This window comes from Microcebus murinus, chromosome 4 (genome assembly GCF_040939455.1).
Source record: "Microcebus murinus isolate Inina chromosome 4, M.murinus_Inina_mat1.0, whole genome shotgun sequence".
Classification (NCBI taxonomy): Eukaryota; Metazoa; Chordata; class Mammalia; order Primates; family Cheirogaleidae; genus Microcebus; species Microcebus murinus.
The window spans coordinates 77373056-77445144 of NC_134107.1; the positions used below are offsets into that span (position 1 = coordinate 77373056).

At 41.4% G+C, this 72089-nt stretch overlaps 1 long non-coding RNA gene across 1 annotated transcript; it reads left to right on the forward strand.

Moving 5' to 3' along the window:
- The first annotated feature begins 13875 nt into the window (after positions 1 to 13875).
- Positions 13876 to 31856, forward strand: LOC105859772 (uncharacterized). The gene is made up of 4 exons (XR_001148678.2): positions 13876 to 13984; positions 17768 to 17860; positions 29056 to 29219; positions 31599 to 31856. It is a non-coding gene; the product is annotated as an uncharacterized LOC105859772 (long non-coding RNA).
- Positions 31857 to 72089: the final 40233 nt, after the last annotated feature.

Consider the following 72089-nt stretch of genomic DNA (forward strand, 5'->3'; position numbering starts at 1 on the left):
CCAACCCCCAAGCCACAGATGACTACCAGTCTGCAGCGGCCTCATAGGGACTGGACCGCAGAGCTCACCACCCTGCCTCATCCGTGGAAAAGTTGTCTTCCATGAAACTTAGCAGGGGGAGGGGGACCCCTGCACAGCAGGAAGTGAGCAGTGGTCCGGTGAGTAAAGCTTCATCTGTATTTACAGCCGCTCCCCATGGCTCGCATCACCGCCTGAGCTCCACCTCCCACCACCACCACCAACCCCAGTTCATGGAAAAATTCTCTTCCATGAAAATGGCCCCTGGTGCCAAAAAGGTTGGGGACTGCTGGAAACAACAGAAATGTATTGTCTCACAGTTTTGGAGACCAGAAGTCCAAGATCAAGGTGTCAGCAGGGCTGGCTCATTCTCTGAGGACTGTAAGGAAGGATCTGTTCCCTGCCTCTTCCATGGCTTCTGGTAGTTTGCTGTCAATCTTTGGCATTCCATGGCTTGTAGAAGCATCTGTAGAAGGTAGAAGTCTCTGCCTTCATAGTCACATAGTATTCACCCTGTGTGTGTGTGTGTGTGTGTCCATCTCCAGTTTTCCTCCTCTGACACCAGTCAGATTAGTGCTCACCCTAATGACCTCATTTTACTTTGATTACCTCTGTAAAGACCCCATCTCCAAATAAGGTCGGATCCTTAGTACTGTGGGTTAGGAATTAAACATATGAATTTGGGGTGGGGGGAGGCACAATTCAAGCCATAGCAGTGACCCTGTGAATTGCTAGCTGAGCTGGGTTCACAGCCCAGAGTACTGAAGCCAGCCTGGCAGGAGTGACAGGTGATTGTCCATGAAATCTGGGCCTCTGCCTTGAGTCTGCCCCCTGACACCAGAATGGCCTTGTGCTACTGGGAAATCTCAGAGGAAGAGAGGCTAAGAATGTTCCAGAAGACACAGGCAAATATTCATATAATCTGCGCCGTTCCAGGCCTTTGTAGGGCAAATAAGCCTGGAATGGGGGCAAGAGAAACACAGAGGGAGAAATAATGAGAGAGAGAAAGAGAGGTGAAAGGACACAAAATAAACCTATTTCTAAGTAGAGGCAGATTTTCCACAAAGGTAATGAGGCTTATGCCTTCAGGGCTTCTCCCCCACCCCCGCCTCCAGGCCCTGTACTTATTAATAATTTTGTATTGTTTTTTAAAACAGATACCCTCCCCCAAATAATATAAAATCTAGACTTCTCTAAACCTGGATCCCCCCTGCTTCTAAGGAATATTCTTGGACTGTCCTTGTGGCTCAAATGGGAGACAAGAGTTTCCCCTCTCTTTGACATACTTTGGAAGAAAAGACTCACCTGGGCTGGCCATCCCGCAGTGGTGGCTGAGTGGAGCGTGGGCTACCAAGCTCTGCATACAAGTCAGCAGTTCCTCCTCTTGCCCCACTTGCATGGAAGGAACCTCACTCCCTTCCCCCATGCACGGCAGCTTCAGAGTCTTAGCAGAGCTCACTGGTCCCTGGGCAGTTATTCCTGAAACAAGCATGGAACCAGAGCCCAGGACAGATGCCCACTCGAGTGAGGACTGGCCAAGGAAAGTTCTGGAGGAGTTTCCACTTTGCCCTCCACTTGTCTCAGGGATGAACTGACATGAGCTGGGGCTGGAAGGGGCAGGGTGACAAGCTCCTTGCACAGCTGGGCCCCTCCCCTGCCAGCAGCCTCCCTTCAGGCTGCAGGGCTGATAAGAGAGGAAATCATCCTTTAGGGAAATGCAACTCAGCACACTTAGCAATTTTCTTTGCACTTTGCCAGACTCTGCTCTAGTTTGTGGGTTTCCCCTTTCCTAATGTGACTGCGGTGCTGGCTGCCTGTGGAACTGCTCTTGGCCAGGGCTGACTTGTCATTTTCAGGTGATTAACTTGGCAGAGAGAGTGGTGTTTAATAGCTAAGGTTGATTGATCAAAATGTCAGCTATCTCATTGCTCAACAATATTTTGTGTGTGTTGTATATTTTCCCCTAAGCACACAGTGTCGATTTGAATTTCTCTCTTTCTTAGAGGAGATTTATTTTTACCATTTGGGCAGCATCATTGATGTCTTCCATAATCTAGCTCCCAACTCACATCCCAGGATTTCAAAGACCTGAGATAATAGGCCATTTGGGTCATATACTAGTCTGCCACTTAGGGAAGGGTCTGAACTTTTACATGGCACAGCTAACATTTTCCTATTCTTCAGAGAACTAAGTGACAGGGCTTTACAAGTTTAGCCATTTCTTCAAATTTCTAAACAATCAAATCAGGTAGACATTCTGCGATTGTTTGGTGGTTGGATGTTACAATGGCTAGAAAAACCCCACTTCAAATCAACTGTATATTTATGAAGTCCAGGCAACTTTGCAGACATGGCTAAGAAGTAATTATCCCTAATTTACTGATGAAAGCTTTGAAACACGAAGAGCAAGTGGCTTGCTCAACATTATATTGGTTCAAGCATATATTACTAAGTCACAGAACACAAATGAAAATTCTTGGTTGGGTATTTCCGATCTCAGGCTTAGAATGGGGGCATGTTATGAAGACTAGCAATAAAGGATGTTGGAATGTACAAAGAAGAATATGAGCATGACATGGCCAAGACTCACAGAGGCCAGAACTTCAAGGTCATGCAGAATCCACAGTAGCTCCCGGGACTTGTTTAAACTCTTGCTATTACAACAGCAGAAGTTCAGATCCCTTAGTTCTCTGCCATTAATATCATTCGCTACTTTCCAGCCTGCCTCCTTTTCTTTGGCCATCTGATTGAAACATTATTTCTTTTTTATACCACCACATTCCCCGTTTGAATAGCACTTTGTAACCAGGCCCTCCTATAAATCACAGACCAGCCTCTGGAATAGTTACACCTGCATCCCTGGTTCATTCAGGTGTGGCTTGGGTGAGGGATGTGGTCACATGGTACAAAAGATGGTCACATCATTTAAGTCACAGCTAGAGGCTGCTCTTCTCATGCAAAGGTGACGAGTCTCTTAGGAAGGGACAGTGGAGAGTGTTGACACGCTGAGTGATGTGTCTACTCTAAAGAGCACACTGAGCTAGCCAAAACTATTTCTCTAGGCAAGTGACCATTTATGCAAAGCATGCAGTAAAAGGGCTGATTTCATTTACTTCCTAACTTTTTATGAGAAGGGCAACTGAAGATAAGTGGTAGGAGGTGTTTTTTTTTTTTTTTTTTTAAGACAGAGTCTTGCTCTGTTGCCCTGGCTACAGTGCCATGGCGTCAGCCTAGCTCACAGCAACCTCAAACTCCTGGGCTCAAGTGATCCTACTGCCTCAGCCCCCCAAGTAGCTGGGACTACAGGCATGCACCACCATGCCTGGCTGATTTTTTCTATATATATTTTTAGTTGGCCAATTAATTTCTTTCTATTTTTAGTAGAGACAGGGTCTTGCTCTTGCTCAGGCTGGTTTCGAACCCCTGACCTTGAGCAATCCTCCCGCCTCGGCCTCCCAGAGTGCTAGGATTACAGGCGTGAGCCACTGTGCCCGGCCTGTGGGACGTTTTTATAAAGCTATAAGAGACCTCAGAGTCCAAAGGAAGAAAGAAGATAGTAAGGGGAAAAAATAGTTATCAATTAGAGGGCTGATATTTGTGGCATTTCAGCAGTACAAGTGTATAGTTAATAACTAGATGTAGGTCCCCAGGACATACAATTATTCTTCCCGAGGCCTCAAGCAAGACAGTTCATGGCTCGGAGCCTGGTTTGCTTCTATAAAATAGGAGATGATAATAGCATATGCCACCTACCTGCCTCTCCTGGGGTGTCTGAGGACAAGTTAACATTTGCACTGTGCTTTGAAACTCTGGGATGAAAGGTGTGAACAAACTACAAAGAGGTATTGTACTTGGTGATCTGCATTTGGTCATGAGCTGCTTTAGAATCTTGTCTGAGGCCAGGGCAGACAGAAGAGGTGGGGGCATGGAGGGCTGGGGCAGGCGGGGATGGGGTGCCCTAGGTCATGCCCGGGGAGCAAGGGTCCACGGGCTGTCACCCTGGGGAAAACCCAACACTGAAGAGAAGGTGCCTCAGCCAGGAGATTTCCTCTGATAGACAGGTAGGCATGGGAGCTGTGACTTCTCTTGTTTATAATTTGCCAAAAAACAAAAACAAAAAAAAAAAAGACTTTTCCAAGTAGCAAGATTGAACCTAGCACAGCTGCTCCATGAAGTCTCGATTGTCAAGGAGATAGCCCTAGCTCTGCCTAATTTTTTGCTCTTGTTCCTCTTAATTTCTCCTTATAATTTTTACTCCCACTTGCAGTGACTGTCTCTAGGCAGAGGCTGGGGAGATACCAGACAGATAAAAGTTCCATAAGACATTAGCCCTTAAACAATTACCAGTGTCCCCTGCCCCACCTTGTGGGTCAGCCCCCCTTCCTCTTAATTTTCCTCTTTTTGGTGCTCCTTGATGTTCATTTTAATTTACTCCACCCACCATGAAACGGTGGCATGTGTGGTTGGCTGTGAGTAGACAGTCGCCCAGTGTTTAGTTTGCTAGGATTGTCCCTAGGAGCTGGATATTCCCAAGTATATGGGCAAGACCATATATCTCATATCTCTTCGTTTCACCCTTTCCTACCTCTGAATTAGAATCACGTGACCTTTGTTTATTCACCTCCTCACACCCACCAACAAAACTCAATTACTTAAAAAAAAAAATGCCTGGTGAGCTAGATGACTATATGGAACATTTAGAGTTTAAGAGAGTTGGGTTTTAATCTGGACTCCCACCTCCCTTGTCCCTGGTGGGTTTGAGGAGTGCATTTGACCTCTGAGTCTGAGTTTTCTTACCTGTTAAAATGAGGTAATAATGCCTATTCTACCTAATCACAGGAACATTTTGAGAATCAGATGGTTTAGAGTATGTGAAAGCACTTTGTAAACTGTGAACCACTATGCAAATGTTAGTGATTATGTTGAAGATGGTCATTAGTTCCTGGACCTGTGCACAGTACATTGTACACAGGCAATAAACTGAACGGGATTTAAATTAGCTAATTAAATTGGAGTTTTAAAATGCTTTTAACTAAGCCATTTAGAAGCAGCAGGGCCCAGATGCAGACATCTGAACCTTCATGCACATGAAGAGGCATATGTGAAGGGCATCTTGGTTCTCGGGCTCTGTTGGCATTGACGACAGCAAATGCATGAGCCTGACTCCTTGGTTGATCCTGTTTGACTCTCTGGTGATGGGTTTCCAGCTCTTGAGATCTACCACGGGGGACCTGACATCCCAGGGCATGTGGTTGGAACTGTATTCTAAGAGTGAGGGGAAGCCATTGGAAAGTTTCAAAACAGAGGAGTTAGTTATCTTATCTAATCCTTTATGTCTAAGGCTAGTTTTCCTGCCTTCCCATCAATTCTGTGCACCTCCCGTGAGATTTCCAATAACCCTCTTTCTACTTAACTTCATTAGAGTTGGTGTCTATTACTTGCTTGCAATTAAGAGTGAAAAGACTGCTTAAGGGGCTTTCATAGTTTACATGCAAGAAATGATGGTGGCTTGGGTTGAGTATAGTAGTAAAGGTAGAAAAATAGTAAATGGAATGGACTTATAATAGAATGGTATTGGAGAAACTGTCACCACAATTTCCTTGGGGTTCATATGTGGTGTATTCATTGGCTAAGACTGCCATAACAAAGCACCACAGACTGGGTGGCTTACATAACAGACATTTATTTTCTCACAGTTCTGGAAATCAGAAGTCTAAGATCAAGGTCTTGCCAGGGTTGGCTTCTTCTAAGGCCTTTCTCCTTGGCTTGTAGATGGCCATCTTCCTCTGGTGTCTTTCTTTCAGTGCACACACATGTATGTCTGTGTTCAGATTTCCTCTTCTTGTAAAGACACACATCATATCAAATTAGGGCCCAGTCTAACAACTTCATTGTAACTTAATTACCCATTTAAAGACCTTATTTCCAAATATGATCACATTCTGAGATGATACTAAGTAGAATTTCCGCATACAAATTTCGAAGGGACACGATTCGGCCTATAACTTGCGGTTAAGAGGAAAAGAGGAATCAAAGACAACTTGATTTTTGGTATGTTTGTGTAAACCCAGACACTGTCTGGAATAAGAGGCATTAAACCTTAATCAGGGCTGATCCAGGGAGTTACCTGGAGTCACGGTGAGAGCAGGGGCTTTACTTCATATTTTATACTCCCAAATATAATTTTTGTTGCACTTCATTTTCATATACAAAAAAGTGATTGCATTGTGGATACTTATTTTTTATGTTTTTCTGATTTTGTAAATAAGATATAAAAAAATAGCTTAAAAAGGAACCTTTGTGGGAAATTTTGGAAGATATTAGATTAAAAGCAGAATTAGATTAATGATGATTGTTTGTGTCTATTGAAAAGTTAAGGAAAAAAATAAAGACTTTTGTTGGCTAAATAAAAGAAATGCCGACACTTTGAAGGGAAAAGAAGAGATGGCAAACATCAGAAGGTGATAGTGTGGAAATCATCAGTCATAGCACTTTGGAGCAAGAGTTTCACAACCAAGTAGCCGGGCACCATGTGTCCTTAAATACCACTTGTCACATCTTTTGGAAGTAAAGCTGCACTGAATCAACAGCTACCCGGTATCTAGATTTGAACCAGCGGCTAGTAAGAGTTTACCTGCACCAGAGAAGAGGCATTTCTGGGAAGGCATGTGAGGAGACTGCCTCATCTTGCTCCTTTGCCTCACAACTGGGCCTTGGCGGGTGTGGGTAGGGGAGAAGAGGGCTGGGCTGGGGAAGCGAGTAGGGGGTGCTACTCACCAAAAGTTATGGGGGGAAAAATCAAGCCATCAAAGCCAAAGGAGGTTAGTGAACACCCCAAACTGAGTTTAAATAACGAGTCATGCTGCAGGCCAGTGTGTGGATTTCAAATCTTGGTTGCTGAATCCTGGTGAGGTGAGCCCCAAACACAGTCAAATCCAAATGGGTAATGGGCCAAAAAGCCAAGGTAGGATGGAAAAGAGGCTGCTCGGAGGCCCCTGAACAGGCCTCGAGTTGGTGAGCTGTGACCTTCAGTGGGGGTGGAAGTGTGTCTCAGACGGGGAGGAATTCTCCAGATGAATGGACATACTTTCTAGGCCTAGGAGTCTCCTGAGACCTGGAGACCTGTATCTGAGCGAAATAAGGACATATATCTGGTAGACCTTATTCTGGATTCACCCAACCATCTGGACACTCATCCATTTAGCCGTAAAAGATTATAACCAAACTCTATCTTATACTGACATCATTCATTCACATTAGCTTTGGGGGAATATTTGCCGAGAAAAGCATTTTTATGGATTTCAAATGTGTAGGATAACGAAAAATGAAGCTAAAAGAGCATTACAAATTAGAAGTTCTTTGAGAATCAGCTTTTATGAAAAGATAAGAATAATTTGTAAGTAGCATAAAAATGTTTGCCTGTAAATAAACGTTGCTATGGTTCCTAAATATGTATTTCTTCAAGCAGGCTAAATAAAATGGGGCTGGGATTTTGTTCATTTTCCTCATTTCCTTAGCAAACTTTTCTTTACAGTTAGCATAAAGCTAACCTTTCTCTCAGATAATGTCTGAATCAGCATATATTTTGAAGTAATAGATTTCTTCTTCGTGAGAATAGTTTCTATTAATCCTAACCCAATAAGAAAGGTATCATTGCTAAAAGAAAAAAAATATACTGGTGTACATAAAAACTCACAGCCTAAGTTGTCTGATGGTTTCAATCGTTTCACCTTGTCTCTACCAGGGTGGATAAGTCAGAGTTAATGAGATCTAGAAGTCACTGGCATAAAACTGTAACGTTGAAAACATGACAATACGGTTGCAAAGCTTCACTCTGGAAGCTTCGTTTGAGTTATGGAGGGCAATGGTAGTGGGAATCATGTTCAGAAGAACATCCTCAATGTTTCAGACTTTGCTGAAATAAAGATACCAGGCAGAGCGCGAACACAGTTTCAGGTTCATCCTAGTGGCTCAAGTTCACCCCGTGATTAATTACAGCCCTGTTTGCCTGGTGTTAATAAGCCTTCCGAGGAGCCGGGCTCCTCCCCTCCCCCAGACTCTGAAGGTATTCATCTTCCAGCGCTGGGATTATCAACTGAGGCCTGCCCCAGCCGCTGCTCTCACTTGTTCGCTTTCCATCTTTTCTCTAACCTCGCTATCTCTCACGCTCTCACCATGTGCTGTTTCTCTTTAGGCTGCAAAACACACACACACACACACACACACACACACACACACACACACACACACACACACACACACACACACATTCACCTAACCCCCTGCTTAGACTCCCCGAGAACAAGAGCTTAGCAGAAAACAAGTCCGTGCTTGTGGGAGCTTAGGAGGGCCAGCCCAGGAAAGCGAGGCTCTGGTGGCTGCTTGCCACGGGCTTTCTGTTTTCTATCCTGCCAGATGGTTTCCAACCCCCTTTCAGTTCCAGAACAGCCTAAAGCCCAGGGCGGGCAGCTTGCCTACCCGGAGCGACATCCGTGTTTCTAGGAAGACAGTCTTCTCCTCCAGCACTCCATACTCTTCCTGCTTTGGCCTAAAAATCTGCACGGGGAACCTCGCCTTGAGGGGAAGTGATAATCCTCTGTAAAATGCAAATCCCCCCGGGAGAGGGGACAAGTTGCAGCTCAGACATCCTTTGCACTTGACAGGGCCCGAGTTTCTGAACCTGGGAGAGTACCAACTCCACTTGGATTCTGTGGGCCCCTGATACGGAAGGACTGAGCTCTTAGCCCCGAGTTAACGGGAAATGCAGGCATGGTTGCTGAAATGGATTGAGGTGCCCTGGTGAGGGCACTTGAGGGGAAGATCTGAGATAGGTTTCCTCTTAATCCTGCCTTGGTGGCTCTGGTCTGCCTAACAATCGTAGCATAGCAGCTGCTTTTGTTACACTGTCTTCTTGCAGCATGGTAGGCAAAGACTGTCATGACCACATTCTCAGTGCTGAGCGTGGTGTGTCTCAAACACAGCCGGCCCTCCAGGACTGTTTACAGAATGAATGAATGAATGAATGAATGAGTGGCATGTCAGGTGGCAGCAACTTCCAAACAAGTTCTCAGCATGCTTATCAAGCCTGGCCACTCTGCAACAGTGACATTAGCTGTCACCTACATCCAAACTTGCAGAAATTTCTGAATCTGCCTTTGCACAATAGGCACTGGGGCTCTTCATGTCCCTCTGGGGGCTGTGCCAGGGCAGCTGCTTTCCCACCCTGCTCCCTCCCCAGTTAAGTCTCTGCTTTTTTTCCAAAACCTTTCCACCTGGCTCTGAGCCAGGGAGGCCTCTAAGTCACACTCAGAATTTCCATGACAGTAAATAGACTAAATGAAGCCCTTTCCAGCCCCTGAAAGAGGTCTCTTCCAATTCCGCTGTGTCTGGCAGCATTTTTGTCCCCGCCTCGCACCCCCCCCCCCATTTTGATACAGGCCTGTGGAAGGTCAATGACTCCTTTAAAAATAAGGAAAACATGGACAAGTGCCCAGTTCCTAACCTGCTGACAGTGCAGTTCTCTGCAGCCAGCCCACAGCTCTCTGCTGAGGCCTTCACAGGGATTTTTCACAAAGGTCTGCAATCTATTATGCTACAGTTGACTGCCGCATTCAAATGTAAAAACAGATCCTTGGATCAACACCCTATAAAAAGCCAAGAAAAATGTGGTAGTGTTCTTTCCTGGCTGGAGCTGAGAACTTTCTGAGGGAGGACTCCTTTGCAAGCCTGCAGCAGCCCTGTGTACCTGTGTGGTTTTCCTTGTAACTCGATCAATTCAGAAGCCCAGCAAGTTTTCGGAGGTTTCAGGTATTAGCCCCCTCATCGTGTAGATGAGGAGTTAAACACATTGAAGGACTAATCACCAAATTCTTTTCACAGAATCAGAGCTCTGGGAAAGCCACTTCTAGGTTTTGCATTTTTACTGAGCTCCCTCCCTGCTTCCAGCTTGGACTAAACCATTCTGGAAGATGGCACTTTGAACCTCTGCTTAAAACGTGTCCCCCAGCTAAAATATAGCTACTTTCTTAAAATGAAACAACATGCCTGCAGCCCAGAGATCCTGGCTGAGCCCAGACAAAAACAAAGTTTCCTGTCTCCTCAGACACTGCTTGTCACGGGTGCGTAAAAGCCACACAGGAGAAATTGTTAGTTAAGAAAGATCAATTGGACTGTTTGAAGGTTGGGCAAAAAGATATCCTTTTTCTCCTTCCTGTCAGCTTGCCACTATTCTCCAATTGCGCCTCCCCCTGCCCCCACCAAGAATGCCATTAGGCAGTGAGCAGTGCAAAGTGTCGGGAATGGTTGGATGACCCGTTTTAATTTGTTTTGCCGGCCCGTACTGCCCTGCCCGTGTGCCACACTGGCACTAGCCCCCACGAACTCATCCCCTCCCCCCGGAGGACTGCCAAATTGCTGTTCATACTCCGTCTGCTTCATTTGTTCACCTATTGGCAATTACCTTGCTGAGATCATTGTTTTTCTCTTCTGTATTTTTAGCTCATTATGAAACTTGCAGCGGGATGAGTATCTCAGATCCAGGGCTTGCTTTTCAAAGTTTTTAGCGAGCCTTGTTTTGGCTGAGTGTGTGAAAGTAACTTTCACCGTGCAACAAGATCTCTTTATGCTGGCTTCAGCCAAATGTATCTTGGAAGCCAAATGTATGCCGAGACATTTCTTTTGTTTGTTTGTGAGCTCATATGTTGCCAGGTATACATTTATCTGGATAAACATACTTACATATAGCACACACATGGAAGTATACACACACACATGCTTCTCCCCAGTTTATTTATTTATTTATTTTGCAAACAGCTTTATTGAGATATAATTGATAAAGAACTGTATGTGTTTAATGTATACAATTTGATGAGTTTGGACATATGCAAACAGCCACGATACCCCCACTACAATCAAGGTAATAGACATATCCAACACCTCCCAAAGTTTATTTGTGCCTCCTTCCCCTCTTTTTGGGTGGTAAGATCACTTAACATGAATAAGATCTATCCTCCTACCAAATTTTTAAGGGTACAACATTGTATTGTTAATTATAGGCATTATTTTGTACAGTGGAAAAAATATTCTATTGTATGTATGTATATGCCACATTTTCTTTATCCATTCATCTCTCAATGGATGTTTGGGTTGTTTCCATATCTTGTCTATTATAAATCACCCCTACTTTAATTTCAATTAAATTAATAAAATTAATTAATTTCGATAAAATCAATTAATTTCAATAAAATCAACATTAAGTATTGAATCCTATTCTTGGGTCTAATATTTTGGTTCATTCACTAGCTCATCTGTGGTCTGTGGCCAGTGTCTACATCATATCACATCCCCTGTGTCTAGCACAGCACCTGGCACATGGTAGACACTCGCTGCTTGCTGAATGGGCGAAGTGACAAATGCATAAATTGTTTCCGGATCACTTTTCAGGCTGGGAGAAAACCTAAGAAGGGAAGAAGTGCCATGGAGAGGCTGCTCTCTGTTCCATCTTCCCACGTTGACTTTGGGGAATTGAGGGGAGCCGCTGCTATATGCAGGCATGTGCCTGTGTAGAGCTGTGTCCTTCCTGTCATTTAGGTTTCAATTTAACTATCACCTTCTGAGATGACCTTTACTGGCTACCTCCTCTCAGGAAGCCTTGCCATCACTCATTCCCATCCCTTTCTCCCACATCACCCTTCTTAATTGTCTTGATAGCGAGTTGGAAATGATTTTATCTGCTTGCTTATTTATTGTCTATACTCCTCCCACCCCACCCCACCCCACCCCACCCCAAAGGACCACGTCTGTCTTTTTATTGTGGTATTCCCAGTGCTCAGAACAGTTCCAGCACAGAGTCATTATTCAGCAAAGATTTATTAAATGGCTAAGTAAATGAATCTTCCTTTGCCTCGGCACAGAAGCCTGGAGGGACGGATCAATAGGAAATAGGTCAAAAACGAATAGCACGGCGTCTCCCGAATCCCTTCTTTCTCTCCACCTGTCTCCCCGGCTGGACCCTGGAGAGCCTCACGCCACCTGCCCTTGGATGCCTGGCTTTCCTGTCTAATTAAGCACTGGATGCCGAGCTCCAGGCCCGGACTTTCTGGCTTCCAGAGCTCATTCCTGACGACGACGTGGGCTGGGCATTGTTGCCTTGCCATGCTGACCCCGCAGCTCCTGTTGGCACAGCTGTGGAGTGGACGGTTCCCCGTCCTGCCCTGCTCACTGCCTTCACGCTGTCAGCCCTTTCCCACTCGGCAGGGCTGGCACACCCGGAAACAGAGCCCCGACACGCCCGCATGGGTCGCAGCCTCTGGGCCCAATACTTTGCCTCAGATGCTGCTCCCTGGCTCACTCCTCATCCTCCTACCATCTGTCACCTTGTCCTGTTTCCCCACTTAGGCTCCTACAAAGGCCTCCAGCTTTGATTTTTGGTGTCTTTCCTGGACCACTATTGGTCCCCTCCCTCTAGCCACAATAAGTCAACTGGCCTACATTAAATTGTTGGGCCTTCCAGCCCAGACAGTTAACTTACCCCTCTAGTGGTCTTCAACTGTGTTGAAGTGTTGCCCTAACCAGTGTTGGGGCAGTGTTGCCCCAACCTCTCCTCCCCCCCTGCTTCTTCCAGGCTGTCTTCAGTCCCTTGGTCACTACAGTGCTTGTCCCTCCCTTACCTCCACATTGGCTCTGTTGTGCCCAATGGTACCATCACATTTTGGGGCATAAGATTGCATGCTTTACTCTATTTCTTATGAAGTGATAATATATATAATAAGTGATACTATATATGATAATATACATAATTCACTGTGTATTTTCTATGTGTCCAACATGGTGAAAAACACTTTGTGTGATCTTGTTCAATTATCTTAAAAGCTCTTGGAGTTATGTGTCAGTAAACTGATCTTAGGGATGAGGAAACTAAAGCTCAGTGACATTGAACAGTTTTCCCCAAGGTTCTACAACTAGAAATTGGCAGAGTTAGGATTTGAACGCAGGCCTTTCTGATCCCAGAGGTAGTGTAATCACTATTCCATACCGTCTTTTCTACACTATGCCTTTATCCCTACACCTTCCTGGCAGCCCCTCTTCTTGCTCTGTAATCAGAAAGCTCTGAATGCAAATGTCTACTCTGCAACTCTGGCTACATAATCTTGGGTGAATCATTTCCTTCCTAGTCCAAGATGTGGCATGGGAAATTTAAGAATGAGCTTGGCCTTTCTTCCCATCTGAATCTTAGCTCCACCTAGACATTGTCTTTCATGATAACTACCACTACTATTATAAACTACTACTGTTGATTATTACTGCAACTCCTACCCTTTCTCCTCTAACTACTATAATATACTGAGCCTTTGCTGAGTGTCAGTCACTGTGCTTGGCAACTTTACATGCATTCTTCCATTTAGCTTCTATAACCTTGTAAGGTAGATTTTGATAACAGAGTCATGGAGAAGCTAAACCAATTGTTGAAGATCATGAGGGAAAGAGTGGCCTAGTTAGGATTTGAATGCACATCTGCCTAACTCCAAAGCCTGCTCTTCTCCCCCTGACGTGTTTTAATTTTTTGAGTGGGCTGATAGAATTGCTTCCACCCCACTCTTCTCTGTAATTGACTTCCCACGAGCACACTATCAGTACAGTAGCGAAGGCAACCTGCAATGTATTTAAGGCAAATTTAAATGATAATGTTTCTAAAAAACTTAAAGACCTATACTGGTCTAGCTTTGAGTGGTAAGGTTCCTGCATAGGCAAGACTTGCTTTATGATGTCACAATGTACAAGGGCAGACACTCTAAGGGGTCAGAGAAGGAGATTGTGTTTCCCCATTTCCATGGCATAGTTTTCTGTGTAATCACTCACCCTGAGCCCCTTATTCAATTGATAAAGGTGATGCAGCCATCCTCACTTCTGATTACTGTACAAGAGCTTTATACCGTGGGATGAGGATGTGAAATGCTTGCTATTCCAGGTGAACCACACCAGCTGCTGAAAATCTCTGTTGGGCTATCCAGTGTACAGGGAAATAATGACCACAGCATCTCTGAAATGTTGAGAACCACCTAAAATTATATTGCTGTGGGCAAGAGAGGTATCTGTGGCATTATGTGTGTGCCACTTTTGATTTTTTCACCATACCTTTCAGAAAGGACTAGAAGGTGCTGCTGTGCAGGGCAGAGGGTAAGCTTAGGTGCTCATATATCCTTCTGGAATCCTCTGCCTCCCCTGAAAGGGGATGAGTTTTCTTTAATGTTTTCCATGAAGAAAACAATAACAAGGAGGAGTATTGTTTGTTTGTTTGTTTTGCTCATGGCCCAATTCTCATTGGTTTTGCATTATTTTCCATTTATGAATAAAGAGCTTAATGCCTCTCGTTGAAAATGAGATTTGGGGAAATGTTGTGATTCTTTTTTTTTTTTTTTCAACTATTTGCTATCTCAGCTTGGCAATGCAATTCTTAATATTATAAGGAGGCTGTCTGGCTGACGAAGGGCATTCTTGTTCATTAGAATTGCCTAGGAGGCATCTTCCACTTACAATGCACCTTGCCCTTTCTTTTTTGGGGGCCATTTGTTCAGCAGAAAAAAGACATGTATGAATATTTGGGGATAGCCATTATATGTGTTCAGATGGAGAAAAAAAAATTGCAATATATTGTTCTAACTTTTGCATTCCTATGGGTAACACTGGCTAAGGGCTGAAAGACAGTTGTTATTAAATAAATATTTATTAAGTAACAGATATCTAACATGGAGCTCAAGAAATGTCCTTTTAGAAAGTCTATAGCATCTCATTGCATTCTTCAGTAAGTTCCAATGGACTGGGTCTTGGTACTGTGGTTTGCAGGTGGACATAAAAGCCAGCAGATGCTACTCAAAACAGACCTGATGAGCTTCTGAGCCAAGCAGACCTTCTATGGGGCTTGGGTGGCAAGTACAATCTAATGTTGGCGAGGAAGCTCAGTCTGGTGTCTGAAAGTCTCCCAACACAGTGCGTTGTCATGGCCTTTGATATTCTCAAGATGGATAGGGGTAGGGGTAAGCTTATTTGGGGAACTTTTGGATAGTAGCATGAACAAGAGGAAGCATAAGCAAGAGAGGAAGAGCACTTTGGACATTGAGACTGACAGGCTGGTTTGTAGATACAAAAAATCCTATTTGAGATTCTTGGAAATAAGGTGGGTAAATGGAGTGGAATGCTACTGTCATACAGGTGGAAGTGATCAAAGCAGAAGATACTCTGGTTACATAAACATATGTCATGCCAAGTGACACTCAGTGGCTAGTGGAGGGTGTTTCAATCACTACATGTTTGAGATATGCAGTGATGAGGGTTGGGATGTCTCAAACCATCCCACCCCTTACACCGTTAGGATCCAGGATTGCTGCTGACCTTACACCACACTCTGAAGTCTGAGAAATTGATCGTAGCACCCAAGCTTCTCCTGCCATGTTGCTGCTAGATGATTTCTTTTAGCAACTTTTATTGAAAGGCTCTCCTTGATCTCTGCTCTTAGATATTTTCAAGAATCATCCAACCTTCTCTAGCAATATCTTCTATGCTTGGATACTCCGCTCTTCCTTCCCTTTTCCATAGATTAGCCTTCCCAGCCTAGCCAGAATTTCACCCTAGTGTTAGGCCTATTTCAACCTGTTGAGACAAGGAAGGAGGGGAGGGAGAAACAGCTGACAGGAGGCTTTGTCACCAGCTCACATTCTGACAGAAGGGCAAGTTACAACGCTTCCAGGCTTTCTTCTGTTTTCTAACCTGTATCCTGAGGATCAGAATGCTGAGTTACTGCCCAGAGGAAGTGCCATTAAAAAGCCAGTAAAACCACTGTGGAGGGCTGTGCCCAGCCCTAGCAATCCTCGGAGTATTTCCGTCATGCAGATCATGAACATCTGTGGGCAGGGCTGAAGAGCCAGTGGGAAACAGGAGAGGGACTCCCCTGGGGACAGGAGCAGGCAGCAGCTTTGGAACTAAGGCAGCTCTGGGAAGGTTACTGGGATGTCGTGATAGGCAAGACAAAGGTTGAAAATCAAGCATTCATTCCAAAACATCTGCATCATGCACCAGGAGCAGGCTAGTGAAAGAAGAAGAGTATGGGCTTCAGATTCAGCAACAGCAGGATTTTAGTCATGGTTCCAACACTAGCGCGTGGCAAGTAACCCTCTCTGAGCTTCGGTTTCCTTGTTGGTAAAATGAGGCTACACCAAAATTCATCTCAAAAGGTTGCTGTGAGGATCAACAGTGATAAGTGACCGAGAAAAATTGACACATAGTTGTGAATCAATTACTTTTTTCTCTTTGCCTTGTTTGTTTTCCCCTTTGGGGTTTATTCTGAAATTCTTAAAAAAAATCAAAATAAAAAAATAAAATAAGGAAATCAAATCTTGGCAATATGCAAAACACTGCATTTGAGTGAGTGGAGAAGTGAGGAGAATAAACAGTTTCTGACCTTAAAAAATTTATATTCTTTTGCTCAGCGATATCAATAAAGAACCCAGGAGGATGCTGTGGTGCTCGAAACATCACCACCCACACAGTGAAGTCTGGTCTTCCTTTGAAGCAAAGGAAATTAGAGATTAGAAACATAGGATGATGAGTTGGAAGAGACCAGGTAGTTTTACAGATGGAAGAAAATTGAGCCCTAGGCAGCCGGAGAAACCTATGCAGAGTCCCCTAGATGGAAGTGTTTTGTTTCAGAGCCAGGACTTGAACCCAGGTAGCCTGACCCTCAATTTGCCCCAAGACTTATATTTGGCATGAAGGCTGCATGTCTTACTGCATGGGTACAGTAACAGGCATTTATTTGGCTCTTGATCTCTTGTAGTTTTAACACAAAATTTCAATTTGGAAAAGTAATAGCCAGGTTGGAGAATAAGGACATTTAAATTCCTAGAAGTTTCTATGAGTCCAATCCCGAAATGAAATGCGTCAATCTTTCCTCTGTGGTCTAGGTTAGTGGGGCTCGATCAGCTACCTGACCATGCCCAGTTTGAGGGTCTATACATGGAGGAAGGAGAAGGCCTGTGTGCCCTTCCAGACCCCATCTCCACCCTGCTCTGTTCTGCCTTGGGAGGCTGACCCGTGTAGACTTCATCACTGTGCTCTCTTTGTCCTCTGTTTTCCTGTTTGGTTTGGTCACTTGTATGTTTTGGCAAGTGATCAGAGTGGGGGAGAAAAGTAAGGATGGGGTATTATTCTTCTGGCTTCCTCCCCGTCGGGTCACTGAAGACTGGTCTCACCTTCTGAGGGCTCCTGTTGGGGGACTCTCACTGTCTAGCTTCTTTGGTTCTGGTAACAGCTCCCTCCCCTGGTGCCTTCTGGGTGTGGGGTAGTAAAGGTTCTCTACCAAGGCAAGCCCAGGGATGCTACACCATCCCTTGTTTCCTTACACTCTATTCACAGTTTTATGAGTAGTTTCTTTATTCAAGTATCCTCCCAATTTGAGTGTGTCAATTTTTTCCTCCCAGTCACCACTCTGACTGATATAGATAGAGCTTCTTCAATTTCATGGAAAAGAGCCACATTATTTTAAAATTGAGCTCAAGAGGGATAGTTAAAGGGATTGAAGAGTTTATCTTTGAAAAGAGAAAGCAAATACACTGAAAGGTAAATTTAAGAACTATCTTTAAGTTTTTAACAGAGGAAAAAAACATCTCCCCCGAGAGATTATTTCCCGATCAGTCCTTAAATATTTTTCTGAATTTCGTGGGCATTCAAAGGTCATGACATGAATTAATTTCTAAAGGAACCTCCAGATTGAGAGGGAAGAGGAAACAGGCACAGGAACAACGATGAAGTTGTAAGGACTGCAGTTCTTAGAGCTGGCCTTTAAGCATTGGTAAGATTCATTTTTTAAAACTCAATTTATTTAATTGACATATAATTATTGTATGTATTTATGAGGTACATGGTGATGTTTCTGTACATATAATGTATGATGATCAGATCACCATAATTAGCCTATCCATTATCTCAAACATTTTTCATTTATTTGTGTTAGAAACATTTAATATCCTCCTTCTAGCTATTTGAAACTATTAATATGTATTATTGTTAACTATGGTTATCCTATAGTTCTACAGAATGCTAGAACTTATTCCTTCTATCTAGTGTAATTTTCTACCCTTTAACAAATCTCTCCCTCTCCCTCACTTCCCCCTACTCTTCCTAGTCTCTACTATCTGTTCTACCTTTTATTTCTATGAGATCAAGGGTTTTTTTTTTTTTTAATTTAGCTTCCATAAATGATTGAGCACATGTGGTGTTTAACTTTTGGTGCCTGGCTTATTTCACTTAACAGTGTCCTCTCGTTCCATCTATGTTTCTGCAAATGACAGAATTTCATTCATTTCTATTGCTGAATAGTATTCCGCTATACGTATGTACCACATTTTCTTTATCCATTCATGTGTTGTTGGACACTTAAGCTGACTCCATATCTTGGCTATTGTGAATAGTGCTGCAATAATCACAGGGGTACAGATGTCTCTTTGGTATAATGGTTTCCTTTCCTTTGGATAAATGCCCAATGGTGAGATTGCAGGATCATATGGTAGTTCTATTTGTGGTTTTTTGAGGAACCTCTATATTGTTATCTATAGTGTCTGTACTAGTTTACATTCCCACCAACAGTGTATAAGAGTTCTTGAGGATTTGCAGGATTCTGATGAAAGTGACAGGGCAAGGGTGGGGCAAAGAATTGAGAAGATAAGGGGAGGAGCTTTTCAGGCAAAGGGGATTGCAGGTCATGTGAGTAATTTACCTTGTCCACAGCACAGACCACACTATGAAGAACACTTGTTAGGAAGTCAGTTCAGCTCACAATGACTCTTAACTGTGTCTGCTCTATAGCTCAGCAGAGTGGCTCACAGCAGAGTGACTCCTGGTAGCTCCTTGTAGGGCCAAGATAGGCCCCTCTATCTGGACACAGATGATTGAAGCCATGCTGGGCCATTCAGAGCTCCTTCTTTGGGAAGATGAAACTTGGTCTAAGAGGTATTTAGACTTGTAGGGTGATTAATCCTTGAAGGTATGAACCTAAAAGCTGTGGGAATTTCTGTTTTTTACCATGAAGACTGGAGGTTTGCAAAAATATAGAAGAATGAAGCATATGCACAGAAAAAAGAAGAGATGAGGAATGGATAGAGTCTAGTAAGTTCTCAGTCCTGGATCTAGAATCTTCCATAAGCTCAACTGATTCCTGTCCTTGGGTCCAAGGACACTTTCTGTGTGCTTAGAATAATGTCCCTTTCTCATTTAAATTAATTTGTGTTTCTTGTGTTACTTTTAAACAAAAAAAATGTTAATTAAAACATTGTGAAAGGGAGCAGTAAGACAAGTTTGGAAAGTATGTTTGGGTCAGATATGAAAAATGAATAAATGAATCACACCTGGAAATAAAAATACTGAGTTGAAATAGCACCGATTTATTTTTGGAAATGCCTGTTTATCACAAAGGCTTTTAGCCCTTGAACTGGGTCATTAACAAATGTCTGGAAAGTCTTTAACGTTGGATTCTAAGAACAGGACAGGCCTAACTCAGTGATGATATAAAAACAGTCAGGACTGGAGCAGAGTTGCAGGAGGGAAGAAGGAGAGGGGGTTGAAATCTAAGACTTCTTGAGGACACATTCTGGATTTATAATATGATGTTGGAAAAACAACAGAGATTCTGAAGTCAGACGGCATGGGTTTGGTTGTTTGTTTTAGTTTCCCCAAATTTAAAATGGGATCTAAATACAGTTCTTGTGTCTATTCAATAGCATAACACATCGAAAGCAATTATCACAAGATTGAACATGTTACTAGACATTCAAAAAATATTAGCACTTGTCCTTGTTTTTGTTTTATAATGTTTGAAAGTCACAATAAAGCAATTGATTCTTTAAAAATCTCACTCTTGTGAACCCCAAGTCCATGTGCTTCTCTTTTCTTCCTTCTTTTGGTTATTCGTTGACACCTAATGAGTATTTGTTTCCTTTAAAAGTTAAATGCATCACAGTCATGCAATATACAAAAGTAAACCTTTGGAAAATACAGTACCATCCTGTCCTTAGATTGTGAAACCCTATTTCACTTCATAATAACATTTTAGGTATAAATGAGACCTATCATTTGATCATGTGGCTTTTTACTGTCATGTCAAATGCTCTTAATGATTCAGCATTCTCCCAGGACTGGGCTTCCCTGTGTTTTGATACTTAGAGGAAAAGGTGGTTTCCCACATATATGAGATTCCTCAACATAAGGAATCTCTTCCTTTCTTCTTGTTCTTTTGAAACACAAGAAACAATTTCATCATACTGAACTTTAATCTGAAGAGTCCTAGAATGGGTGAGAATTCGCAGTGGAATTGTAACTGGAAACAGAATCTAGTGGTGTGGATGGTCATAGTCCCAGAAGGTTACAGAATGCTAAAAAAAAAAAAAAAAAAATAGGGGGAGCAATTCTGGCCAAAGGAGGAAAACACTTTAGAAATGAGTGACCAAGAAGAGTTTACAACAAGCCCTGTGTGAATTAGTAGTAGAACTGAGATGAATTGTAGCATTTCTAAATTTTATCTCAGGCTATTAGAATTTAGAGCTGAGAAAATGGGACACAGACAGGTAAAGTCATTTGCCCAAGGTTACCTAGCTATTTAATGTTGAACCCCATGCTGGAACCCCAGTCTTCTCTAGCCAAGGTCAGATAACCGTCTTCTCTACCTAAGTATGTTTGGAAGTTTGGAGATACTGTAAAGAAAAAGGCTGAGTCTAGGCAGAATGAGGCAGAGCCATCTTTCCTCCTCTTCCGATCAGTCTAGGCAGTTTTCCTGGCGTGAGTTTTAAGATTACAACTGTTTCAGTGTCTTATCTTGTGGCTATTCCTGGGCAATACTTTTGGTAGCATTTTTCAGGAAAGTCACTTCCGACAGTTCTGTTCCTGGTCAGGATGCCTGGAAACTATACTCCAAATTCCCAACGCAGCCAAGAAACCTGCATGTGGCCATCTTTAAAGAGTTTTATCCACTGAGCACAAACAGAGCCATATGCCTCAGCAACTCCTGCCTGTAAACATATGGGCACATCTGCAGGGCCAACGGTTTACCCTGAGGCTGTAACAAGTTCCCTACACCCTCACTTCCCCACTCTGACTTATCCAAGGCTATCTAATTAGCTCCTCTCTGTCCTACCCAAGTCTTTATTCTCCCCACAGTACCAGAGAGCAGAGAAAAAAGTGTTTGCATATGTTCTAGTAGGAAAGATATGCTGTGGTATGATATCTAATTTCACAGCACTGAGACTCCATCCTGGGCCAGCACATCACAGGCTATATATTAGAAGGTTAAAAATTTGGATAAGATATGACTTCTTCTCTCAAGAGCATTACAATAGCATAGGCAGAAGGAGAAATGACACATGAGAAGGTAAAATGCTATGGGGGTGGAGTGGGGTGACAAAGATGTAGAAATCACATCAGGTTGGGAGGACTTCGAATGACTGTATAGAATGTAGCACTGAGATGGCCTTTGAAAAATGGATAGGATTTTGTAGTCTCAATGGCCAGAGCAGTGGAGAAAGGGTGTTCCAGACAGGAGAAGAAAGAACAGGGATCAGCAGCAGTGAGCTTTGGGCCATGGTCAAGAACCACTGAATAGTTTAGCTGGATCAAAATATTTGGTAACCATGAGAATAGAATGGGAGATAAGAAAAGCTGCTTAGAATCATATTGAAGGAGTTGGTCCTTGAAGATTTTTTTTTTAAATGAAAAATAAGAAAATTTCAAAGTATTATGGAGTACAAATGTTTCTGGTTACATGGATTGTTTTTGTAATGCTTGAGTCAGAGTTAAAATTATGCCTGTCACACAGTGTTCATTGTGCCCCTTACATAGGTTTTTGCCCATCCCCTCCCCACTGCTGCTTTATTTCCATTGAATTTTATTTCACTCAGTACACATGGGTGCTCACCAGTTAGTTCCAATTTAATAGTGAATTCATGTGGTATTTGTTTTTCCATTCTTTAGATACTTCACTTAAGATAATGGTCTCCAGTTCCATCCAAATTGTTGCAAAATTACTTAATTCATCCTTCTTTGTGGCTGAGTAGTAGCCCCTAGTATACATATTCCACATTTTGTTCATCCACTGATGAATTGATGGGCATTTGGGTTGATCCCATATCTTTGCTGCCATCAACATTCGAGTACAGGTGTCTTTTTGATAAAATGACTTCTTTTTCTTTGGGTACATACCCAGTAGTGGGATTGCTGGATCAAATGGTAGGTCCACTTTTAGTTCTTTGAGGAATCTCTATACTGTTTTCCATAGAGATTATACTAATTGTAAGTCCCACCAACAGTGTATAAGCATCCCTTTCTCTCTGCATTGACACTAGAATATATTGTTTTTGGACTTTTTAATAAAAGCCATTCTGACTGGGGTAAGGTAATGTCTCATTGTGGTTTTAATTTGGATTTCCCTGATGATTAGTGACATTGCACATTTTTTCATAAGTTTATTGGTCATTTGTCTATCTTCCTTTGAGAAGCTCCTCTTCATGTCTTTTGTCCACTTTTTAATGGAGTTGTTTGATTTTTTTTCTTACTGATTTGCTTGAGTTCTTTGTAGAGTCTGGTTATGAGTACTTTATCAGATATATAGATTGTGAATATTTTCTCCCATTCTGTAGGTTGTCTATTTGCTGTTGATTATTTCCTTGGCTATACAGAGCTTTTTAATTCAATCAAGTCCCATTTATTAATATGTATATATATATATATATATATATATATATATATAATTTTTTTTTTTTGAGACAGGGTCTCACTTTGTTGCCCAGCCTAGAGTGAGTGCTGTAGCATCAACCTAGCTCACAGCAACCTCAAACTCCTGGGCTCAAGAGATGCTACTGCCTCAGCCTCCCGAGTAGCTGGGACTATAGGCATGTGCCATCATGTTTGGCTAATTTTTTCTATATATATTAGTTGGGCAATTAATTTCTTTCTATTTAGAGTAGAGACGGGGTCTTGCCCTTGTTCAGGCTGGTTTCGAACTCCTGACCTTGAGCAATCTGCCTGCCTTGGCCTCCCAGAGTGCTAGAATTACAGGCATGAGCCACCACACCCAGCCTATTAATATGTATTTTTGTTGTTGCTGTGATTGCCATTGGTGTCTCCTGTATAAATTCTTTTCCTAGGCCAATATCTAGAAGAGTTTTTCCAACATTTTCTTCTAGCATTCTTATGGTTTGATGCCTTACATTTAAGTCTTTTATCCATCTTGAATTAATTTTTGTGAGTGATGAGAGATATGCATCCTGTTTCAATCTTCTGCATGTGGCTGTCCAACTTTCCCAGCACCATTTATTAAATAGAGATTCTTTTCCCCAGTTTATATTGTTGTCAGCTTTATCAAAGATCAGCTGGCTGTATGTGGATGGTTTTGTATCTGGGTTCTGTGTTCTGTTCCATTGGTCTCTGCCTCTATTTTTGTGCCAATAACATGCTACTTTGGTTATTATAGCCTTGTAATACAGTTTGAAGTCTGGTAATGTGATGTCTCCTGATTTGTTTGTTTTGCTTAAGGTTGGATTCGCTATTCAGGCTCATTTTTGATTCCAAATGAAGTGTAGAATTACTTTTTCTATATCTGTGATATATGCCATTGGTATTTTGATGGATATTGCATTGACTCTGCAAATCACTTTGGGTAGTATGGACATCTTAACAATGTTGATTCTACCAATCCATGAATATGATATGTTTTTCCATTTGTTTGTATCATCTGCAGTTTCTTTCCTTGGTGTTTTGTAGTTCTCTTTGTAGAGATCTTCCTCTCCTTGGTTAAGTATATTGCTAGGTATTTTATTATTTTCTTTGTAGCAATTGCAAATAAATTGAGTGTTTGGTCTGATCCTCAGCTTGACTGTCATTGTTGTACAAGAAAGCTACTGATCTGTGCACATGGATTTTGTACTCTGAGACTTTCCTTAATTTGTTTATCAATTCTAGAAGTCTCTTGGTGGAATCTTTGGGGTTTTCTAGATATAAGATCATATCATCTACAAAAAGTGATAGTTTGACCTCCTCTTTCCTGATTTGGATACCCTGAATTGTTTCTCCTTCCTCATTTCTCTGGCTAGGACTTCTAGCACTATTGAACAGAAGTGGTGACAGGGACATCTTTGTCTTGTTCCAGTACTTAGAGGTAATGCTTTCAACTTTCCCCCATTCATTATGATGCTCGCTGTGAGTTTGTCATATATGGATTTTATAATTTTTTGAGACACAGTTTTACTCTGTTGCCTGGGCTAGAGTGCTGTGGCATCAGCCTATCTCATAGCAACTTCAAACTTCAAACTGGGCTCAAGCCATCCTCTGCCTCAGCCTCCCGAGTAGCTGGGACTACAGGCATGTGCCCCCATGCCTGGATAATTTTTTCTCTATATATTTTTATTTGGCCAATTAATTTCTTTCTATTTATAGTAGAGACAGGGGTTTCGCTCTTGCTCAGGCTAGTTTTGAACTCCTGACCTCGAGTGATCCCCACTCCTCAGCCTCCCAGAGTGCTAGGTTTACAGGCATGAGCCACTGTGCCTGGCCTGGATTTTATAATTTTGAGTTATGTTCCTTCAATGCCTAGTTTTTTGAGGGCTTTTATCACAAAAGTGCTTAATTTGGTCAAATGCGTTTTCTGCATCTATTGAGATGATTGGATAGTCTTTGTTTTTGCTTCTGTTTAGGTGTCAAATAACATTTTTTGATTTACGTGTGTGGAACCATCTTTGCATCCCTGGGATGAAGCCCACTTTGTCATGGTGGATCATGTTTTTTGATGTTCTGTGAATTTGGTTTGCTAGTATTTTATTGAGGATTTTTGCATCTATATTTATAAGTGATATTGGTCTATAGTTTTCTTTCTTTATTATGTCTTTTTCCTAGCTCTGGTATCAATGTGATACTGGCTTCATCTAATGAATTGGGGAGGATTTCCTCCTTCTTAATGTGATGTAATAATTTCTGCAGTATGGGTACCATCTCTTCTCTGTAGGTCTGATAAAATTCAGCTGTGAATCCATCTGGTCCACGTTTTTTTTTGTCTTGGAAGTTTTTTTTTATTACTGCTTCAATCTAACCACTCATTATTGGTCTGTTCAGGAGTTCTGTTTCTTCCTGATTGAGTCTTGGAAGGTTGTGTGTTTCTAGGAATTTGTCCATTTCCTCTATGTTTTTGAGTTATGTACATAGAGATTTTATTTCTGTGGTATCAGTTGTAATATCTCCTTTTCACTTTTGATTGAGCTTACTTGGGTCCTTTCTTTTCTATTCCTGGTTAATTTAGCAAGAGATCTATCAATTTTGTTTATCTTTTCACCTTGAAGTTTTTTGATTAGAACAGCTCTTGAGAAACATGAGTCAAACATCTTAAATGGCTTTAAGGACAATAAGGATGAGACTTAGTGTGTTCACTCAAGTTCCTGAGAGGTTGGCCATAAAAAATTGTGGGGGTAAGGGGACACTTGCCCTTCCCCTCAAAAGTTCTCTGAGGGCCGGGCGCTGTGGCTCACGCCTGTAATCCTAGCTCTTGGGAGGCCGAGGCGGGCGGATTGCTCAAGGTCAGGAGTTCAAAACCAGCCTGAGCAAGAGCGAGACCCCGTCTCTACTATAAATAGAAAGAAATTAATTGGCCAACTGATATATATATATAAAAAAAATTAGCCGGGCATGGTGGCACATGCCTGTAGTCCCAGCTACTCGGGAGGCTGAGGCAGAAGGATCACTCAAGCCCAGGAGTTTGAGGTTGCTGTGAGCTAGGCTGACGCCACGGCACTCACTCTAGCCTGGACAACAAAGCGAGACTCTGTCTCAAAAAAAAAAAAAAAAAAAAGTTCTCTGAAAGATCAACTTACAATTAAGGCAGACGAATGGGAAAGAGAGGTTTATTTACCATGCACATGGGGAGAATCACAGGGTGATTACTCAATACCCCAGTGGGATTCAAACTTTTTTTACCTGTCTTTTAAAGGGGAGGGGGAGATGAGGAGTTTAGGTAATTCTGTTTAGTGACAATAAATGGTTGTTAGGGAGGATGCATAGATAGTTGAGAAAATGAGTGGAGAGGGGATACAGATTGACTTGTAAATTAACCTGAGAGACAGGTATATGTTTAGAATAATTTGGGCCAGGTCTGGTTGCATTATTGATTTTTTCCCCCTGCCATATAGTAAGATAACAAGGAAGGCATGGGAAGTCCATTGTTCTTTTTGATAGGTCAGTCTAGTTGTATGCAGATAGAGGGAAAGCCCCTTCTAAGGGCAGAGGCTTTAATTCAAAATTCCAAGTAGTCATATTTTGGGGTGAAATTTTCTGAGCTCCTTCAGAATTATCTGAGCTGGACCAGTGGGGGAGATCACTTATTAAGACTTAGGGTTGTGCTGTGGCTATAGTCTATGCATCCGCCCCTGGGGAAATGCTGAAGGATGCTTGGTTGTTTCAGAATGTTGGAGCTTACCTTGTTCTATAATGGATTATTTTGTTGATTCTTTTTTTTCCTCTCCTCCTTCTTGGTTCACTTAGATGGCTTAGTGAACATAGTACAAGATGTATTCTCAGCGAACACATCGTACTGTTGTCAAAAACACAGTTCACCACTCCCAAAAGTTGTTTCCTGTACTGTTAGAACTTTGTGAGTACTTAGAAGACCTCTTGTTCATGAATGACCTTAATTGAATTTTCAGTTTGCTCTTTTGAATTTACTCTAAGAAGTAGAAGAATGCAAGAACAAAGTTACCTGGACAACAGGATGCACTTTTTAGAACTATTTGGATCTATGTGATTTAATTGTGTGTATTTATATTGATACTAAGAAAGCCTGCTACCATATTTTGGAGGAAAAAACCCCAGGAATAATCTGAGAGCTTTCTAGTGTTTTCTTCCTTAAAATGAAATAGGACAACAAAACTGTCTTTTAAATTTTAACTTAAACTTTAGGAAAGTTGCGAATGTTGATGATCATAGAAAGACCAGGCAAAACAATCAAGCCCATCCCAGATGTAAAATATGCAAACACCAGGGAAGAATTGTTTATGCCTTTGCAAAGAAATACCCCAGAAGACCTTGGGTGGTGTTGCACTTTGTGTTCTGTGGTTTTAAAAGTTGGATCATGTGTCAGTTCTTCTTTTCTAAATTGCTCTGGCACATAGTAGGTGTTCAATAGATATTTTGTTGAGGGGATGAGTTGATTCCTCATGCATTAGGCAGTTTTAAAAAGCTCAGAATCTTTAGGGTGACTTGTAGGAAAAATAAGTGGATATGAGAATCACAGAAGTTATACAAGTGTGTTATAAGGGACTGGGTAAAATGTCAGCACTTGGGAAGTTGCAGCCGCTGCTGGGGAATGCAGCCAGGACAGCCATGTTCTGTCCCCAGGGGAAGAAGGAAGGCCACTCCCTTACTGCAGCACTAAGCACCTGTTTTAGTAATCACTGTCTGCCTGGGGCTTCACAGCTACTTTTTAGTCCCTGAAAGAACCTGTTGGCTCTTAAGGCCTGCAGTGCTTTGGGGAGACCCAGGATGGAAGCATCTGATTTATTTTAGTCAATATTTGCCTGTTCCAAAGGGCAGTTGCCTACAGGTCTTTGTACTTTTTGTTGTATTCTTTGTCTGTGGACAGCAGCCCACCGTCCTCTGGGAAACTCCATGCCCTGTGTAGAGTTTTAGAGTGTGTGTACTGTGTGTAGACACATTATTATATTTAATCCACATTACAACCCTATCGCCTTCATTTTATAGATAAAGAATCAGAGAGGTTACCTGGCTTGGCCAAGGTCACATAGCTAGGAGGTAGCATAGCTGAAATTCCAACCCTGAGTTCTTGGCTTAAGTGTGATGTTTTTTATTCCTTGCAGGGCCACAGACAGACGCAGGCTTCATCCTACCTTTCCTGCCAGGGCAGCAGGGCCAGTTCCGGCTTCTGCACTTTGGTGTCAGAGAGACTGACTGGGGATCAAATTCCAGCGCCACCACTACTAGCCATGTGGCTTGAGAAACTTGCTTTATTTTTGCCAGCCTCCATTTCCTCCTCTGTTGCAGAGGCTCAGGATTCCTCTTCACAGGGTTTTTTTCCTCCCTTAAATAAAGATGAAGCTTGCCTGCCTGGTGTGGAAAAAGGAGACTAAGACTGAGTTAAGATATTATTTGCATGTTTGCACGAGGCAGCCTCTCCTTGTGGCAGTGCTGTGCTTGCTCTCAGCCCTGGATTTGAGAGGAAGAGAAAAAAGATCTGGGTTAAAGCCCCAGTTGGTTAATTTCTAGAAGCAAGACCAAGTCTATCTGAGCCCCGTTTCTATCTAGGAAAAGGCCATCCTGACACTCCTCCTAGGGGTGCTTTGAGTATTCACTGAGATTATGCATATAAAAGCCCTCTGAGAATTTTAAATCACCATACAGATTATTATTATTAGAATCAATCTTAGTATTTCCAAATCTGGACTCTCGACTTAGACTTTCCAATTTCACACAGGGTCTCCATTTTCTCCTTTACTAGGAGCAGAAGATTGCCAAAGAAAGAGAAGTTAGAGACGTGCTCTTGCTCTCATTCACGCCTCCCTAACTCCTTCCTGCAGTGGTGTATTTTGGGCTTTTTTCATTGTGGGGCCTTTTGCACAATCCTCCTCTTCCAGCTGAGCAAGCTGCTATTGTCTCCCTTTTGCTTCAGAAGGAAATACAAGATGTGGAAGGAAGGCTGGGGAGAAAGGAACAGGGAGGAGGTTTGATTTCACCCTACCCTCAGCCCTCAGTGAAATACTTGGCATCATAAGAGATGCTTCGTAAACATTTGTTGAATAAATGATTGTGGGGAGTTGGTGGCAGAGAAAGGGCATCCGACGTGGAGAGCTGGTGGAAAAGCCTGAAGTGTGGCCAAAGAATTTTGCTGTTCCCCTATTGCTTTCAGACAGGTTAATGTTAGACTGCTCTGGAAGCTGCAACCACTCATGCTAGCCTCACAGGCCCCCAGACGAAACTCATTGGAGTTTTCATTTCTTTGTCTTGCAGACAAACACATCAGCTATTTGAAAAAGCAACCCCAGAACACAACAGCCAAACCAAACAGATCCAGGAGGCTCAGCATACCCATTCTTCTCTTCTAGAAGCTCCCAAGTGCTCATACACACCCATTTGCATTTAAATCTGGTGACATCCAAATGAAGAAAGCCCAGGTAAATGGGTTGTGTTGGACACCTCCTTCCCATAACTCCTTCCCCTGCAGCTGTGACATTGGCGGTTTCAATAGGGAAGCAATTCCAGTGAAAGCCTGTGACCAACCTCTTTCCAGGTCTTCCTCCTTGTGGGGGCCCAACACATCTGCAACCACATCGTTTCCCCTGACCCGGGCTCTCACAAATTAAGCTGCTCATAATCAATATATTTTATTTTACATATTTGGGGATTTATACCCTGCCAACTTCCAAAAGGATTTAAGGGCACTCTAACATTTCAAAATAAAGCAAGGAAATAAAGGATAAAAATAGGACCTTGTAAAAATGAGTAAGAGAGTAGACGTTACAAGGCACCTGAGATGACCTAATTCTTGCAGTTAGCCAGTAAACTAAATCCTGACTTTATGTGTGGTTAGACCAAAAGGGAGCACATGTGGCTCACATAGCTCTCCTTGCTGCTTCAAAGTGGAAAAAGAAAGTAACATATAAAATTATTTCTAGAGCTATAGCTTAAAAAGATGCGATTCAAATACAGTAATTCTGTTGACGACCTTAGAAGAAGGCTGTACGTGTAATGTTTACTGCCAGCAGCCTCTCGGGCCTGAGGCCACACTGGACTTTAAATGAGTCTGTGCTTTTGCACATGCTGTTCCCTCTGCCTGGAAGGGCCCTCCCTTTGCTCCCATGCACCTTCATCCAGTCAACACCACCCTCCCTTTCAGTTTCTGTTCCGCGGAGGAGGAAGACTTCATCTCCCAACCAGACAAGGACAGGCCCCCTCGTGATAGGGTTTCAGAGCACTGTGGACCTTCCCTTCAGGTCACCTGCTATAGTTTATATTTACTCACTCATTGGTGTCATCATTTGATGTCTCTCGTCCCCACTAAACATAAGCTCCTTGAAGCCAGGAACCGTCTGTGCTGTGCTCCCTTCCGCAGCTCTAGCACCTTGTGCCGAGTCTGCACCGTGCCTGGCTTATGGTAATAAGAAGATAACGATGACAGTGATAATAGTAAAATTTACTGAATGCCATGAACTCTTCTAAGTATTATATCTAATAGTTCATCTGAGGTTCAAAACGGCCCCTTTAGTCCTTGTCTTGCTTGGCCACCCCATGGTATTCAGTACGAGGCATTACTCCTTCCTCGGTAAATATTGAGTTAAGGACTGTGGTGTAAGTCCCTTATATGTGTTTATTTTCAAAATGTTCACATTTTGAAATCACAAATGTTGTGATTTTAAAAATGGGGAGCCTGAGGCACACAGATGTGAAATAACTTGCCCAAGGTCCCACAGCTAGTAAGTGGCAGAGTGGAGATTCTCTTCACTAGCAGCTCTCTGTCTTGCCTTGTTTGGTTTCCCTGTCACCACCCCATGTTTATTTCGCTGTTTCCCTGGTCATTCATTTTCTCATTGCTCGCGGGCTCCAGGCTCATCCTCCCTGATCATATCCTTACACGTGGGCGTCCATGCTCGCTCTCTCATTCTACACTCTCCCTGCACAATCTCTTCAATTCCCCTGTTTTTCTCTGTTGCCCATATCCCTAGTGACCCTCAAATTCACACCATGGTTCCAAACAGCTCTTCTGACTTTCCAATGACTTAATTGGTGCATGCACTTGGATTTCTGGTAGACACTTTTGTGCGTTGGACAGGTGAGTGCCATGTGCCAGGCACCACATGGTCATTGTAAATATTACGGTGAACAGGGCACATGGGAGTCTCTGTCTCACAGCCAAGTTATTTCACATCCATGTGCCTCAGTCTCCTCATTTTTAAAATCCCTATCTAGCAAGGAAGGCAGACCCAGCACAAACATGCCCCCAAACGAGCCTATGCACTGTTTTCCCTCTCCCCTGAAAGCTTGCTCAACTTCCTATTTTCTCAACTTCAGTTATACCACAACCTCAGAGTTGCTGTCAACTCCTTCTTCCTCCTCCAGCCCTATGCCCAAGGCTATCTCCTATATACCCCTTGCCCCCATCCCCTCTCACCCCCACCCAGCCTGGGGTTGATTTCTCAACTGGGAATCTCTCGTCCCCATCTCTAATCCTACCTGCCACACGTTCATTTCCAACACCCTTTTCTCTAAAGCGTAAGCTTGATCGTGCCCCTACCCTTTTTACATTCTCTGGTGATCTATCTGGCAACACCTCCTCTCCTGTGGTAACAAATTTTCTTTTCCTGGGAGCCCATTCTATGTGGCTGCCCTGGCCCAACCCCCTTCTTATGCACTTACACATTCCACACTCCTGGCCACGGTAATTAGTTCCAGAATGGGCAAGCCAGGGCCAGGAGGAAATTTCATGCACAAATGTTGGGAGGGAAATGGTCTCACTCTTGCTCTGGGACCTGAGTTGTCTTTTTCCTTTTGCATAGGAAGAATCTCTAACGGTGAAGGCAGTGCATGAAAGGAAGCAGAGCTGAGGATAAAGCCAAGACAGAACCTCAGGAAACTGAGCCCCTGGATTTAGTCACACATGAAGCTAGCCTTACGCTTGGACTTCACCAATCACAGGAGTCACTATGTTTCCTATGTTAGAATCTAGTGCTGCCATTTACTGGCTATGTGACCTTGGGCAAATTATTTAACCTTTCTGTATACCAAATTCCTCTTCTCTAAAGTGGACATAATAATAACACCTACCTCCTAGGGTTGTATCGAGTTTTAAATGAGCTAATGCATACATAGAACTTAGAACAAAAGCCCGGAACATAGTTAAGTCCTAAGTGTTCACTATTATTGGTGGTGTTATTATTACTATTACTTAGTTTAGTCGTGGGTTTCTTTAACTTGTAATTACAAGAGTCCTGAGGAATACCAGGCCCAAAGTCTGTAACCTGCTTACAGAGGCCGATTTCTATCCTGCTCCTCAATGGCTCCCTCACACTCCTGTGCCCTCTTATTGCTTGTTTTAAATTTCTTTTCTTTTTTTTTTTTTGAGACAGAATCTCACTCTGTTGCCTGGGCTTGAGTGCCATGGCATCAGCCTAGCTCACAGCAACCTCAAACTCCTGGGCTCAAGTGATCTTCCTGCCTCAGCCTCCCGAGTAGCTGAGACTACAGGCATGTGCCACCATGCCTGGCTAATTTTTTTCTACATATTTTTAGTTGGCCAATTAATTTCTTCCTATTTTTAGTAGAGACTGGTATAGCTCTTGCTCGGCTGGTTTCGAACTCCTGACCTTGAGTGATCCACCCGCCTCAGCCTCCCAGAATGCTAGGATTACAGAGGTGCCTGGCCAGCTTGTTGTAAATTTCTAAAGCTCTGCAAACATTCCTGCTGCTTCAGGCCTTGTTTCTGTTTGTACAGTGTGCTTTCTGGTCAGAGTGTCCTTCCTTATTGGCCTGGCAAAATCAGGTGAGAGGATCCTAAGCAGCAAGAAGAAGCAACTAATCAGAACTCTGGGGACCCTGGGTCTGCTTTTGCCATGGATCATCTGCTCTGTCTGGGCAAGTCTCAATGATTTGGGTACCTGCATTTTTAAAGCGATTCTCTCTTCCTAGGTTCTCAAATGTACTTCCCCTTGAAAAGAGTTCTACAGATTCATTGACAGTCAAGGATTCCTTACTCGGCTCAAGTTTGAGATGTGGCAAAAGTAAGAAGGCCACTTCGCTCTCCCCACCACCCGTTGCCAGAATAGAGGACGTGGACTTAAAGTGCAGGAAGAACAGCGGGCTCCCCAGAGAGTGCAAGAAACTGGGCACTGAGAAGGACGTGCTTCCTTTCTTAGGTCTGGAGAGGGAACAAGCACGTTTTCGTCTTGGTCATGCTCCCTGACCCCCACCCCTGCCTTTCTAAATACTCAAGAGTTCTACACCCCTGATGGCAGCCAAATTAACATCACTAGATCTTTAAAAGCAAGAATAGTCTTGCATTGTCTCTAAGGCCCTGCTGGGTTTCTAGAATATATGGGAGTAGTAATAAAATCAAGATGTTTCTTCTGTATTTCAACGGGAAGGTACTGTCTCTGGGCCTGCATCCTCTAGGCTTTGTTTTATTACTGGAGATGAACAAATGTAAGTAATTTAAAGCATCACCCCAGTAGTATTTTCCTCATTTAAACATTATTCTATGTAAATTTACCTCAGGCCTGGAAAGTTTTGTCTCTGGCCTAGGATAAATAGCTGTCTTATTGCCAGAGTCCGGTCTGGCCAATTTCCCCAGACACTGGCTAGCTCCTGGGTGGTAGAGTTTGGCTGAGAGACATCAATGCAAACACAGTCCCTTTTTCATTTTCTTGAACTACTATTCAAATGAAGACTCTTAAGGGATCTAAATGTGAAAATGTCACACACCAGCAACAGACACATCCCAAAGTGTGTGCACATGGCTGAAATTAGACCACCTAAGTAGGCAGTGCACAAAACCTAGAAATTATAAGAAAGGAATTGGATAATGAGAGGCAGCGGATGATGATGTGAGCCTGCCACAGAGAGAGCACAGCTTCCCTAGAAAGACTTCCTAGGGGGAGTAAAGGAAGTATGTCGCAGAGGAGTGGGAAGCAGCCACCTGTTTCTTTCTTTTCTGTCCCCTCTAAGCCATCCCTCCCACTCCTCTATGAGAACTGTAGTACCTGACTCATAAGCCCAGCTCTCATTGGCTTATGAGGTCACATTTTCTTTGAAAACATTATCTTCTTTGCTAATGCATTTACTAAAGAAGCAATTAGACAAACATTTTAGCCAATCAAATAATAAAAAATACATAATGGAAGTTAAGGATTTCTGCCCCTCCCCTCCCCTTCCTTTCCTGCCCTGTAAGGTTACACCTTCCGCATGTTTCTGTTTATGCAAACGTGCATACACATGCAGGGGGATGACTGGTATTTGTTTTTATAAAAATGGACCCACACTTACTACTCCGTGTCTTACTTTTTTTTAACAAGACATCGTGGACTTCTCCCTAGGTTAATAGATATTAATCATTTCATTTTTTAATAGCTGCATTATATTTCATATTAAGGCTATACCATAATTCAATGAACTATTTCTCTATTGCCATACATCCAATAATAAACCACAATAGCAATAAGCACCCTTAACATAAATATTTATGTGCTGGCAATTATTTTTTATAGGATGGATTTTCGGAAGTGGATTATTGGGCTTGTGTATTTTTTAATTTAGTAGGCAATTCTAGTTTATTTTCCCAAAAGGCTGTAGCAATTCAAGTCTTACCAGAATATAGGACAGTAAAAATTTTCCCCAATTTATGCCTATTCTGAATTTTCTTTCTTTTTTCATTTTTGCCAACCTGATAGGCAGAAAATGATATCTCATTTTAAAGTTTATTATATATCTTCTTGATTATAAGTGAGGTTGATTATTTTTTCATAGACTTTTTGATTTCTTCTGCTGTGAATTCTCTTATCCTTTGCCTACTTTTATACTTGATTTTGTCTTTTCTCATAAATTAAAAGAGCTCTTTGTACATTATGGAGATTAACATTATGTCTATCATATATGAGGTATAATTGTCCCCCAAGCCATCATTGGTATTTTGACTTTGTTTACTGAATCTCTTAACAATAAGAGAATGTAGTCAAATACTCTATGTTGGTTTTTCCTTTATGTTTCCAGATTTCCTATCTTATTTAGGAAAGTCTTTTCTACTTCAACATTATATAAGCATTCTCTTACATTTTCTTCTGATATATAGTTTTTCCACTAACTTTTAAACTCATTTGGAATCATTTTTGTGTATGGTAAGAACTAAGAATCTTTCTTTGTTTTCTCCTAGATAGCCAGCCATGTGGGCAGAATTAGTTGACTATACGCATTCCTTTTCCCTTTAACACGTTCCCTTGGTCATATTTTTTCCCCATATATACTTGGATTTATTTTCTGAACTCTTTATTGTATTTTACTAATCTGTGCCAATATCATCATATTTTTACTATAATAGCTTTATGAAATATCTGATATCTGGTACAGCAAGTCTACCCTCATGATCTTTGTATTTTTTTTTTACTAGTCTCAGATATTTATACTCCTATTAGAAATTTAAACTTATTTTATGCAATTTCCAAAAATTAGGATTTTGATTGGGTTTGCATTAATTTTGGAAGGATTGCTATAGTCAAGATAAATATATATTTCTATTGAGAACTGGCATATCTTTTTTATTTGCTTAGAATTTATTCCACAGTCTTCAATAAGATTCTATGTTTTTTAAAAAAATTATTATTATTGACCCTGTATCTCTCTGGTTAGTTTTTTTGAATAGTTTCATTTGTATTGATATTGTGAACAGGTTGTTTGTCAAGTTGACTCGTAATGCCTAAATTTTAATGGCTTGATCTCTCCCACACATGATACCAAGACTCCAACCATTTTCAAGGTGCTCCTTGAAAATGCCACTCACAGACACCCTCACGTGTGCTCGCTGCCTGGTCTGTTCTTGCATTTACTGGAAGGCGGCTGCTTTCTTCCTCTCAGGCTCCAGCTCTCCCTTGCTGTTCCCTGCCAGTTGGGACACCTCCTTGTCGCCAAGGTATAGGTGCCATTATGGGCACAATGATCACCAGGGGCTTCCAAAGGTGTCCATTTTCAGCTGGCCAGGGTGGTGCTGGGTCCCATGGGAGACAGGAAGAAATTCCATGCCATGTACCACGTCTTGTCCGAATCTCCCCAAATCATACTCGCATAGTCTCATCAGCTTTTGGTCCCTGTTCTTCCTAGAGCCTCTCTAGACTGTCCTGGCTGCAGGGGGCATGGAAGCCAAACAGCTTCCTCTTTCCACCCAGCTGAAACCCACTCCCCCAACCCCCACCAACTTAAATTAACATAGTTCAGAGGGCCTCAAACTTTTTAAACAGGGGGCCAGTTCACTGTCCCTCAGACCGTTGGAGGGCCGGACTATAGTTAAAAAAAAAAAAAACTATGAACAAATTCCTATGCACACTGCACATATCTTATTTTGAAGTAAAAAAACAAATCGGGCAAAACCCCCCGCATGTGGCCCATAGGCTGTCGTTTGAGGACGCCTGAAGTTTCTCCACGATGTAACTTACCTTGTCCCACATCTATGGTTTTTAACTCTTGAGAACCTTAGGATCTCTAAAGAGCTCCATTTGAGCATAAAGTTGTTTTGCTTCTTTACATAAAAACTAAAAAAATCTGATTGGGGTTTTCCAGACCTGAGAAAGAACTGTTCCAAAGAGGCTTAATCTCTACCTATCACAACAATGGAAACAGCCAGGATCTTTAAAAGTATAGATTTTTTCCCTTCTATCATCTTCAAAAGGTTTCAAAATTCATAGGTCCAAATTTTCCTGGGAGTTCATATCCAGGGTACTGTGTGCATCTGCTCCCTCCTTCACTCTCTGGTGGGAGGAAGTTTCTCCTGCGAGTATGACAAGGACTTGAGCAACTGGGTGGCAGAGGGAGGTCCACTGACCTTCCATGTCGGCCCAGGGGCCACTGAGCCTTTCCTATCACACATGCTAATAATGCGATTTACCAAGGATCTCATACGCTATCTGATTCAGTCTTCGTAACAATCCTGTAAAGCAGAATTTAATTCCCCCCATTTTACTGATGAAGAAACTGAGGTTGAGAAAGGCGAAGCCAATTGCACAGCTGACAGTTAAGTCACAGTGATGGAATTCAAACCTCGGTCTTACTCCACAGTCCGAGCTCTTCTGTCGTAATAGGTCTCCTGTGGGTGGGGGAATCCTAGTACTAACAGTTAATCTGAGTCCCCGATCAACCCACTTCCCCTAGAGTCCTGACCCGGAGGGCTTGGACAACTCCCGTGGTATAAAACATGTTGCCTTCCATTTCCCCTTTTTATCGGATGACTCAACGGACTTCTGAGGCTTTGTTATATGGTATCATCATCGGGTTCTTTATTATGCTGTTTAATTGTCTCTGTTTTACAGCTTAATACTTGCAAGCTTGTAGATCTTACAAAAAAGAAAGGGGGCAGGGTATTAAGGCACAGATTATAATATTTACATAAGGAACGAAGGTTCAGAGTTAGAAAGCAACATCTGCTATCATGTTAAATTATGGTCGATCATGTCATTGGTTTTAGTTTGTGGTTTGACTTATGTTCAATGTGTAAGTTTTTCTATTTAATTTCTTTGGTTTATATTTACTTTATAAATTTATTTTTTATTTCTAGTTTTAAAAGAGCTATAAGCTTCAGGAATTTATACCCACTGTTATTTTTGTTCATATTTAAGTAACACTATAATAAAAACAATTTATATCAACATTTTCAGGCCTCCCTGAAAATATTTCCCTTTGTAAGGACATTATTTAGAGAAATACTGATACATAGCTTCCCACTGGATCTTCCCACAGTCCTGTGGGGCAGGCATTCTCATCCCAGTTTATGGACTAAGAAACATGGGCTCGAGTAGATATATGGACAGTCCATGAGAGCAGATCTAGGAAATGACAAGGCCAGACACAAATCAGGGTCTGAGTCAAAATCTAGGGCTGTTTCCCAGAAACTTCTTCTTTTTTGCAATGAGACTCCATTTCACACTTTGAGCAGAAATGTTATTTATTATATGTCTCATCTTAGGACAGTGATGTGCAAACTTACGGATTTTAAAAATAATCCTGCTGAGAAACCTGTTTCAGCAAGTCTGGCAAGACAGGCAGCATCCGAATTATATTTAATACAAAGGTTTAAAAAATTCTAAGTCATTTGAGTTATATTGTGCTCTCATGTATTTTGCAGGTGAAATTCCAGAGATCTCAGGGTAGGGGGAAGGAGATTGGGGTGGGCGGGTGAGAGAAGGAAAGAGTGAAGAGTTAGAGTTAGAGCCCAAGGATTCTATCAAAGGAGAGAAAGAAGAAAAGCAGGAGGAGAAAGGGAAGGGAAGGGGGAGGGAGAGTAGAAGAGAGAGAAGAGGAGGAGAAGGCGGAGCAGGAGGAAGAAAAGGAAGACGAGGAAGAAGACAAAGAAGTAGTTGTTGGACTGATTAAGTTCACAATTCTGGAAGTATGAGAGCTACTTTCCATTATTTTAAAAAAGTATTGCATAAGAAAATTTGGGATAATTTAAACATCAGGCTTCTTTGTCTTTGACGTCGGTATCCCTGGTTGCTCATGCTGAGTAGAAATTCAGATGAAAAGTTCCAAATGATTTGAGTTCATGAAGTTAGGAAAACGAATGGACTAGTCCCAAAATTTCATTTGTTGAATACATAAAATCTTCAAATACATTTATTCATTTAACCAGTAATTACTGTGCATCAACTGTGTGCCAGGCTGTGGCTACACAGAGATGAGTAACAATACATTGTCCCTGTCCTCAAGGGCAAGTGTTGTATGTGCATGGGGGTGGGGTTGATGACAGACACATGCTGGCATTTATGATTTGATGTGAAAATGCAGTGAAGAAATAATGTATAGAGGATTAGAGGCCTGGGAAGATCTAAGGAAAGAGGTTTTTAACCTGACCTTGTTGGTGGGTGGTGGTCAGAGAAGGCTTTCTCAAAGGGTTAGAGAATGAGCTGAATGTTACAGGAAGAGTCAGAGAGGAGGGGAGGGAATTCTGTCCCAAGGGTCTATGCTGGCGAAGATCTGGGGGTAAGAAACAGCATGGTGGTTGGCAGAGCATTGTAGGCAGTTAAGCATCGCTTGTGCATAAACTGCAAAGCTAGGAGATTTAGGAAGTCAATAAGGGGCCAGATAGCCGAAGTCACTTGTAAACAGCGATCATAAAATTTATCATCTAATCTGGGACATATTTGAGAATAAAACGAGGACACTTTACACCAGAGCCAAAGAGTACAAACAGGTAACCCCGGACAGATGGTCGCTCTATTTATAGGCTATGTCTCACAGCTTAGCTTTCTTCATTGACTGATGGGAAATCCTTGAGGGCTTTTCAGCAAAGAAGTGACATGATGAGATTTGCGTTTTAAATAGATTATTATTATTATTTTTTTTATCTAAAATGGATTCAAAGAAGGAGCAGACACAGGGAACGCTCTATCCTCTAGATGCATTCATTCAAGCAGTCTTGTTTGAGAGCTGCCACGTGTTAGCTCTATACAGGGGCTAGGCATCCAATGTGAACAAAACCAGAACTGATTCCTGCCTTCAAGAGTTTACAGTGTAGTGGGGAAGACTGTCAATAATCAAACAACACACAGATAATTGTAAAATCACAAATGTGACAATGCTATTAATAAGAAGGGGAGGTAACTGGTGCTATAAGAACATATCACAGGGGTTGGAGAGGTCAGAAATGAGCAGTAGAGTCTGCCTGAAGAGAGGAAGGAAGAATGTTCTGGAAAGAAACAAGAAAGTAGGCAAAGATCTTCAAAGGAAGGGTGTGGAAGAATAGGAATGTATATAATTTGTGGGCAAATGTTTCCTTGTATAGTGACATATAACAGTCCTTATATGGTGACATATAACAGTCTTCTTTCCCCAGAAGAATGGTAGAACATGCAACGAGCCCCACTCTGAGATTCTTTGACCTAAGTGCTCTTCACTGTGAGGGGCTACATCGACAAGGCAAGCTCCATCCCTCCTAGGAAGAATTAGGAAGACAATGGGTAGCAATGTCCATTGTCTTCTAGCTTTCTCTTGTACATACTGTTCCCACTGCTTGCTGCTGAACTAGTAGTGAACTGATGTTTAACCAACAAAAACCCAAGACTGGCCGGGCGCGGTGGCTCACGCCTGTAATCCTAGCACTCTGGGAGGCCGAGGCGGGCGGATTGCTCAAGGTCAGGAGTTCAAAACCAGCCTGAGCGAGACCCCGTCTCTACCATAAAAATAGAAAGAAATTAATTGGCCAACTAATATATATATATATATAAAAATCAGCCGGGCATGGTGGCTTGTGCCTGTAGTCCCAGCTACTCGGGAGGCTGAGGCAGGAGGATCGCTTGAGCCCAGGAGTTTGAGTTTGCTGTGAGCTAGGCTGACGCCATGGCACTCACTCTAGCCTAGGCAAGAAAGCGAGACTCTGTCTCAAAAAAAAAAAACAAAAAAAAACAAAAAAAAAAAACCCAAGACTGATTAATCACCTTTTCAGACCTGCCCTTATCAACTGGGCTGCACAGGAGAAAGCAAAGTCTGTTGGATGGACTGGAAGGCCAGTGTGACAGTGATGGGGAAAGCCATGGGGTTGGAGAGGGAGTGTGAAGCAAGACCAGCCCAGATACACAGAGGGGCCAGAACAAATGGGCTTTGCATACCGGTGTGGAGGAATTGTGTTTCTGTCTCAAGAACAATGGGAAGCCAATGAGACCTTTCAGATATTCAGACAAAAAGATTGCTCTGGAAAGAAGAGCTGAGTGTGGGGTAAGAGTGGAAGCTGAGATACCAGTACAGAGGTTATTGCAGCGGTTCAAGCCAGAGATGAGGATAGCTCTGTTTGGGGTGATGGGATATTCATTTGTTCATTTGCATTTCCCAGTGTAACTTGAAGTTAAGTTGGTTCGTATGACTAGCTTTAGCCAATAGCATAGGAGCAGAATTGAAGTGTGTCACTTCTGGGCAGGGGCAACAGGTGAGCTGGCTCTGCTCTCTCTGCCCTTGCTATGGTGACCTCTGGGCCCCAGAGGACAGAGTCCGGGGATGGAGGAGGGATGCCAGATGTGTACTGAGTTGTGACGTGAATGAGACACAATCCTTTGTTATCTTAAAACACTGAAATTTGGGAGCTTATTTGTTACCAAAGTCTAGACTACCTGTTGGACATAGAAGTAGGGATCTGACTGAGCGGTATTTTTGGAGCAATTCAGCAGGTCTTGGAGATGAGTTAGAGATGAAGTTGTAAGGAAGAGAGAGGTGTCAAGTAGGACTCTCCAGTTTCTGGGTACATGTTCAAGTAGATGGTGGCATTAGTCACTGAGATGGATGACATCCAAGTTTCAAAGACACATTAGATGGGCTCACATCATCTCCAAAAGGAGAATGAACAATGGGAAGGATAATAAGTCTAAAACAAACTGGCAGGTTTTCAATAAATATTTATAACTAGGAACTGACTGTTGCTAGCTAGCTGTGATCTTGGGTAATTTGCTTCATTTGACTAGGGCTCAGCTGTATAGATGAATACAAAGGGATAATAATTTGTGTCTATTTTAGGGATTATTTAACCTGAAGCTCAAATGAAGTAATATCTGGTCACAGAGCTGGGACAATTTTTGGGGGACTAGACAACTCCTGAGATATAAATAATGATGCACGACCTATTGTCAAGAATTCTTAGAAGTAAGTAACAAAGGAATTTCTGTTGAATGATAAACCCATTGGAATAGCAGTTTTTATTCTTAACCCAAGATTTCTCCCAACTTGAGTACTGTATTTGTTATCAATTGCTGCATTTAAAATTACCCCCAAATCCAGTAGCTTAAAATGGCAAACATTTATTATCTCTTAGTTTCCGTAGCATAGGAATTCAGTTGTGGCTTAGCTAGGTGCCTCTGGCTTGAGATCTCTCATGAGCTTGCTGTCAAGCTGTTGTCTGGGGCTACAATCTCAACTTGGGGAGTCAGTAAGTCCAAGAGGAAGGGATCATACAAGGCCTGAAAGTCAGAAGGTGGGGATCTTTGAGGACCATCCTAGAAGCAGCTTACAACTTTAGTGACTTGGTTTATGCAGGGGAAAGGAGTTATGGACCTACTTGGCCAGACAGAAGTGCTGTTGTTTTCCTTTCATCAAAGGGAACCACCTACAAGCCACCAAACTCATGGGATTTGCTGCTCTGTGGATGGATTATGTAAATTCCTGGTCCACTGACATTTTGCCTAATTTATCTTGGGCTAAACTTTCCAGAGATTGGATGGCTAGAATTTCCCTTACCAAAACCTGGGGACCCACAGGCCATAATTTGCCATGTTTCTAGAATTTTTTCTTTCATGGTGCCAGATCTGTGGTACCCAGAGTCTTGTCCAGGAGTTTGGCACCTGGAGGTTCTGTGGGGTCCCAGGTATTTGTTTCTGGCTTAGAGAAGGGAGTGGGTCAGAAAGCTTCCCTCCTAATTGCAAAATTCTTGTGCTGACCCAGGGATAGAAGAGTCTTTCTCTTTCTTTCTTTTATTTTTTAAAAAAATGTGTTACCACCCATCTTTGGTTCTTTTATTGTAATATAATATAGCAAGTGGTTATAAACACTTGGGTTCTAAAAAGTAATAAGCTAGAGAAGAGTCCCAGTTCTGCCTCTTAGCTGTGTAATGATAGCTTAAGCTTTCTGCAGTACAGTTTTCTTGTTTATAAAGTGAGAAAACCACCAGTGCTTACCACATAGGGTCATTACGAAAAGTAAGTAAATGCATGAAAAGCACTTAGAGTACCTGGCACACAAAAGATACTTTAAAATATTCAGTATTAATATTGTTATCCTAACTCTTCACGTCCCAGAAGTGCTTGCCCTGTCTGAAATGCCATATGTCACTGTAGGCGAAGCTATAAAAGAACAGAGCAAAAGCGATGATTCTTCTTCCTTATTACATCCTGTTTACTGCCATAACCCACATGCTTTCCCAATTTTTCTTCCCCACCCTCTTCTCCTCTTTCTCCTTTTTCTTCTTCCTCCCCCCCATGTGGTTCTCTTTGATTGTTTGACATAAAATCAGGACCCGAATAATGCTTTTTGTTGGATGTATGAAAAGATATGAGAGTAGTGTGTGTGTTTGTATAATACTCAAAGAGATAAATTGCCCTTCCATTCCATCTTTGCCTGATAAAATCCTCTCTCTAACACCCATTTTAAATATCACCATTTCTAAAAAATTGTTCCTAAATCCCCAACACATGTGACCACCATCAACAAGCTCATTGTATTTCCCTTTATGTGTTTGATATACTATATTCAAGTTTTAGAGACAGTGGAAAGCAGTTCTTGTTTTCAGTATAGTTAAAGACCTCTATACTCTGATTTCTCAAATCACACTCCAAATCCTACTCAGAAAAAGAAGCTCCCAGTGTAAAACTTGCTCTCCTAATAATGTGATAATTCATTAGCCACCTTGATGAGCCAAATGGAAAACCCCCTAAGTCACTAGTCCCATGCGGAATGTGACCCCCTGGGGGCCGTGCATTAGGGCCTCAGATTGAGGTCAGAGCACATTTCCTGCTCCAAGCTCTGCCTCCTGAAATTCTTGAACACATCGTTTTCCAAAATTAGAGAGAACACCTAGCAGGACAGCTTGGCAGTCTGTAAAGAAAGGGATGAATGCTTCCCAAGGAGGAATTTCTGGGACATCAAGCAAAAGAGTAGAAGAAAATAGGACACATTGAATAGTCCAATCAAACTGAGAGTTCTGTTCCCTTTTGCCCGAAGGCACCTTATGTAAAAAATGTTATTTATAAAAACATGCAAAGCAAGCAGTAAATAAAATCAATGACTTTGACATATGGAAGAAAGAGAGCCTGACCCTCACCATAAGGATTTTATAAACATGATTAGTAAACATGTGTCATGATTTTTAAAGCATAAAGTTTAATATTCCTTCTACTTCAGGTTTCTACCAAACTCTCCTGTCGTGGATACTGTGTTGTGTCACCCAGATTCCTCCTTCAGGGCGGCACTGTTCCCCCAGTGGTCAGGAGTGTCGCCTACTGTCTACTCACAGCTGAGTGAGGAATTCCCCTTAGTGGGATGGAGTTGCTGCCCCCTAAGTTATGCCTCTTCCTGGGGGCAGCCTACATCCATTGGCCAGCTGATGTAGGGGTACCAAGGACTGCCAGCTGGGCTCCACTCACAGCCACTCTGAAAGGTCACCCCTGCTCTAGAATACCCTGAGGGTAGAGGTGAAGCTTTTGCTGCATCTGAATTGCAGTTCAACTTCCCCCTCTCCCCATTCCTGCTGCACTCCCTCCTTAAGGTGCTGTTGGAGCCCTGCGTGCAATCTGCCTCACAGTCTGTTTCCCAGACAACCCAGCCCCAAACCCCCACATTTTAGCTGATATAATAGTTGATGAATAAAGAGACGTACAACGTCTCCTGAACCTGTGCTGACCACTCTCATTCATTATTTCTTTTACTCCTCATGACAATCCAATGAGTAGTATTTTATACCCTTTTTATAGTTGAGGAAATTGAGACTCAGAGAAGTTTAATAAATTGCCCAATGTGGCATAGCAATTAAGCAGTAGAATCATACGTCAAACCTAGGCGATGGTGAAATGAGATCACATCTTCAAAGTCTTTACATGGTACCCCATAGGGGGTAAGCACTTAGTAATTGGTAACAAACATCATTATTCTCAGGCAAGTCTAACCAGAGATTTTAGCAAGCCAGACCATTTACCAAGAGGTAGTACATTCAATACACTTCAATAGACCAACCCACATATCATACAAATCTGAACCCCAGAGGTTATCCTAGAATGTTATGAGAAATGAGTTAGGCTACGGCCAAATGAGATGATTACATTATAAGTGAAAATAAAGCCAGCTGTTTATCTTGTCACAGAGGCATGTAGGTTGCTTAGGCAATAAACAGACTGCTGCTAGGAATGCAATATCATGAAAAGCAGATAGACTTTAAAATACAACCTGATTCCCTTGAGTAGTATTCTCCCCAGCCCCTAGCACAGAGTTTTGCATTGAACATGTGCTTCAATCAATGATTGTTAACTGCTTGCATCTGATTGCTGGCAAAATTTACTTGCCCAGTTCAGAGGCAAATAATGAATATTTCTGTTGACTATAATAATGAATGTTTTGTAAGCGTCAATTTTGTGCTCTGTGCTTCATTTATTTCATGCAGAATTGAGGACTGTGCTATATTCAGAAGCTCCATTTGAGCCTTTCTCATTGAGTTTTAGCAAAATAAGGAGTCCGTATTGAAACAGATGCTGCTGATGTGAGAAGAGCATAGTGCATACTTGATTAGTGAAGTGACTAAGGGATTCTCCGTGGCTGGGAGTCCACCCTCTCGTGGCCTTCATGGACAGCCATGGACACTTGACATGATTGCCAGTCCCCAAGTGGTAGGTCCAGAGCCAGGCTGCCTGACAGCTTCCTCCACATGACTAGGTTAAACCAGTTTAATTTCCTCTGCTTCTTTTGATGTATTTAGTTGGAGTGAGTCAAGGTAGATGGAGCAGCTTACTGAGTTTCTTACCCTAGTGCCACCGACATGCTACGGTTGTGTGAGTGAGAACCAAGAAGAAGCTATGATCCCAAGTGTGTTGAGAGCTTAGTAGGTATTTTATCTGGGAAACAGCTAGAAAATATTGGATTATCATATGTTGTGACACACATTATAAGAGCTTATAGAAATTCAGAGATGAGAGAGAATAATTTGGGATAGAAGCATCTGGAGGAAGGTTCTCGTGAGGCCTCTACCACCCAAAGGATTTATCCATCCATTTGACAAGGTTTTATTAAGCACTTTCTATTTTCTAGGATCTGTGCTCATTAATTAGGGTTCTAAGAGTAACCATAGTCCCTGCTTTATAATGGCTCACAGTGTAGGGTAGAAAGATAGATTAAAAGGAAATTACAACTATAGTAATGTGGTTAAATGGTAACATAGGGGTAGAAACAAGTTGCCCAGGAAATAGAGAAGAGGAAGACCCTCCCTCCACCTTGAGGGGCCAGGAAGGCTTCTAGAAAAAGGGGATACTTGAGGTTTGAAGAATGAGTAGTCATTCATCAGATTAACAAAATAGAAAGGCCATTTCAAGCAGAGCAAATAGCAGACACCATGTTGCGCAAGTTTAGAAAAAAAGAAGAGAATATTTGGGGAACTATAAGTAATTCAGTATTGTTGGGGTGCATGGTATGGGGCAAGGAATAGAGTAAGGTTTCTCAATTTCAAAACTGGTGCTGTTTTGGGCTAGACAATTTTTTGTTGGGATGAGGGCTATCCCGTGCACTGCAGGATGTTCAGCAGCAGCTCTGACCTCTACCCAACTAGAAGCCATTAGCATCCTCCCTCTCCCCCAAACAATTGTAACCACCAAAAATGTCTCCAAACATTTTCTTGGAGATAAAAATTCCCCCAGTTGAGAGTCACTGGAATAGAGCAAGATGAGATGGAAAGGGAGGTGGTAGAGATACCATGAGGGAATGTGTGGACCATGCTAAAGAATTTAGACCTTTATTCATTCATCCAATTATTCATTCATTCAACAAATACTGAGTGCTGAATAGATGCCAGCCACTGTTCTGGGTGCTTAGGATAGGGTGGTCAATAAAACAAATGGAAATCTCTGGCCTCGTGCAGTTTACATTCTAGTGTACGGGGATAAACAATAAACCAAATAAATTAGTAGAGATAGTAGTATGTTTGAAGGTGATAATACCATAAGAAGAAAAGAGAATAAAAGGGGGGATAGGGAGTTTAGCATGGAAGTAGGTAGCAATTTTCAATAGGATAATCATTGTTAAGAGTGACAGTATTTTTTTCCACCAAAGTAAAAGGAATTTCTAGAATAAATAAAGGCAGATATATCACAGATTCACATATTATTAGAATGTCCAGTCTTTTCTGTTGAATATGAATTGGGCTACTCATCCCCATTCTACCCTATGAGATGAGTTTGTGCTCTTCCCATATCTTATGGTCCATGAGGAGGGAAGAGATTTCAAATGGCTCATTCATTCATTCATTCACTCATTAGTTCAGCACTTATGGAGAAGCCAGCAGACACTGTGCCAGACACTGGGGATAGATAAAAAGATAAATATCATACAATTTCTGCTTATAAGGCTCTCACGGGGGTGCTTTCGTATAACTATCATTATAATAATACATGACAAGGGGTATAATGGGTGTGTGTAGAAATGCGCAGGGAGCCCCGAGGAAGAGTGGCTCAGCCTGGGGAGGTAGAGAAGGCTTTGCAGAAGAGCTGGCATTTGAGATGGGGCTGGAAGGATGAGGAAGAGTTTGCCAGGAACAGAAATATTGGGAGAGGGTTCCAGGCCAAGGTATGAAGACCTGAGGAATGATATCCATAGGTATAAAAATCCTGAAATCAGCTTAAAGCTGATCTTTCTTTAGTCTCATGATATCCGAATTGTTTTCTTTATCCTCCCTGGTTCCAAGATCCAGAATTTCTTGGGTCTAGTTGCACAAGTTTCCTACCTGTAACATGAGGTGTTAGATGAGATGATCTCTACCCTTCCATCCAGCTGGAATACTCTGTGATACTCTTGCTCCCACTCCTCCAGAGAATTAATTCCCACTGCTTCCAACTCATCATTTCCCTCCTTTTGTACTTTCTTTTTTACTTGTCTTGGATAAAGTCTCTCCTTCACATGTCCTTTCTACATCGAAAGAGGATCAACCTGTTTATTGCCTATTGTTTATTTCCATTTTGCCTATCTCTAAGAGATTATTTGCCCAATGCAAATTTACACACTGAGGGCACTCATGTTTAGATGAATCTTTCCAAAGATCGAAAAGGAACAAGAGTAAATATACGTCTGCCAGGGATTTTTGGCAGAGCCAAGCTATCAGTTAATGCGATATTTATTTAGTCATTCCCATGAGTAAGCAGAGTGCTGGGCACAGAAGAATATATAGGGAAAGATAAGAAACAACATCTTCCATTCAGGCCTTACTGTCTAGTGGGGGAAGAAAGTAAATGCACAATAAATATCACAAAAAAGAAGCAATCGTAACTCATTTAGTGCAAAAAATAACTTTAGTTATTTTTTGGAGTAGAACAATACAAAGAAATGTGCATAAAGTAAATTACTCAAAGTGTATAGCAAAAGCATAATAATTTTTAGAAATTAGATGACTGGCAACTGTGGATTCTTTGACAGATGAAAGACAGAGGTACAGTTCTCTCAAACTTTTCTACTCGATGAATGAAAAGGAAAAAAAAAAAAGATGTTAGGGGTAGAAACAACTTGACCTTTCAGAGAAGAGTTCTGGGAAGAGGATGAACACTAAAATTACAGTGACAATAGCTTGTTACATTTCCAGTATGTTAAGATTTAACCAAGCCTTTTGACTGGGGCTGTCTCATTTGTTCCATACCATAGTCAATGACGTCACTACCTCAGGCGACAGGTTGCCCAACTGTGCTGATGAATATCTCTGGAACTGTCTCCTACTTTCCACTTCCATTGCTCTGAGTTTAGATATCTCCTTTCTCCTGGACTTTTGCGAAAGCCAGGCTGCTGCACCTGCTTCTGCTCCATCATCTGCTCTGCTTCAGAGAGAGCTTTCCAGAGTGTTTATCTGACTCCAGTACTCTGCTGCTCAGAAATATTTTTGGCTTCCCAACGCCCACGGAAAAAAAGTTTAAACTCCTTAGCTTGGCAACCAAGACTCCCTATAGTTTGGCTTTTACCTGCACACATGTCGCAAAACCCCTTCATTTCCCTTGTATTTAAATCATATGATTTATGCCTTTTTCTCAGCATGGTCTCTGCCCTTGTACCTGTAGGTCCTTGTTAACTCAGTTCCCTTTGCTTGGATGATCTTTCACCTCCATTCCCACCTGCCGAAGTCTTACCCTGCTAATTGTAAGGATCTGGGAATATTACACAGAACCTCAGAGCAAGGGTGCTGCTGGGCCTCAAAGACCAACTAGACCCAGAAAGTGGAAAGCCCAAGGGGTTCCCTCTGTCCCTGTGAGCCTCTCAAATCAGGCTATCTGGGTACAAAGCCAAGGCTTGTAACAGAAATGCTGTAATGTGTGAGACATTCGCTTGAAATGATGGGACTCTGTTCTTGGCATAGAGAGGGACTTAGACTCTGATAAACAAAGAACATCATTAAAAACATTAATTGTAATCAGCTAAAAGCTTTAGAGTCCAAGCAGTGTACACAAAGCAGGTGGGTTGTGATGGAGTACTGAGTTATTCCAGGGAGCTGGGATACTCTTTCAAAGACTCAGGAGCACAGCCTGAGCCGGAGAGTTTGGCAGGTTTCTGACTCCAAGAAGGGAGTCAAGGAGAGCACTGCTTGGGGCTGCAACATGATGCCATGTAAATAGTAGTCGAAATTAAGCAAGAGCAGGTTGGTATTTATATTTTTAATTCCTGCTCTATAGTGTACTTTTTTTGTTGATGCTAACATGTATATAGTGTGTCATTAAATATTTATGCTGGAATTCCAACACCCTGAATTTATTACATTTATTGAAAGGCAGCAGAGTAGAATAGTTAAGAACACAGGCTCTGAGTTGGAATCCCAGCTCTGCCACCTACTAGTTGTGAGAACTTGGGCAAGCACCTTAATCTGTCTCTTCCTCAATTTTCTCATCTATAAAACAGAGATAATATTAGTTAGTTCCCAACTCATACAATTGTTATGAGGGTTAAATTAGCCATTCACAGCACTTAGAATAGTGCTTGGAACACTGTAAGAACTATAAAAATGCTGGCTATTATTGTTGTTACGTACGTTTAGCTATGATTTTATTTAATCCTCCTAACAATATTCCGAGGTGGGTTGATGATGATGATAATGATGATCATTATTGCCATTTTACAATGAAAATATGGAGGCTTATATTGTTAAAGTGACCTTTTCAGCGTCACATAGCTAGGAGTTAAAGGAGCTGGGATACTAATTCACATTTTCCAAATCAGGGTCTAGGAATTTTATCATTGCCTTTAACAGAAAAATTCATGCTATCTGCATCATGAGCTAAAGAGTCAGCTACACATTCCTGAGAAAGGCAAGTCCAGGGATGGCTTCCTCTGCCTGACCCAAGGCCCCACTCTTCACCTAGTATAAGGTGGAGGACTGTAGTACCTAGCAGTGATTAACTCAAATCCAAATCCATCAGGAAATGACAAATCTCAGATGGCTGGATGTTGATAAACATTATTGTGTTCTCTGAAACTCAGCTGGTTCTCAACATGTTGGGTAGCATTTAAAAAGAAAATAGAATACAATTCCTTCTTGAAGCAAAGAAATGAGTCTCATTCAGTACAGAGGTATAAGACTTGGAAAAATGAGGATTAGTTTTCTTCCTTTCTATGGAAATAGGAATACAGTTTGTCAAATGAATGAGTCACAAAATGAATGTCAATACAGAAGCATTCATTTAGTCATTCATTCATTCAACCAATATTTATTAATTGCATATATACCAGACACTGTATATAAGAATACTATCTATTCTTGATAGCAGTGGCTCACAACTATAATTCCTGCTATTTGGGAAGCCAAGGGAGGATTGTTTAATGCTGGGAGTTCGAGACCAGCCTGCTCAACATAGTAAGACTGTGTCTCTAGAAAAACATGGACAAATGGATTCAGCTTAAGGAATAGCTGGCCCGAGCACAGAGCCATCCCATCTAGCCAGTGGTGCCAACATTGCAATGGAGAAGAATGATGGATTGTTCCTTGCATCCCATATCTTTTCATAATCTCTGCCCATTTTTATCCCTTAGGTTGCAAGTGGATGAAATAGATTGCACATGCATGTGTATGTATGCTCCCTTTCCCATTATGTAAATTATCCCTGGACACATATAGTCCAAAATTATCATGGCGGCAGTTGGCAATTGTATTCAATGGGACTCTTGTTGTGTGTGTTGGCAAGAATAGTTTCCTCTTTGGGGACTAGGAACTCCAACTCTTTAAATCCCAGAGTTGCAGAGACGGGAAGGAGGAAATTACCAAGTGGATTATTGGGAATGATAACAGGCCGGTCACTCTTACTTCCATCCCTTGGTTCACGGACCCATGTTTCTTTCTGCTAGGGACACAGCACCATGCAGAGGCTTCTAAATTAACACATAGACTGCATCCTGAAGTGCAGTGCCCCACTCTTCATACCGCTTGCATTAGTCCAGGTCTTCCCAGAAGCAGACACCAAGTCAGAATTAGATGTTAAAGACATTTACTGCAGGAAATACCTGTGGGGGAAAATGAGGATGATCTGGAGGAGGCTGGAAGAGGCATCAGACATGATGCAGGTGTGATCCCTGCAAAGGAGAAAGGACAGCAAGGAGGTAGGAAGGTCTCAGACTGCAGTGCAGTTCCAAGAAAATGTTGTCAAGGTCGATGGGAAGTCTGCAACTCTCAGGGACAGGCTGTCTTAATAGCCTACTGCAATCTTTGGCTGGGACCAGCCTGTGGCAAGTTCAGCCTGTGGGAAGCATGGACTTGGTGGGTACAGAGTGGTGGATGCGGCCAGCAGGGGACCGGGAGACACCTGTCGATTACATTCCCATAAAAGGAGAGCTGGGAGGTGCATACTGCATTTTCATAGTCTCTGCAACTCTGTTCTAAGCACTGGGACACAGAGAGGAGATATGGACACAGCAGGAGAGATACAGTCTCTGCCTCATGGAGTATACAGTCCAGTGGGGGACAGCTGGGCAATCAGCTCAGTGTAAGCACCAAGGCAGCGCTTCCAGCCCAGCAGGGAGAAGCAAGCTTCAGGGAGAAATTCCTGAGGATCACGCAGTGTGGCAGTAAAGGGCCAAGACCACATGGATTTGAGTCCAAACCTCTCTACTTGCTAGTTCTGACCCAGCAAAGTTCATGACCTCTCTTTGCTTCAGTTTCCTCACCTACAAAGTGGAAAGAATGTGCTACTCCCCCATGGGGGGTTTGTGGTAACGAAATTCCATAATAACTCCATAGACCCCTTAGACAAGCAGATGGCACACATGCCCAAGCACATTACTTGTTACAGCACGCAGTTTGAGAGGACTGAGGCCAGCTCTGAGGCTAGAGATGTGGGCTGGCCAATTTACAGAGGGCCCGGTCTGCCAAACTAATGTCTGTTCATTTTCCAGGAGTCGGAGAACAGTCTGCATGCCCAAGGGGAACTTGCCACCCAGTGGCTTTGTGATATTGCAGGGCCGGCACCACACACCTGCTACTAGCTCTCACTGTAGATAGAAAAGCTGCGCTGGTCCTCAGGCTGGGAGTCCCTGTTCTTTCTGGGCATTGTCAATGGCCTCCTTCTCCCTCCAGCAAGGTTTTGTCCCATAAGCTCCGATGTTATTCATGGTGGTGTCCCGCCCAGTGCTGGGATGGACCGTGAGGCTATGAACGTGTCTACCTGCTGTCCTCCTCCAACCAGGCTGGTCCTCCTCCCTCCTGCACCAAGTCTCTCCCATGCAGCAAGTGTCCAGGCAAGTGTCCACTCACTCCTCTGTTAAAGCCTGAAAGCGATGGCAAAGCTGTCCTAACCTACACTCAGCCGGGCTCTCGCTAGCCTGTGTCAGCCTCTCTGCTCAGGAAGGAAGGGTGGGGTGACCCTCACTTGCACACGTGGACCCTGGGGCCTGTGACCCTCTTAGTTTTATTTCTTTATTCCTCTCCTGCTGTTTGAAGTTTGCCTTGCCCGTACCTGCCTGACAGCTCCCAAGAATGCCTTGAATTCAAGTCCAGATTTGTCTATCTCCCTCGACAATCTGTGAGGTCTGGAAGACTTGCAACAGTACCTTTTCTTTTTGTTAAAACTTTTTGGTAACCATTTTGGAGAAAAATTTTTTTTCTGTTAGCTTCTGATATAAGAGGGCCCAGGAATCTATTAGCCTGAAGTTCCTGGCCCCTACTGGCTTAGGCTTCACTGAGGAAATAGGTGTGATTGGGTTTTTTCAGACAAAGAGGCAGATGAACAAAACATCATTTCACTTAGACTCTAATCTGAAATGTGACAGACTAACATTTTTCCAGCTCTCTGATTCACTCTGCAGAGTTCAAATTGCCAGAACTATTGAGCCCTCTTCTGCTGCGTAGAACCCTAGCTGGAACTGGAGACGTTGCAGATGAGGACACGGCACTTGCTCCCTTCTGGGGCTGAACGAGGGGAAAGAGGGCAAACGGAACTTCTAGGTATTGAGCTTTGACAATGGACCAGCCACTCTGACAATTTATATTTATTCTCTTACTTAATCCTCACAACCTCCCTTTGAGGTGTGTACTCTGACCTGTGTTTCATTTAAGAGCAAATAGAGATTCAGGAAGAATAAATACCTTGCCCATTAGCTCACTGGTGGAAAGAGGCAGGTTTGGTGTTTGAGCTCCAAATCCTCTACACATTCTTCCCCTAGTTCACCCAATCATCACTTCCATTCCACTGCAGGTCTTCCAGTTCTAAGACCTGTTAGTTCCTCCTTTGTTCTCATTTTCATTCAACTGCCAAGTCCTGCCATTTCTTTTTTCACTGTATTTCCCTTGTATCCAACTATCCCTGCTGACACCATGCTGGTTCAGAATTTTCTCCTGAAATAACTGCAATAATTGCCTTCATGGTCCTTCATGGTCCTCCTTTCAACATCCTTGTAATCCACACTGTAGACGGATCTTCATAAAATTGTGGTCTGAAATTACCACGCCCATGCTCAAGACCCTTCCATGTTCTTCCTGGTCAATGGCATACAATCCCAAGTCCTTAGTGTGACATTTGAGAGCCTCTGCAATGAGTCCCCAGCTGACCTCTTTTCCCCTCTCTCTCAAGATTCTTTCCAATAGGAAACCTCCACTCCACACAGACTGGCCTACCCACCATCTCCAGAGCATAACTGGGGCATTTCTGCCCCATGACCTCTGAACGCACCTGCCTCTCTCCTAGGACACTCTTCTCTGTCCTCTCTTGCCATAAGTCACCCCCCTGGTCATGTTGGAAGCCTTCTCACTTTGTTTGGAAGCCTCTCTGTACTTATGCATCACCAATGAGCAAAGACCAATGATAAAGTCGGTTGCCTTTTCACAAGTAAGGTCATTTCTGCTGGTTCATGATAAGTGTTTGAAGGTAAGGACTTGAATTTCTCTCTAATTGCCTTCCTCCAATTGTGTCTCTCATAAAAACCATGTGCATTGCAGGTGCTCAATCAAAATGAGCTAGTTGCTTATAGAGAAACAAAAAGCAAGACTTTCAAAGACATTGTGGCCATATACCTAACCAGCTAACGCTGAAGGCCAGGGTCAGTAGAAAATGACAGTCTGGTGCCTCGGAGCCAGAAGAAGTGCCTCCTTGAGTGGCTGCAGTAAGTACTCAAGTGGTCTCCCTCCTTCCAGCCTCTTGAAGCTATGCCAGCTCTACTGGGGGTATCTTCCAAATATGCAGCTCTGACCCTCTCACTTGCTTCTGCTATTCTTCTTATTCTCTTTGATGATGGTTCTTCATTACTTCTTTTCTTCCACCCCTGTCAAGCCTTCTGAAAGGTTGCTTTGGGGAGAACAAGATCCAACATGATCAGGCTTTCGGGAAGTCACATTCCAGGTTCTTTTAACCAGCACAGCTGTCCAGAAATATCCCAAAGACTTAGCATTGTTCCCAGGGAGTGCGGGCCAAACCCCAGCATTGCTGGGCAAGGAGTGTGTGTCTGAGCGACGACTCAGAGGAGTGACAGCGGAGTGCAGCTGAGTTTTGATTTCGTAAATGCTGGTTTCCTTTTATTACCTCTATCAGCCTGCAAAGATCTGTGGCTTCCCACAAACATTTCTCACAGTGAAACAATGCAAGAGGATGTAGGCCAACTGGTGTGGGTTGCATTTAAATATTTATTAATTTTGTTTCAGGTTCTCAGACCTATTTATTTCTTCCTTTGGCCTTAGCTCTAGACCTGGACTCATTTGCTCCACGAGGTGACTATTTATCACTATAACAATTCATTAGGTACTCAGAGAGGACTGTGCAATTATACAAATAGGGGCAGGGCCCAGCACTGTAAGAATAACTGATATTTAGACAGCATACCTCAGACTATAAGCACTTTCATGTATATTTTTATATCTAATCTTTATACCAACTCTGTGAGGGAGGCTTTATTGTCCCTGGTTTACAGATTTAAAATTGAGGTAAGGTATGGAGAAAGAGAACCAAATGTTATCTGAATGCTTACTAAGTGCCCAGTACTGCAAGTTGCTTTTGTACATCATCTTGTTAAATCCTCACAACTCCCCTAAGAAGCAAGGATTAGTCTCCATATGTGTGCATGTACCTGTGGAGAGAGAGCTACCAACTCCTAAATGTTTACTATGTCCTATGAAAAGCACTGTACTAAGTGTTTCATGTGCATGCTCCCATTTACTGCTCATTGGCCCTCACATTATTTCCATGTCACTGAGAAGTTCCATAACTTGTTTAAGTTTACACAGCTATTAAGCAAAAGAATTGGGATTTCTACCTGGGTCTGTGGACACCAAAGCCCAGCCCTTCTCACTACTCCACTAATGACTTATGCTGAGGTTACCCTCCTGATAGGTAGAGAGTCAGGATTTGAACCCATGACCTTGGGTTCCACTCATGCTCATTCTTCTCCACTGCACTGCTGCTTCCAAGTCAACCCATACACTGTGCTGATGACTGCTCTGAGAGGGTAATACAATTTTCACAGTTCCAAGGAGAAATGAGAAAAATGAAAACAATATGGTGAGCTTTTCATAAAGTTAAGTTTATTCAGCTTAAAATACTCACCTTTATTCTGAAATTATGCCCTTTCAACTTTTTAAGGTATTAAATGTATCTTCTTTTGCAAAATAATAATAATGTAAAGTAGGAGGAGAGTTTTTTTGGTCTCATTTTAAAACTATTCTCTTTGTCAAAAATAAAATGTTAGGCGAGATGCCATAGACTAAATTTTCCCTGTTTTTGTTCCCTAAATACAGCTAAATAACCTGGAAATAGTTCAACATAGAACTACAAAAGGATTCTGAAAGGTGTAAAGAAACTTGGGGCCAGAAGAGAGATACCATTGTGAGTTCTCTTGGATCTTAGTCCATTCTCTGTTTTCTGCTGCAATAACAAAATACCACAGACTGGGTAATTTATAAAGCATAGACATTTACTGGGCTCACAGTCCTGGAAACTCGAAAGTCCAAGAGCAATGAGCTGCCATCTGGTGAGGGTCGTCCCATAACAGAAGGCAGAAGGGCAAGAGGGCGTGTGTGAGACAGAAAGCATGAGGGGCCAGGCTCGCCTTTATGACAACTCGCTCTCATGATAACCGACCCACTCCTGTGTTGACTACATTCATTCATTCATGAGAGCTCTGCCCTCATGACTCAATCTTCTCTTGTTAGGCCCCATCTCCCAATGCTGTTCTTTAAGTGCAGAATTTCTCTTGACAAATTCTCTTCGTTTTCCTTTGAGAATACCTTTATTTCCCCTTCATGTCTAAAGGATAATTTCAACCAGTTATAGAGTTTGCAGTTGGCAGCTCTTTTCTTGCATTACTTGAAAAATTATTGTGCTATTTTTTTCTGATCAACAAATCAAAATTCAGATTGGGATTCTTGTAGAGATGATTCATCATTCTCTTTGGTTGTTTTTAAAATAATTTTCTTAGTCTTTTGAAAACTCTTCGGTTTTCAAAAGTTTAATGATGTGTATGATGTGTCATGGCATGAGTTTATCTTATTTTGGGTTTGTTCAGCTTCTTTAATTTGTAAAGTTTACACCTTTTGCCAAATTTGGGAAGTTTTCAATTATTCTTTCTTTGAATATTTTTTGAGCCCCACGTTCTTTCTCATTTCGAGACTCTGGTGACATGAACATTAGATATTTTGTTGTCCCAAAGGACCCCAAAGCTCTGTTAAAATTTTTTAAGTCTATTTTCTCTGTTGTTCAGAGTGAGCGAATTCTATTGATCTGTTCTCAAATTCACTGATTCTGTCCTCTCAACACTGTTGTTGAGCCCATGCAGTGATGGGCTGTCTATAAGAAATTCACTTCAAATTGAAGTGGCATAGGTAGGTTGAAAGTAAAAGAATGGAAAAAGGTATAATGCTAACATTAATTAAAAAAACAGGAGTGGCTATAGTAATATCAGGTAAAATAGACTTCAAAGCAAAAAAACTGCTAGGGTCCCTTTATCATTATGTAATTACCCTCTTTGACCCTAGCTTTAAATCTTACATTACAAAAGAAGAAAGATCTCAAATCAAGAATTTAAGGTCTTACTTTTAGACACTAGAAAAAAAAAGAGTAAAATAAATTCACAGCAAATGGAATGAAAGAAACAATAATAAAATAATAAGAGCAAAAATCAACAAAATCAAAAACAGAAAAACAGTAAAAAAAATTAATGAAACCAAAACTTGGATATTTAAAAATATCAGTAAAACTAACAAACTGATACAATTCTACAAAAGGAGAGAAGACACAAATTACTAATATCAGATATTAAACTGGAGTGATCTCTACAGACCCTGAAGCTATTGAAAGGATAACTAAGAACAAATTCATGCTTATAAGTTCAACAACTTAGAAAAAATGGACCAATTCCTCAAATCCCACAAACTACCAAAACTCAACCAAGATGAAATAAATAACCTGATTAGTTTTATAAACATTAAAGAAATTAAATTTTTAATTAAAAATCTTCTGATAAAGAAATTCTCAGGCCCAGATGGCATCACTAGAGAATTTTATCAAACACTTAAATAATTAACATCAATTTCAACAACCTTTTTCAGGAAATAGAAGAGGAGGGAATACTTAACTCATTTTTGAGACACATATTATATTGATACTAAAGTCAGACAAAGTGCAAAAAAAGGAAAGTGCAGACTAATATCTCCACCAAACTCGATGCAAAAATCTTCAAGATCATATTAGCAAATTGGATCTAATAATATATAAAAAGAATTATATACATTAAGTGGGATTTATGCAAGACTAGTTCAGCATTAAAAAAATCAGTCAATATAATCCACCATATTAATAGGCTAAAAGAAGAGTCATTTTATCATATCAGTTGACAAAGACAAAGCATTTGTTGAAATCCAAAAATGCAATTCCTATAAAAATCGCAGCACGGTTTTGTAGATATAGACAAACATTCTAAAATTTGTATGTAAAGATACACACCCTAGAATAGCTAAAATAATCTTGAAGAAGAAAATAGTGGGTGGAATCACTCTGATATTAAAGCTTAATATATAGATATAATAATCAAAACCACGTGGTATATACAGAGATCGAAACATAGTTTGATGAAACAAAATATAGAACTCAGAATGATACCCACATAAATAATCTTAACTGGTTTTTGATAAAGGTGCAAACACAATTCAATGGAGGAAGGATAGACTTTTTCACAAATGGTGCAGGAGCAATTGGATGTACATAGGGAAAAAAATGAACCTTAAGTCTGAATTTCACACTTCTACAAAAATTAACTCAAAATGGATAATGGATTTAATGAAAGGTGTATTATAATTTTGCAAGATGTTACTATTGAGAGAAATTGGATAGAGGGCACGTAGAATTTCTCTGTATTATTTCTTACAAGTGAATCTATAATGGTCTCAAAGTAAAAAGATTAATTAAAAAAATAAAATGTTGACAACATATTTAGTCCTCCAAATTATCTTAACCATTTATTGATACAAAAAATCCAGATGTCTTAGGAAAAAAATCTCCCTGACTTAAAGCACATAAAGCAGTGAGGTGATCTTGGGGAAAGAGGCCTGCTTCAAATCACGGTGGACATCTCTGCTTGTTTGCTGCCTCAAGTCCTTAGCTCCTGTCAACTCGCTAGTGATCTGGTGATAGCAAGACTCAGCAAAAAAGTGTGGGTGAGTCAGCATAAGCCAATCCCCATTGCTTTAAGGACATATGGATGAAAGATCTTGCTTTTTGATCTTGCTATGTGCCATACACCACGCATACATCATCTCGCTTTAGCAGCATAAGAACCTTCTCAGGTAGAGAGTGACGAAGCTGGGATTGCAGCCAGATCTGTCTGACTCCAGAGCCTGCCTTCATAACTATATATTATAAGCTACCTTCCTGGGCTATTGTGCTTATACTGGACACGTGCCAGTCCCTGCTGTGCATCATTTGAAATGAAAATGAAAGAACAATCCACTCAAAGAAGACAATGTCCAATTGTCTGTAGGCACCTCAAAGCTGGAGCAATCCTATTTGTGTGTTGCAATCCTGGGGACACTGATTTCAGCCCCGGGAACATCATCTTAGCACTTCTACATCTTAGCATTTCACCATAGTTCTATCTGCTTGAATGGAAAAAGCAAGCATCTTCTGCAGCTACTGCCTTTGGTTTCATAATTGTTGGTTTTTGGTTTTAACACTTTTTCAAGATATAATTTACATACCATAAAATCCAGCCATTGATTGTAAGCCTTCAATTCAGTGATTTTCATACATTTATAGATAGTAATGCAATTGTCACAAGTTTTAGAACATTTTCATCATCCCAAAAAGTTTCTATTGTGCCTGTTTATGGTTATTCCCCATTCTCACCTCCTGTCTTAGGAAACCACTGATCTGCATTCTGTCTCTATAAATTTGCCTTTTGATCCATTTGGGTCTTCTCTAGAATTTTGTATAAATGTAATTACACAATATGTAGTCTTTTGCATCAGCATCTCTTTAATTGACCATGTTTTTGAGTTTCATCTATGTTTAAATATGTATTAGTAGTTTTTCCGTTTTATTCATGGAGTGCTATTCCATTTCAGGGATGCCCTATTTTGTCCATACATTCATCAGTTGATGGATATTTTTCACTATAACAAATAATGCTGTTATGAACATTCAATGCATGCTTTTGTGTGGACATGTGTTTTAATCTCTTTTGGGCAAATTCATAGGAGTGGAATTGATAGATTTTGTTGTAAGAATATGTTTAAATTTACAGAAACTACCAAGTCCCAGCTACTCAAGAGGCTGAGGTGAGAGAAACACTTGAGCCCAGGGGTTTGAATCCATCCTGGGCAACATGGAGAGATCCCAACTCTCAAAAAAAAAAAAAACAAAAAACAAACAAACAAAAAAAAACAGAAAGGAAGAAAGAAACTGCCATACTATTTTCCAAAACGTCCATACTTCTATGTTATTCAATATAGACTTTAAATATTTCAACACAGAAAAATAAAAAGAAGACAAAAATATTTCTAAATCCCACTGCTCATGAAACCCTAGTTAACATTTACTTTAAATAAAATGCATCCATATTGTAAGACAGTTTGAATATTTAAAAAAATATTTTAAAGAATGTCTTCATTCTGTTCCTAAGCCATCTCTCTCAGATAATCACTATTAATCTATTATTTATCTTTCCAGAAAAAATTTATACACATATCCTTATATATTTTAGATATAAGTCAAGTGACCAAAAGGGAACCTACTATATATACATTGCTTTGCATTTTTTTTCAGTTAATAATATATTTTGCAGGTCTTCCCCTACAGGAACATATATCCCTACCTCTTTCTTTTACTTTTAACAGCTTTATTGATACATTAGTATAATTGACATGTAATAAACTATACGTATTTAAAGTGTACAATTTGGTACATTTTGACATATATATTTTTAATATATCCACAAAACCATTGTGCCAATCAAGCTAATCACTCTTTTATCTTTGGATTCTTTCACCTAGAATAATTATTTTGAGATTCATCGAAGTATATCAATAGTTCATTTTTTCCTGTTGCTGATAGTATACCATTGATATGAATTTGTCACTTTGTTTATCCATTTACCCATTAGTGGATGCTTGGGTTGTTTCTAGTCACAAATAAAGCTGCAGTAAGCATTTGTGCACAAATCTTCACATGGACATATATTTTCCTTTTTCTTGAGTAAATACCTAGGAGTAGAATAATTAGAATACATGGCAAGTGTATCTTTAAATTTTTAAGAAACTGCCAAACTGCTTTCCTAAGTACCATAGCATTTTACATTTCCATTAGCAGTGTGTGAGAATTCCAGTTGCTTTACATCCTGTTTATGTCTCTAAACGTTAGATTTGGTTCCTTTTTATATCTTCAATGTCTTCAGCATTTTGAACATATTGAATGCAATTATAATAACTATTTTAAAGTTCTTGTCTGCTAACTCTCACATCTGTTTCAGTTTTGCTGCAATTGACTGATTTTTCTCCTTATTATGGGTTGTATTTTCCTGCATCTTTGCATGTCTGGTAATCTTTGATTAGATGCCAGACATTGTAAATTTTACCTTGATGGGTGCTATATGTTTATAAAAAGTATTTTTATAAATACTTTTTAGCTTTGTTCTGGGACGTGGCTGAATTCCTTGGAGACCTTTTGATCCATTTGGGCCTTCCTGTAAAGATTGTTAGGGAGGACCAGAGCTATGTTTAGTTTAGGACTAACTACTATCCAGTACTGTAAGTCCCTTTAGAATACTCTACCTTATGCCCTGTGAGTTGCGAGATTTTTCAGTTTAGGTGGTAGGAACAGGCAATATTCCCAGCTCAGTGTGAATACTGTGTACTACTTCCTCTAATCCTTTTTGAAGATTCTTTTGCCAACCTTGGTTAGTATCTTCACCCACATGTGTTGATAAGTACTCTGCTGATTCCTTGAGGGGAAACTAGCGCTGATTTCCAGGGTTCTGTTTCCGCACAACTCTCTCTTCTTCTGTGAACTCTAGTCTGGTCTGGTCTCTCCCCAGACTCTCAGCTCCACCTATTCAACTCCAGTATATAGTATTGTGGATGCACTATAATTTATTTAACCAGTTCTTTATTCTTGGATGTTTGGGTTGCTTCCATTGTTATTCTCTTATTAACTACAGCCAAGACTATCTTAATACATGTATACTGACAGACTCTTGCAGAAACAACCATACCATAGGGTAATCATTAGTCAGAAAGTTACTAGCTGAATGAGTATGTGCCTGCTTAATTATGACAGATAATACTAAATCATTTTCCAGAAGTTTGCATCCACTTACACTTCATGGACAGTGTATGAAAATGACTTTTGGCCCACGTACTTGCCAGCAATGGGTATTATCATATTTAAGACCTTGGCCAATCTGATAGGTGAAAGAACTGGCATTTCATTGTTGTTTTAATTTGCATTTCTTTAGTTATGAGTGAGGCTTAGCAGCTCTTTACATGTTTGTTGGCCGATTTCCCCATTTCCACCCAGATAATGCTGTGGACAGACAGGTCAGAGGCTCAGACCTCCCTAGTAACAGCTTGCAGTTTCTTCTCTAACTGATGGCTCATCTCCCTCAGCCCAACATGACCAGTCTTCCTGGATTTCCTAATTTCTTGGGATCTTGAGAACTTAAGTTCTGTGCCCTCTCTCTAAAAACCAGTGAGTTGACAGTGCCCTTCTAAATCAAAGTATGGAAATCTGTTATGGTTCGAATTATTGCAGTCACCAACTTTAGTTGGCTGTAAGAAAGCAAAGTTTCTCTATGGTTGCCCCAAGAGAGAGGCCTCTTGAATGTCTGAAAATCAGCAATGTAGCAGACTTCCAGCCTTCTAATCAACAGGGCTCATAGGAGCGATGACTACAACTACTGCTGTTATCGCTGAAACTCCAACTTAGGTCTTAGTCCTGTCATGTCAACTCATTTAGGACTTTAGTAGTGTTCTGGCCCAGTGGTTGAAGGGATTGATAGGAAAGAACCCTGAATTTCATCAATCATGAATCTATGACAGTATGAATTTAGCCTGTATGAAACTTCTAGAGTGAGCATCTACCAAGCCTCACAAGCTATAGCTATTCTCACTGTGATGGGAGGAGTTGCTGGACTCCAGGAACCAGGGGAAGGAGGTCAGATTAGATGACCCTTAACATCTTTTGCAGTTTTAACATTAGATAAATCTGCTATGCCATTAGCTACTCACAACCATAACATTTTCCCCTCACCTTCCAGATCTGCACTCTGTACTGTGGGCTCTAGCCACCCTGGGTTCAAGAACTGCCAATTTGTACTGCAGCAGTTCAAGGCTGCCCCTTCCTCTCAGGCAATAGCCCAGCTACACCTCGTTTCCTCTAGAAAGGCCTTCAGACTGGCTCCCTTTTCCAGCTCTATCTAACATATGTCTTCCAAGTTCCTCTAACTAATCACATTATGTCCGTTTTAAATTGTATGTCACACCAGGAAGCCTTCTTCTCACAAGGAAGAAAGTAAATATTCATTTCAGGGAAGACAGACACAAAGTTCAATATCCTGTCCAGCGTTTTTCCTACGTGTCCTTATGGTGCTACTTAAATATTACTATAAATGCATTGACTCAAGAACAGTAACAGCTGCTATAGGCCAGGCCCTGTGCTAGCCACTTTATGTGAATTATTTTTTACTTTTACTTGGTTCTTGTAAAGTAGTTATGAATAGCTAATTTTTAATACAAGGCAGGTCAGGATAATTTAAAGTAAATCAAAGTCACACAGCTAGAAAATGACAGAGCCGAGTCTGTTGGCCTCAGAGAACTGTGCTCTACCTGTTATACTGCAGTATCTCCTCTGTGCCCAGCACTGTGGGTTTTGGAAAAACACATTCTTCCCCTGACTTCATGAAGGTTCAGTTTTGCTGGGGAGATGAGGCTGACTTTGGTGGAAAATTAAACGACTCTGCCAGTTTACATTGCTGGAGAGATTAAGTATAGAATGATTGTGGTAACTTCTAGGTTTATAGGAGAGAGCAGAATGGCTAGAGAAGGCTTCATGGGAGACATGAGACTTGAGCTCTCTGCAAGGATGTATTTTGGGGAATTTGTAAGATGTTAGAGCATTTGTTGGAATTTATTTGGAGAATGGCAAGGTGGAAGAGATGATTGAGAAGAGTGCTTATAGGAAGAAATAGGGACTCTGTCTACACACACATGCACACACACACTCAGCCTAGTCACTGCAAATAGTCAATCTTCTCCTCACTGCTCACAAAGAATGAGCCCATTTGGCAAACGTGCATGTCCTTTGGGGTTGATTCATTGTAATTGATTCATTCTTTCGAAGATACTAGTAAGCCAGGATCTGGATGATGCCATAAGGCATCCTCAATGAGACACAATATAGGCTCTGTGCATAACCTGCCATGGGTCTGCAGAGCAGGACTGGAACTTGCGGATTCAAGGATTTGTGACAAAAGTGTTCTTCTGGTCCATTTCCCCACCCAGTTCTCTGCCAGGGGAGTTTCTACATTGGTTTAAGTTTTTCCAAACACCACCCTCAGACAACACTTCCTCAAAGAGCTGAACCCAGACATAGATCATTGGTCATAGAATATTAATCCTGGAAGGGACTTTATAAATCATTAAACGAGAAGTTTTCAAACTCCTCTTTAGAAACTTTCAAGAGCCCCTGTGGTTAGAGGGTTAAATGAGGATGGCAAATCCACAATGCCAGCCCTCCCTCCCTACTTCTGCAAAAGTAGTTCAACTTTTATTTACTTAATTTGTGTTGCTTCACAAAATACAACTCTGCAATCTTAAAAACAAAGTTTGTGAAGAGCTGGTTTGGTGCTACTCTCTCATGTAGTAGAAGACGACCAAGGCCCAAAGAAGTAAAGAGACTACATAAGCTGGCTACTTAGTTGTCAAGCAGGATCTAAGTTCCTTGTAATCTCTTTTAAAGTTTCGAAGTTCCTTGTAATCTCTTTTAAAGCTGGATCATATGACACTACCTTTGGGATGGCATCCTTGGCACTGACAATCTCACTGGGAGATAACTGACATCGAATTTGGATTCAATGAGAAATTTCTGCATTATTTTCTTCTCCCTCTCCTCCTCCTCTTCCATCTCTTCCTCTTCCTTCTTTTGACTTGGGTAAAGGCCCTTCCCAAGCTTCTCTTGCTTTACTACAGAGGTAGCATGGGTATTAGTTCATCCTAAAATTACTTTCCCCTTCCTTTACCCCACTGTTCCTACCCTCTTGCCATTGTAGCCATCCATTATACAGGGTGTCATTAAGAGGGCAATGGGAAGTTAGAGATTGATTGTCTTGGTCAATGGCAAGACAGTAAGCTTGACTCCTCCCAAGGAGTTGGAAGTTCTCAACATTCCGAGGCTTCTGGCAGCTCCTTCCCTTCCTCCTCCCACTTCCTGCCAGGCACGCGCCCTCTCTCCCCCTCACCACTTGAATCAATAATTAAACACCTGCAGCCAGAAAGTCAAAATGCCTGAAAATTGTAGAGTTTGCAGTGATACATAGATGGCAAGTTTAAAGCCTTCCTACCTGTTGAGACCTGAGCCCATGTTCTCAATAGCTGATGAAATCAGTAATGTTTATGGAAAATGCAGTAAGTAAAACAATAGCCTACAGGTTAGAATACAGGCCTTGGCAGGCACGTGACAGAGAAGGTTTGTTATATGCCCAAAGACGTGTTGAAAACTCCATTAATTGCATGACTTGCAGAAGGTTGGCACCTTCCTGGATTGTGACGGAGGTGGTTAGGCAACACTTTGTGTTCTTTTTTACCGAGTTTAAGTACTGACAATGCCCCAGCATGTGACTGTTAGATACCCATCGGGAAGGGATTGATATCACTACATATTGGGGGTTCCAGCTGCATTCAGAGCCCTTCAATTAAATAAAAATTTCCAGAATTTCTACCGTGTTTGCAACACCGTTTTGAAAATACCAGATGATATAAATCAAGGAGTCAGTGTCCTAGTATTTTCCCCTTGGTTGAAGAAACAAGATTAACACACCAGAAATAATTAGAATCCAATTTATATTGTTTTGGAAGTTATTGCCTTTATGATTGCAATTTTCTACCTATTCACAAAACTGCTTTGATTTTCAACTCAATTTAACAAGAATTTATGCCTTACCTATTTTGTGCTAAGTACTGTGCAGTACAGCATAATTTTGTGAGTATAAGTTTAAAATTAGAAAGACCTGATTTTGAATTCTGACTCTGCTATTTACTAGTTGCATGGTTTTAAAAAAAACAACTTCTAGAATGTCTGTTTCCTTATCTGAGAAATAGGGGTAATAACATTCATCTTTTAGGATTTTGTTAAAATTAAGTCTTAATATATGAAAGGCAACTAGTACAGTGGTTAGTAAACATTGGATGAATGATGTTCTTGTTATCCTAGGCATTGTAAAGATTACAGAAATGAGCAAAATGAGCAAGATTTAATTCCTTCCCTTAAAAGTTTTATATATTTTAAAATATTAGATCCTACTAATGCTACTAATAATTATAAGCAAGAATGTCAGAGCTGATTAAAGGTGACCCAGGACACTTTGCCACTTAAACTTTAATTTAAATTTGGTTTTTCACTTACTTTGAAGGATAGTAAGTTTTGTGCTTCTGTTTTGCAAGAGGCAAGACTATACCAAGAACTAAGGGGAGCTCCAACTTTTAATACCCTTCTCTTTGCCACTTATAGGCCTAGCATATACAAACATGGCAGAAGAAATTGTGAATGGAAATAAAGATCAACTGACTTCTCATCATTCTCTATGTTTTAAACTAGGACATTTACTGTATGTTTCAGGACCCTTAATGAAAGTGGCAGGAACCAACTCAAAGTAGCTTAAGCCAAGTATTGCATATAGTAGAATTTTACCTATACTCGAAGAAAGAGCTTCAGGATTAGTCCAGCACGGGGTCATATATCTTTCATTGAACCAATTCCTCTAGGCATAGGGATGGTGGGTCTTTGATTGGTCAGGTCTGAGTCAAATGCTTCCCCTTTTGCTGTTGCTGGATGGCCAAAACCAATAGTCATCTCACTGAGCAGATTCTGCCTGGGGAACTACATGCTCTCTCAGAGAGCTCAAACACCTGGAGGAGGATCTGGTTTCTTGAGATCCTGCAAAAACCTCACTGGTGCTCCAAATTTAAGTGAGGCCACTGACCTTAAGGCTATTTGTTGTAGAAAGCTTTAGAGGAGGCTGTAGGCTTGAGTAATCCAACCAACTGTATTACACAAGGATTTTGGAGAGAATTAATTTCACTGACTGTTTACCCTGGGAAGGTGAGTTGTATTCCTTGGGCCAAACATCAAATGTACCAGTATTAACACTAGACAGAAGAGAAATGTCATAAAAAGTCAAACACCCCATGCTCATGCACAAGCCAGTGAATCACAGGCATAGAAAGCTTCTGAAGTTTTCTTACAGGTTTGGGCTAGATCTTACCTGCCCTTCTGATCACCACCACCACCACACCAAATCGTTGTCGATGGACATTTACCACGTTCATACTTCCAGGGATGACACTGTAGGTTCACAGAGTAGGCAGTCACTTACATAGCATGATTTTTAGAGTTATAAGAAAATCTCCTCTCTCTTCCCAAAATTATTCAAGCTACCCTACTATATTGTCTGAAAGTCATACCCTGACTGTCCCGAGATTTTCTTGAGGAGAAAACTCATTAGAACACTAGGCTGAGTGAAGAAAATGTTACTGGTGTTAGCTTTGACACCAACTAACTGCGACAAAATGTCGCATGACTCTCTTCACTTTGGAGAATCTCAGCTTTCACAACTGTAAAACCCAGGGCTTAGATGAGGCCATGTAAGATCCCTCAAAGGTAACATAAAGAAGTATCTGGCACATAGCAGATGCTTGCTGAGGGCTGGTTGGTATTTGCCCTTCCCTCCCTTCTCCCAGCTTTACACTCTATGATTCAGTATCTGATCAACTTGTCAGTGTTTTCTCTTATTATCAGGAAAAAGAGAGCAGGAAGTGGCATCCAAGATGATGAAATTTTGATTTGGAAGAGGGAAGAAGTAAAAGCATGGGTATACTTTGAATACTATCCAACAACGGCCTCTCTATTGAAAACCCTTCTCCTAAGCCTGGTAAACATACCAAAGGCCAGAAGGCAGCAATTGGAAGTCAACATTTTAGAGGTTATTCATGAGCCACACTCACACTGATCCTCAGATGCTCTTTCTCTTATAATCTGTCTCTATAAATAGCCGAGGCTTTCAACACTGAATTTCTCTGGATGAGAGAGAGAGAGAGAGAGAGAGAGAGAGAGAGAGAGAGAGAGAGAATGTGCGTGCGCACAGTCAATATTGAGAGAAGGCAGTTGATTAGGGGAGACTACCATGGGCAAATGGCCAGTGAAAATTCCCCAGAGTTGGGAGGCTGAAGAACAATTTAAGAAGGGAGATGACTAATGTTCAACTTAAAATAGTTTTTGTTGGCTCTTTAGTTAGGATATTATAATTATAATTATTATATTCACAAATGTTCCAGTATTTAAGGGCTTTGTTTATTTTTTGCTTTGCTTTTGCCTTCTAAATAAAGGAGAGGGATGAGGTTTGTTTCTGGATCACTCTAGTTTGAACCAAAAAGAGAACATCATTAGAGGCAACATAAATCCCCCAAGAATTGGCAGAAATGTTTTTTTTAATAAAAGGCTTTGAACTTCTATAAGACATAGAACAGTCATTCCAACTGATTTCATCTAAGTCTTAAGTGGCTAGTTGATCTCAACTTACATATATCTGTAAGGCACCCAGTGTGGAATTTATACTAGCTATGCCTAGCAGGTGGCCTAGATTACTTGCTGCTTAGGTACATGGTATGCTCAAAGAATGGCTGAAGATTTCAGTCTAGCCCAGATACCAGCATGGCCTTGTAGTCCCCCTCCTTTTTCTAAGCCTTCTTTAAGTTGATTAAAGTGGTCAACATCTCTAATCATCAGGGAAATGTAAATCAAAACCACAATGAGATATCACTTAACTCCAGTGAGAATGGCCTTTATCAAAAAGTCTCCAAACAACAAATGCTGGCGTGGATGTGGAGAGAGAGGAACACTCCTACACTGCTGATGGGACTGCAAACTAGTTCAACCTCTGTGGAAAGCAATATGGAGATACCTCAAAGCGATACAAGTAGATCTACCATTTGATCCAGCAATTCCACTACTGAGCATCTACCCAAAAGATCAAAAGTCACTTTATGAAAAAGACATCTGCACTCGAATGTTTATAGCAGCACAATTCACAATCGCAAAGCTGTGGAAACAACCCAAGTGCCCATCAATTCATGAGTGGATTAATAAAATGTGGTATATGTATACCATGGAATACTACTCAGCTTTAAGAAACAATGGTGATATAGCACCTCTTGTGTATTCCTGGATAGAGCTGGAACCCATTCTACTAAGTGAAGTATCTCAAGAATAGAAAAACCAGCAGCACATGTTCTCACCAGCAAATTGGTATTAACGGATCAACACCTAAGTGGACATATAGGAGTAACATTTATTGGGTGTCGGGAGGCTGGGAGGGGGATGGAGGGGATGGGTATATACAACCACAATGAGTAAGATGTGCAACATTTGGGGGATGGACACGCTTGAAACCCTTACTCGAGGAAGGAGGGGGCATGGGCAATATATGTAATCTTAACACATGTACCCCCATAATACGCTAAAATAAAATAAAAAAAAACTTATAAAGTAAAACATGTGATAAAATATGACTCACCTTTTTACTCCTAAGTATTTACCCTACAGAAATGAAAAGTTAGGTTCACACAAGAACCTGTCTGGAAATGTTTACTGTGACTTTATTCATAATTGCCAAAAAATGAAAACAACTTAGATGCCCCTCAGCTGGTGAATGGATAAAGAAACTGCGGTGCATCAACATGTTGGAATACCACTCAGCAATAAAAGGAAGAATCTTCTAATACACATAACACCATACATGAATGTCAAATGCTCTATACATCCTGGAAGAAGCTAGACTCAAAATGCTACATACTATGATTCTGTTTATATGGCATACTATAGGAATAGAAAATAGACCAGTGGTTGCCAGGGGTCAGGGTTTAAAAGAAGGATCGAGCAACTGCAAAGGTGCAGGGGAGAATTTTTTGGATTGAATGAATTGCTCTGTTTCATGATTGTGGTAACAGCTACACAACTACCCATAGGACTTTGTTTGCGAAAACCCATAGGACTGTACACTAAAAAGGGTAACTCTCACTGTGTATAAATTATGCCTTAATCTAAAAAATGTAAAAAATATATACTAATGGTAGAATCCAGATGGTGGGAAAAAATAAATAAATAAAGTGGTCAGCCTTCCCTTTCTCTATCCCCACCCAGAAACTTCATATTCTAGAATATCTTTGTTATTATCATTCCAACTCTTTTCAGGTGCTTATGGTGAACAAAGCTGGAGACTGGGACCCGACTACAGTGATTCCCTTCTAACCAGCATAGCAGTGCACCTCGTACACAGAATAGGTTAAATAACGTAGTTTGATGGGGCTGAGTCATCACTGGCCATTGCAAATGAGGAGGTGCCTAACTGCAGCACTGCCAGGTTAGAGTTATAGTGGCTGGCTGACTCCCTCTCCCTGTGTTTCCATATTTCCATGGTCACTGACATCTCTCAAGTCAAGAAGTTCTCAGCCTGGGCACCTTCCACTATGGCTGGTTGTATCCTGAACTGCAGTGGTTTGCTGTAAGCAATTAACATAAATCAGAGAGGGTAATAAAGGTAAAATCCAAGCTAGAAATTCAAATCTGCAAGAAAGAAACCATTCTCTTGAGGAAGGTAGAATGAAGACCAAAAAATAATAAGTGGATTAACAAACTTAAATTGCTCCTTCGACTCACACGCCTTATAAAAGAGCTCCTGCGAACTAGAGTGATATTGCCAAGCATTCCTTTGGCTATGCAATTATTTATTCCCTTTCCTTCCTTCATCCCTGGTCCTTAGACTTTCCGTTTGGACATTCTAAACCTTACCCACTCTTCAAGGTTATGGTCTTTCCAGACTAGGTCACATGTTCTATGAGGACAGAGAGCTCTATCTGCCTTGTTTATTGCATATCCCAGTGCCTGGTATGGGTTTTCCATAGATAGGAAGGAAGGAAGAAAAGAAGGAAGGAAGGGAGGAAGGGAAGAAAAGAGGGAGGGAAGGAATTGTACTAGCCCATACTGTCTCTGCCTTCTTTGAACTATTCTATTTATAGTCATTTCCTAGCAGTAGAACCGAAGGCTTTTCACTGTTTCACCTGTGTGTGACAACACCTCAAAGAAAAAGAATTATACTTTATTATTTAACCCTCTTCCAGGATATATTAGGCATTTAGTAAATACTTGAGATGAAAGAATGAATTGTTTAGAGAGCTCACTTGTGAGCTGTGTACAGGCCAGTGTTTTTGCACTCAATATTGCTGTTCTTTCTTAATGACAACCAGCCTGAATGTCTCCTCCCAGCAACCCCAAGAACAAAGCAGAACTCTTGGAGCTCCTGGGAGAAAAACACAGTCCAATCCACTCCTCACACCCCTCTATGGAGACGACACATGCTGAGTTTTACTACCTGAATGACACCACCCTCTAAAACATCAGGCTCAATGTTAATATTTTCATTGTTACTATTATTTTTTTCAAATAGAATAAAACATGAACAGAGAAGTTTTATTAGTTTTAGGAGCAGAGATTGCTCTGTTAGTAGTACTCAAGTTGCATCTACTGGTTAAGGATCATCTGGCTTCTCCTCACAACCCCAGTGACCTGGAGAGCTCTGGAAAGTCTTTAGGCCTGGTTCCTTGTCTCCAAAATAGGCTGTAGAGAGGGTGAGGAGAAATGATCTATGTCCTGGCCCTTCTGATGCCACAGACCCCTCTGCACTTTCAGCTCCAAGACATGTTGCAGAGACATGGAGACCTCTGGAGATCTCACCAGATAATTAAAATAATTTACCAGCATTACACTCTGCTATTTGCTCTTTTTTTGGGCTACCGCTCATAGGTTTCTAGTATTTGATTCTGGACCCCTGGTTGGAGAACTGCACAGATTCCACTTTTAGATATATTGGGCTCAGACCCTGCTTGCCTCTGGGATTTGCAAATCCTTTAGGATTTGGGGTGCCTTCACCCCACCTCTCTCTAGCTTCAGGGAATATACCTCCTCCATCAGTCCCATGTTGTGGGAAGCTTCACGCAGTAGCAAGTATTGGGCCTTAACTACCCAGGGGAGGAGGATACAGTCAAGTGTTTTTAAAATATAATATTTTATCTATCTGGGGTTAAAGAAGAAGTTCAGCAGTCATGAGTTGATTCTGTGTCACCTAGCTCCTTCTAACTGTCCAGACCACTCAGAGTTCAGTGCTTCAGTGGTCTACATCTACCCATTTCCAACCCCCAATTCTGTTTGCATTTACATCCAGCTGACCATGTTATTTCTTATTCCTCATTTTCAGTCTTACCTCAGTCTTCACATTTGGCCTCTGACTCTGCTTCTGGCTATAACCTTGGCTCCTGGTCTCACCTCAGCCTTTGGACTCAGGTTACCCTCTGCTTCCCCGGGCCCTGGCTC